The 72,089-nt window shown below is 38.7% G+C and overlaps 2 protein-coding genes and 1 pseudogene across 2 annotated transcripts; 2 read left to right on the top strand and 1 right to left on the bottom strand.

Annotated features, from left to right (window-relative positions):
* Window positions 1–31,111: 31,111 nt before the first annotated feature.
* On the top strand, window positions 31,112–43,772 carry C5H5orf46 (chromosome 5 C5orf46 homolog). The gene is made up of 4 exons (XM_072825101.1): window positions 31,112–31,253; window positions 35,346–35,481; window positions 39,618–39,674; window positions 43,557–43,772. The coding sequence occupies exons 1-3, from the start codon at window positions 31,184–31,186 to the stop codon at window positions 39,664–39,666; spliced, it is 255 nt and encodes an 84-aa protein (XP_072681202.1). The 5' UTR covers window positions 31,112–31,183; the 3' UTR covers window positions 39,667–39,674; window positions 43,557–43,772.
* A 7,473-nt stretch (window positions 43,773–51,245) lies between these two features.
* On the bottom strand, window positions 51,246–54,871 carry SCGB3A2 (secretoglobin family 3A member 2). The gene is given in 3 exon segments (XM_072828440.1): window positions 51,246–51,349; window positions 51,352–51,483; window positions 54,820–54,871. Coding segments are annotated over 3 exon segments (288 nt in total).
* LOC140633606 (dynein light chain roadblock-type 1 pseudogene) lies at window positions 52,390–53,052 on the top strand (annotated as a pseudogene).
* Window positions 54,872–72,089: the final 17,218 nt, after the last annotated feature.

Raw genomic sequence — 72,089 nt, 5'->3', positions numbered from 1 at the left:
TTCACTTTTGAGAATATATCCTAAGGGAACAAAGACACCTTCTTGAAAAATACCTGCCCTTCCATGTTCACAGCAGTATTATTTATAATAGCTAAGATATGAAATCAACCTAAGGTCCATTGATCAATGAATGGATAAAGAAATGGTGGTATATCTACACAATGGAATATTATTCAGCCATAAAATATGCAACAACATAGATGAACTTTGAGGGCATTATACTATGTGAAATAAGTCAGATAGAAAAAGACAAATACAGTATGATCTTTCATATATGTGAAATAAAAAAAAAACCCAAACTCAAAAAAAAAAAATCAATCTCATAGAAAAAAGGGACCATATTGTATTTACCAAAGGCGAGATGAGTATAGTGAAGAAAGACCTGGAAGAAAGTAGTCAAGAGGTACAAAGTACTAGGGATGTAATGTACAACATGATGACTGTGGCTAACACCACTGTATGAAATATAGGAAAATTGCTAAGAAAGTAAATCCTAAGAGTTCTCATCACAAGAAAGAATCTTTTCTTTCTTCTTTTTTTTTTCTTTCTCTTTTTATTGTATCTATATGAGATCATGGTGGTAATCATTTCACTATATATATATAAGTTGAACCATTATGCTGGATACCATAAACATATTTATACAATGATGTATGCTCGTTATATCTCAATAAAACTGGAGGAGAAATTACATTTGATTTCTTTAGTCATTAGAATAATATAAATCATAACCACCAAGATAATATTTTCACTAGATATTTACTTACTGGAGTCATAATTTTTTTTAAATGGAAAGAAAATAGAAAGTATTGGCATGGATGTGGAGAAATTAGAGCCCTTGTACGTTGCATGTAGGAGTGTAGAATAGCACAGTCATTGTGGAAAACAGTTTGGCAACTCTTCAGAATGTAAAACAAAATTTTACCATATGACTCATCAATCTCACTCCTATGATATGCTTAAAAGAATCTGAAATGGGTATCCACACAAAACCTGTAGCATTATTCACAATAGCCAAAAAGCAAGAAACAACCCAAATATCCATCAACAAATGAATGGATAAACAAACTGTGGTATACTCATACAATGAAAATTATTGAGCCATAAAAAGGAATGGAATACTGAAACATGCTACAACAACAAACATTTTGCTAAGTGAAAGAAGCCAGATATAAAAGGTCATACACTGTATTGTTTCTGCATTTCCCATGCAGAAATGTGTAAATCCACCAACAGAAAGCAGATTAGTGATTGTCCTGGCCTTGGGGGAAACGAATGGCAAGTGACTGCTTATTGGGTAAATGGTCTACTTTGGAGGTGATAAAAATACTTTGGAGCTAAACAGAGGTAACAGTTTCACAATATTGTGAAAGTACTAAATGACATTTACTTGTATAGTCTAAAATGGTTAATTTCATGTTATTTGAATTTTATTCAAATTTGAATTAATCTTCGACAAAAGAGGAATGAATATACAATGAGAAAAAGAGTCTCTTCAACAAATAGTGTTGGGAAAACTAGATAACTAGAATCTTTTCAAAAAAGAATGAAACTGGACCACTTTCTTACACCATAAACAAAAATAAATTCAAAATGAATTACAGACCTAAATGTGACACTGACACCATAAAAATCCTTGAAAAGAGCACAGGCATTAATCTCTCTGATATCAGCCATAGCAACATTTTTCTGGATAGGTCTCCTGAGGCAAGGAAAATAAAAGCAAAAATAAAGTATTGGGACTACATCAAAATAAAAAAAAATGCACAGAGAAGGAAACAATCAACAAAACTAATATGCAACCTACTGAATGGGAGAAAACATTTGTCAATTATATATCTGACAAAGGGTTAATATCCAAAATATATAAATAACTAACACAATTCAATAACCAAAAAGCAAATAATGCAATTAAAAATGGGTGGAAGACATAAGCAGACATTTCTCCAAAGACATCCAGATAGCCAACAGATAAATGAAAAGATGCTCAACATCACTCATCATCAGGGAAATACAAATCAAAACCACAATTGGATACCATCTCACAACTGTCTAATGGCTAAATGGCTAAAACCAACAACACAAGAAACATCAAGTGTTGGTGAGGATGTGCAGAAAAAGGAGTCCTCTTGCACTGTTGGTGGGGATACAAACTGGTGCAACCCCTGTGAAAATAGTATGGAGATTCCCCGAAAAGTTAAAAATAGAACTACTCTATGATCCAGCAATTGCACTACTGGGTATTTACCCAAAGAATACAAAAACACTAATTTAAAGGGATACATGGACCCCTATTTTACAGCAGCATTATTTACGATAGCCAAACTATGGAAGCACCCAGGTGCCCAGTAGATGAATGGATAAAAGAGATGTGATTTATTTTATTTTATATATATATATATATATATATATATATATATATATAATATTATTCAGCCATCAGAAAAAATGAAATCTTGCCATTTGCAATGAAGTGGATAGAGCTTGAGGGAATAATGCTAAGTGAAATAAGCCAGTCAGAGAAAGACAAATACCATATGATTTCATACATATGTAGAATTTAAGAAACAAAACAAATGAACAAAGCAAAAAGAGACAAACCAAGAAACAAATTCTTAACTATAGACAACAAACTGATGGCTACCAGAAGGAAGATGGGTGGGAGGATGTAGGAAATAGCGGATGGAGATAAAAGAGTATACATATCATGATGAAATAAAACAAAGTGATAAAAAAAATGCATCACCAACAAAAAGTTAAGAATTGAAACTAAAAGTAAGAATCTTTTTCTTTGTCAAGATCAGTCTTGTCAGAGACGTGTCGTCTCAGCAGCCATCAAACGGGTATCTACTGCCTACCAAGTGGACAGAGAAACCGAGAGAGAAAGCTCTTCTGCAGAGAAGTGAAGAAGAAACAAGTATAACCTGTGGGCAGGAGCATAAATTCTGGATGGAGAGAGAAAGCATGGGATTGCAGACTCCACCTTCAGCTGTCTTATTCTTGCCTGTGGATGTCTTGAGGTACCTCCCAATCCTTACAATGAACTTTTTTCCTTAAACTAGTTTTTATTCTACGACTTGTAATCAAAAGTATACTATATAATGCACAATTCCAGCAGAAGCATCACATCTTTTTTTTAAAAAGATCTTATTTATTCCTGAGAGACACAGACTCACAGAGAGAGAGGCAGAGACACAGGCAGAGGGAGAAGCAGGCTCCGTGCAGGGAGCCTGACGTGGAACTCGATCCAGGGTCTCCAGGATCAGGCCCTGGGCCGAAGGCAGTCACTCAACCTCTGAGCCACCCAGGTGCTCCCCCATCTTTTTTTTCTTAATGATAATACCAGGGTTTATTAAGCTGTGCCTTAGGACAGGTTTTGGGGCTTGCCTGCAGTGTTCTTGATACATTAAGCCCACACGTTCTCCCAATTCCTCTTGAGCAATGACGCCAGGAAACTGAGAGCTAAGTGGATAATGTACCCAAGCTTATCACCTGTCATATTCACATGGCTAATGGCCACTGCCAGACACAGCACCTTCTTCATCTGGAAGTTGAGGGTGGACTTCATTTCATCCACTTTGGCCACCATGTTCTCACTGTGGGTCAGCAAGGAAGGAAACTGGCTACCTTATTCAGGCCTGGGCCCAGGATTCATGCGACCTGCCTGATTAGAGAGTCTGAAGCCAAAAAGTCCTCCTACTTCTTGGTCAGCTTCTCTCTCTCTCTCATTTTTAAAGATTTTATTTATTTATTCATGAGAGGCACAAGAGAGAGGCAGAGACACAGGCAGAGGGAGAAGCAGGCTCCATGCAGGGAGCCCGACTCAGGACTTGATCCCAGGACCCTGGGATCATGACCTGAGCTGAAAGCAGACGCTCAATCACAGAGCCACCCAGGTGTCCCACATGACCGGCTTCTTGACTAATTTTTTTTATCCTCTTTGAGTTTCTTCAGCGCCTCAATGTCCATGTGGGGAATATCCACAAGCTTGGCCTCATCACAGTCCTGCTGGCCCCCCAAAATGCATGGGGAACTTGGGCCTGGGAGTGGATATGCATACTGTCTTCTACCTATGAAGTAAAATTTCCTTACTCAACTCTCACAAGGAGCTTAGAGCTTAGAGCAGTTAAAATGACATGTTTAATGTCATACTTGGATTTGATTTCAACTCTGCCTTTATTGGATGTGTAGCTCTGGATGAACCAGTTATCTCAGAGACCCAGGCCCCTCACGTATTAACTGAGCATAATAAAAGTGCTCAATACAAAGGAGCATTGTGAGGATTGAATGAAATGATTCATGTAAAGAATGTAGCACACACACACACACACACACACACACACACACAAAGAATGCAGCACAGCATCTGCTGCTGGTAGGCGTTCAGTAAATACTAGCTATTATCATCTTATTAATAATAGTATTGATACTGGTTATTACGATTGCCCTTATCTAGAAATCTGCTCTTATTTGAGCAATGCTCTCAAACTGTTATACATAATAACATCAAATTAGTAGATCTGTGTGCTTACTATAATACCAGGCACCACAGAATTGGTAGATTATCTCCTTCTACAGAGGAAACGCAGACACAGATTAAGCAGCTTGTCCACAGTCACAAAGCTAGTAGGTAGGAGAGCAAGAATTCTAATCCAAGAATTCTGACCCAGACACTGTTGGAACATACCAGTTATGCCATCACAGCTCATTAATTATCCACAAGGTGGTGCTCAGCAAAAAACAGTGGCTTTTTCTGCTAACCGTCTCAAGCAATCAGATAAGTAACTCAAAATGAGGACCCATGAGGGTGAGTCAACATTTGTAATGAAGGCATTTTCTTCCAAACGCAGGACTTCAAGCCAGTATTTAAGGGGAGCACATAAGTCATGGGGATGGACATACAGTACAGTAACTATAGTTAATGATACTATTGCATATTTGAAACTTGCTGAGAGTAGATCTTTAAATTATTTAATTTAATTTATTTACAATTTTATTTTTTTGTATATTTTTTATTGGAGTTTGATTTGCCAACATATAGCATGACACCCAGTGCTCATCCTGTCTAGTGCCCCCCTCAGTGCCCGTCACCCAGTCACCCCATTCTCCTGTCCACCCCCTTGTTCTTTTCCCAGAGTTAGGAGTCTCTGAGAGTAGATCTTAAAAGTAAACTAATAAAAATAAGGTGAGCAGATAGAAGGTGTGGTCAGTAGCACAAATTTAGGGCACGAGAGAGACACTTAAATGCCTGAAGAAAATATGAGCAAAAAACTTTTATGAGTATGAACCAAAACATAAGCAAATCCCTACAACTAGCTTCCCTACATCTGGTCCCATAACACAAATTTCATACCTCATAACCACATTGCTAATTCAGTCATTCCTTTGGAGAGAGGAAAACAAACTGTAATAAATTTAGACTATATTTATATAATTTTTTTTCGCTGTACCTTAATCCTTCCCCACCTTCAAATTCAAATTCAAAATGCTGCAGCTCTGCTTCTGGCTCTTTTTTTTTTTTTTTTTTTTTTTTTTAACAGAGAATTGGCAAATGAGAAGAGAGAAGAATGGAGAAGTGGAGAGAAATTTCATCAGAAAGGCAAATGAATATTTAGTTAACTAGACGCATAAAATATAGAGGCAAAGGATAAGAGAGAAAAAAGAAACGTGAAGATCACTAAGGCTCAGTTTTGTTTTGTGTTGTATTTTTGCCAAGGTAAGTTCCATGGAGGATTGATGGTGAAGGTTTAACATAAAGGCTTGGGGTGGCTATACGGTGCGAGCCATGTGAAGATGGGAGGCTGGACAAAGGAGGATGTAGAAGAACTGGGTAGGAATTACATCCCTGTAGACATCTGCCAAGGGATTCAACTAAAGACCTGAATCACTTCTAATCACTTTTGGACTCAGACTTGGTTTCTTTGAACACGGCTGCACAGAGAACTCCAGCCAACTGCAGTTCTTGGATTTATTCTGGTTAGAGCAACAGTCCTCAGAGGCACCCCCACCCCACATGCTCCCACCTTGTTAGAATGAGCAACTCTTACCCTGTTTTGCTTCTCCTGGACTGCAAGCAGACTTATCAAATAAATCGTTTCTCTGATACTGATGAACCAATATCAAGCAAATTATGCTCCCTTGCCACTTTTAAGCATGTGATATAAATATCAATCCCTGACACACCTGCTGCTCTTTACAGTTTTAAACTTCTCTTTCAACTCGTTTGAACTTCACAACAGTCCTGGAAAGCAAGCAAGGGTCATTATCACCATTTTACAAGATGAGGCAAAGGAGGTTCATAGAAGTTGCATGGCTTTAACAAGATCACAAAAGTCAGTATGTGGCAGAGCCAGATTTTTAACTTCAATTTCTGACTGTGAGTCCCCTGGGCTCCATAAGATGTGTCACGACACTTCTCCACTGTATGTACTCCATGAAGTATGTGCTTCACATACTACTTCATGGAGAAGGCTGAGTATGTAGACGCAAAAAGCATTTGGCTTAGAGCTTGGAGGACTGGGTTCTAGTCTATAGTTTTCTATGACTTTGGAGAAGTCATTTTTCCCCTCAGAAGTTTATTGACTTCATCTATTTGTATTTATTTTTTATTGAAGTAGAGTTGATGCACACTGTTACATTAGTTTCAGGTGAAAACAGTAATCCACTAAGTCTATATATTATACTATGCTCACCACACATGTAGCTCCCATCTGTCACCATACAACACTATTACAGTACCACTGACTACATTCCCTACGCTGTACCTCTCATCCCTGTTGCTTACTCAAGATACTCAAGCCGTATCTTCCACAGTCCTTTACCCATTTTGCCTACCCTCTCACCCCCCTCTTCTTTGGCAACCATCAATTTATTTACAGGTCTGATTCTGCTTTTTGTTTGTTTGTTCCTTTGTTTTATTTTTTAGATGCCACACATAAGTGAAATCATACGGTGCTTGTCTTTCTTTTTTCACGTTCATATTTTAGAACTCCAATATTCTATATTAACAACGGTAACAGCTATTATTACTGAAGGCTTATGTAAGGCAGACGCTAATAATAGGTACATGGATTTGTCATCCATTTAATCTTCATAACCTTGCAAGGTTTCAGAGAGGTTAAAATAAATCCCTAGTTTGGGACTTATTATTTGGGATTTAACCCAAACTAGGAATTTATTTTAACCAGGATTTGAACAGACGTCAGACAGATTCTTTTTTTTCACAGCACCATATAACCTCAAAATCTCTTCTTGAATTATCAAGATATGTGAGTGACTATCTAAGAGGTGGGCCACTCTAGATTGGTAAGTAGCAAGGTTAATAAGCAAGGGAACTTACGTATAAGCCTTGTCTTGGATAATAGCAAGGCAAGTAGATTTCTGCACCTCTCTGACAGAATCTTAGAAGTTCATACAGAGGTTTTGAGTGGGATAGTGTCACGTATCCAGTCCCGATGGTCTCAATAACACATTACTGTCTCAAGGCTGTGTCCTTGAAAATGACACCCAGCGTGGACAGTGGGCGGAACGTACATTCCAAGGATGGGGGTGGGAGGGGTGGGGAAATGAGGAGCCTGTAATTGCCTGGGTCCAGCTCATGGGTCAACCGGTGGTCACATCCTCTCAATGACCTCCTTCAACAGGCTTGGATTTGGGTTTGACTGCCTCAGAGTCCATATTCTTAGGAACTGCTTTGTATCCCCCAGATATGTGGAGCTTCTGTGTGGTCCCTATGCCCGTTTCTGTCTCGAATCTAGGTGGTTAGAAGAACTTTTCTTTTGAATGTGACCAGGAGACTTTCCTTCATCACCTCAGTACCCTTTTCTTTGAGTCTACTACCTCTTACCTGTCAAACTTCCTGTTTAAAATTACTGGTGCATTACTATCTGCCTTCCTTCTCCCTGCACTAAACCTGGAAGTACATGTGCTTACGGTTTCTATTTATCAGTGTACAGGAAACTTTAGAAAGTAAAACATGATAATAAGTGCTTTTCTTCACACCAAAAACTTGAGAACTTTATGTGGAGAAGAAACAACCTCAAAAATACCTGCTGAGACAAGCTCTGGGCTTATTTCCCTCTGGATTGTGGCCATATTTCTGAAACCCACACTCTAAGCAAGTGGGACAGGTTTGGTCACTTAATTGAGTCAGTAAGCCCTCTTCAAGCCAAATGTAGGACTCTCCAGTCCTCACACTGAGAGGAAGCCCAGCTTTCACTGGGGAAAACACCATTTCCAAATCAAGCAAGAAAAGCACTATCTGAATTTCATGGGCAACAACACAGAGCCCTCTCCTCGCTGAGGCAGAGACATTTCCAGCCTTCTTCCGTTCCTCCACAGCTTAGACATTCCAGACCATGACAGAGTCACCAGGTTGATCCCACACCCTCTCATAGACACAGAAACTGAGAGCCAGAGACTTGCTCAATGTCAGGAGACTCCTAAAGACTGTGCTCCTATTCCCTGACCTTTTATTAAAACTGAATGCTTCCTCTTGGGAAACCAAACAACCACTGGGAGTCGTCCTGACCAGCCACTATGGGAACTGTCCTTGCAAAATCCTCCTTTCCTCCTGATGTTTCTAAGACAGATCCACTAAATATCATGGCCATAAATGGCCTTAGAGAGCCAGTCTAAGATCTCCCCAAATTACTGTGACAGAAAGAAGGAAAGGAAGGGAGGCCGGAGTAAAAGAAAGGAAGAAATCTTTGATGATAAGTGCCAGAAATGTGGGATTATGCCAAATTAAAGGGCTATTTTATTCAGTACTTCTTGAAGCTTTTACTATAGTAAAAGTGTATTGTGATCTCCTAATAGGGAAATAAGTTTCCCAACTTTCTTGGCCATATTTATATTTTTTTATCCCCTCCATGGAGAAGTGCACACATTCACTATTCTATGAAGCACTTTCTGGTCTGGTATTCTTAAGATTCCATTTGCAATGTTCAGAAAGCAGAAATGACTTGTTTAAGGCCTTATAGAGTGCATTCCAAAGAAGAAGGACTGATTTGCAACAATGTGGGTGGACCTGAAGGGCATGATGCTAAATGAAATAGGCCAGACAGAGCGACACAAATACTGCATGGTATCATTTTTATGTGGAATCTAAATACATGTATACATACTTGCCAATTTCATAAAAACAGAGAGTACAGTGGTGGTTGCTGGGGGCCAAGGGATGCCAAAATGAGGAGATATAGGTCAAAGGATACAAACTTTTGAGTTGTGAATAAGTTCTTAGGATCTAATGTGCAGTATGCTGACTATCCTTAATATTATAATTTCATATACTTGCAATTTACTGAAGTAGATTTTAAGTATTCTCACCACACACACAGAAAAATAACTATGTGAGATTTTAGAAGTATCAACTAACTTGATTGTGGTAATCAAAGAGGATTGCCATCTATATATTCTCACCTTTGGGGTCAGTGATCTATCTACAATACGATGCTGCCATAATCAAAAACAGGAATAACTTTGGTCCACAAGACTCAAACAATGTAAGTTGCATGAGACCAAGGACTCATCAAGCACAGTACTTGGCACATGAAGATACCAGAAGTATTTTAATAAAAAAAGTGTTATACAACAATATAGGATCACTTTGTCCTGTTGACTCTTGGCAGCACCCCTATTGATTGTTATTATAATTCTTCAGAAATTTAAGATTAGAAATTTGGAATTTGAGATTAGAAAGGGATAGTAAATTGTCACAAATTCTTAGAGCTAATAAGTAACTATGATGGTATATTAGCTTAGTATTTCTCAAATCCTGATGTGTATATAAATCACCTGGGTGTCTTTTGCAACTATAGATTGCAATTCAGTGGGTTCGGTGTAGGACCTGCAAATCTGCATTTCTAATGAGCTCCCAAGAGAAGCTGTTTCTGCTAGTCCACAGACTATATACTTCGAATAGCATAGCACTAGTTCATAATCACAGAATGTCAATTTTAAAAGGAAAAAAATAGTTGGTCAAGTTAGAAATATGAAGCCTAAATATTACAAAGTGCTCCGTCTTTGGCCACTTATCGATATTCACATCACTACTCTGAGCTACCATCAGGCCAAAATGCTGTGACACCCTAGTACAGACAAGGCATCACAAAGTCACACAGACAACATATAATTATGTGCCATGGAAGAATTGGGAGGAAATACTCCATACTACTTTCCTACTGCCCTGTGACTTCCCACCGAACATCACCGTGAGACAAAACCAACAGGCTGTTAGGAGGCAAAAAGCCCATCATTATAATCCAGCCAGGTCAGCCTCAAAGGGCAAAAACCAGACTACAGAAAAACATGGTGGTTTTGGAAGGGCACATGGATGCCATCCAATGCACTTCTGACTCTCTGAAGAGACCAGACCAAGCTCAGTTCCACCTCTTCTTTCGCTCAGAATGGAACGAATGTCAAGGGGGAAAAAGGGAGGAAAAGGGGTGTACTTTGCTATTTTGTGCCTGCACATTTCACCTAGAACTGGATGACACTACTGTCTGTGGAAGAGCAGTATGTCTCTTCACTGGCAGGTTAAACCCTCTGTCAGTGTTTCTGCCGTCAACTCAAAAACTCCTCACTATTCTCTGCCTCTGAGTAAGCATCTCTTACCTCTCCAAATTCCCTTCCCTCTCAGCCTCTAGAGAATCAGCAATCAGGCTTCCCCTGCTCATTATCTTACTGTTTCTTCTCCGATTCATTCCTAAGTATCTCTTCTTAAATACAGTAGCTTTTTAAAAATTGATAATCCCAAATGTTTTATCTACCAAAGGCTCTGATACCCTATCTTTGGGGCTTCCTCTCAACCCCATTTCTCCAGTACATTTGCCACATACTTTTTTTTTTTTTTTTAAGATTTTATCCATTTATTCATGAGAGACACAGAGAGAGAGAGAGAGGCAGAGACACAGGCAGAGGGAAAAGCAGGCTCCATTCAGGGAGCCCGACATGGGACTCAATCCGGGGACCCCAGGATCAGGCCCCAGCCCAAGGGCGGTGCTAAACCGCTGAGCCACTGGACTGCCCCCATTTGCCACTTACTTATAGGGAACTCCCACCTACATGATGAAGAAGCCTTCCAACCTCAAGTGCCCAACTACACTCAGCATCTTTCCCGTGAGCTCTCTCCTTTGCTTCCTTTTCATGATAAAGTCACCATCTCTCCCACCAATCACCCAGTCTCAAAGCCAACTCCATGATACCACTTGTAGTTATATCCTTTGCTTATTTTCCAGTGACAAGATTATTGTTTAATTTCTCAATTTTTTTCTTTTGTTGGCTAATAAAATCACTTCCTAATTTCTTGCTTCTTGTTTTTTCCCCTCTCTAGCCCAATTTCCACACAGATCAGATTAATATTCCAAAAATACAGTTCTGATTATATCAGACATTTAAAAAAATCATTCAAGCCTCTAAATAGCTGTTGAAGGGAAAATAACTGTGAATGTGTAAACAAGGATGAGGGGAGGCAATAAGAGCATTCCAACTCTGCACTCCATCTGTTTGTTTGGTTTTTTTACCTCCTTTATATTTTTTGTTAGTGTTAGTGCCTTTCTTTTCATTCATTTCCAATTTTTTTGCAAGTTTTGGAATTGGAGATACTGTGAGAGGGAAGAAATGAGAAACAAGATTCATGGTACTTAAGGAAAAGGGGGGCAATGAAGACCCTGAATGACCGACCTGCTAGTCAGCCATTGGGAAACTGAAAGCATGAATGGTCATTTTTAAAAACCAGGATTTCTAAGTATGGCTATAGTGGAACTAACCTCATTGACCAGAAGTCTTAATATCATTTCTAGGGGCATGGACGTTCTGGAAGGGAAATGACCAAATTCTAGCTACTTTAATCTGAATGGAACCAACTGAGGTTCAGTAGATGTTCAGAAAAATATTAAAAAATAGAAAAGTCATGATTTGTTTAACTATGATGTCATAATCCTATTAGTTGAGAAAGCTTTTTAAACTGCTACAGCATAACATACTTAAACGGATTTGATAAGAAAGATAATGAACATCAGCTCTAAAGAGGAGGAGGATGAGGATGAAAATAACCATATATGAAGACAATGGGGAGGATGGAGCTGGTTCATCCAGAGAATATGAGGAAGAGGAAGAGGAGGAAGAGAAGGAGGAGAAGGATGAGAAGGAGAGTAAGATGAAGCAAGTTCAGAATTGGGAAAGAGGGGATCCCTGGGTGGCTCAGCAGTTTAGTGCCTGCCTTTGGCACAGGGCGCGATCCTGGAGTCCCGGGATTGAGTCCCATGTCAGGCTCCTGGCACGGAGCCTGCTTCTCCCTCCTCCTGTGTCTCTGCTTCTCTCTCTCTCTCTCTCATAAATAAATAAATAAATAAATAAATAAATAAATAAATAAATCTTAAAAAAAATAAAAAAAGAGAATAGGAAACAGACCTCTCATTCAAAAAAGAATTTCAGGATAAATATTATGATGACTATGTTGCCAAGGAGAGAGTAGAAGATGGGGAAGAGGGTCTTTAAGGGAAAAAGAAAAATCAAGATGCAAAGGATGAAAGAGAAAATGACATGTCTAGATCCTTCTTAAACCAGACACCCTAATGCTTCTGGTTTTTCAATAAAATGCTCATTATAGTGATTTCCAAAGAAAATAAGCAACTTGTAATTTTTAATAGAGTATGTTTTACTATTTTCACATTGTCTTCATTGAAACAAGCTTTATTCATCTGTTAATGATTATGTGTGGAGAAAAGTTTTTATTAATCTCATTGTCATATGCCCTAGAAGTTTATTTGGAATCTAATTTTTTCTCATTATCTTATTCTCATTAATCATTATTAGCCACCAATGAAAACATGACTGATTTTACAGTAGTTTAATATGGTTACTTTTTTCATGTCTTAAACTTATTTTAAAAACAGAAGCAAAAGTTGCTATAATATACAAAAGCAACAGTTTTGGGCAGCCCAGGTGGCTCAGCAGTTTAGCACCGACTTCAGCCCAGGGTCTGATCCTGGAGACCCGGATCGAGTCCCACATTGGGTTACCTGCATGGAGCCTGCTTCTCCCTCTGCCTGTGTCTGTGCCTGTCTCTCTCTGTGTCTCTCATGAATAAATACATAAAATCTTTAAAACAAAAAAAAAGCAACAGTTTTTTCCTTTCTTTTTTTTTTTAAAGATTTTATTTATTCATTCATGAGAGACACAGAGAGAGAGGGGGGCAGAGACACAGACAGAGGGAGAAGCAGGCTCCATGCAGGGAGCCTGATGTGGGACTCAATCCCCAGACCCCAGGATCACACCCTGAGCCAAAGGCAGACACTCAACCACTGAGCCCTCCAGACATTCCTAGTTTTTTTCTTTTGAATGGCAAGTTGATTATTTTCATAACTGACCCAGAGGCCTCTAATTGGAAAACTCTTAGTTTTGTATTTGTCTGTTTAGTAAGAGCTTTAAAATGTTTGTGTTTGTGTTTGTGTTTGTGTTTACATGAGTACTTTGGAGAAAAAGAATAAAATAATAAAGATTCTATTCAGCTACACAGTTCATGAATTTTAATATTCTTTATATATATGAATGTATATAGGTAGGTAGGTATATAGTGTTAAGCTGTTCATTGAGTCTTTTCCCAAAAATTTAAAGTTACTACTTCTTATGAAACCATTTGTTTCCAACTTTAATGTGGTATAATTGACAATTAAAACTTGTAAATGTGTAAGTTACACAACATAATAATTTGATACACAGAACATTATTAAATAATCATGACAATCAAGCTATATTTCATATACATCTCCCTACATAGCATAGTTCGCATCATTTTTGTGTGGGTTAAGGACACTTAAGATCCACTCTCAGCAAATTTTGTACATAGTACAGTATCATTAACTATACTTATGATGAAAAAGAGATCTCCAGAACTTATTTACCTGGCATAACTGAAACTCTATACACCTTGACCAACATCTTCCCATTTCCCCTTACCTGAAGGACCATCACTATCCTCTCTGCTATATTTATCAGGAGGATTACCCTATAGTTTTTTTTCTTTGTAGTGCCTTTGTCTGGTTTTGGTATCTGGGTGATGCTGGTCTCAAAATGAGTTTGGAAGTGTTCCCTCATTTTCATTTTCTTGACAGTTTAAGAAGGATTGATGTTAATTCTTTACGTGGTTGGTAGAACTCACCCATGAAAACATTTGGTCGTAGGCTTTTCATTGCTGGAGGTTTTCAATTACTGATTTCATCTCTTTATTCATTATTGATTTATTCAGGCTGTCAGTTTCTCCTTGATTGAATTTTAGTATGTTGTATGTTTCTAGGAATTTATCCATTCCATCTAGGTTATCCAGGTTTTTGGCATGTGATTCTTCATAATAGATCCTATCATCCTTTCTATTTCCAAGACATCCTTTGTAATGTCTCTTCTTTCATTCCTGATTTTATTTATTTGAGTTTTCCTCCTTCTTTTTCTTAGTCTAGCTAAGGGTTTGTTAATTTTGCTTATCATTTTTTTAAAACACAACTCTTAGTTTTATTGATTTTTTCCCATTTTTAAATTCTATATTCAATTTATTTCTGCTCTAATCTTTATTATTTCCTTCAATTTATTTCTGCTCTAATCTTTATTATTTCCTTCCTTTTGCTAACTTTGGGCTAAGCTTATTTTTCTTTTTCCATTTCCTTTAGGTGTAATGTTAGGTTGTTCATTTGAGATCTTTCTTCTTCCTCAATGTAGGTGTCTATCACTAAAAACTTCCCTCCTAGTACTACTTGTGCTGCATCCTATAAATTTTGGTATGTTCTGTTTTCATTTTTGTCTCAAGATACTTTTTAAATTGTTGTGTGTTTCAAGTGTATGACATTATAATTTGACATCTGTATATACTACAAAGTGATCATCCCTATTTATCATCCATCACCCTACAAATGACCACCTTCACCCCTTACACCCACCCCCAATTCCTCTCCTCCTGGTAACCACTGATCTGTTCTCTGTATCAAGATACTTTTATACTCTCTTTGACTGCCTCTGACTCAATAATTGTTTAAGAGCATATTCTTTAGTTTCCACATGTTTGCGGAGCTGGGGTCTGGTGCACCAGGCATGCATGAAGTGGCAGCAGCACCAGGGCCCAGAGCACATATGCACATGGAGCAAGTGTGAAGCCAGGGCCCCAGTCATGTGCCAGAATGGGGCAGGTGAATCAAGAGCCCTGGCACCAATGCGGCTGGGAGCAGTGGCTGCTCTGGCCTGGGATGAGGGGTGCAAAGCAGCTCCCCAGGCAGCTCCACTAGCTGGAGTCAGCATCAGCAAAAACTGTAGGGATTTTCAGTTTGCTGACCATTTGCTGACCTCTGTTCTCCTAGGGTATGGGAGGTGGGCGGTATCAAGTTCTCTGGCCTCTTCCTCCTGCTCTCCAAAGGAGATTCCCATTTCTCCTCAGCCCTTGTCCCTGGCTGTGTTGCAGTGGACCACAGATAGATGGACTGAGGGTTAAGTGAAGGGGAAGTTTGGCAGGGAGGCATGCAGGTACTGTGAAAATCCTTCCCTCTGGTCACCTCCATTGGGAGAGGGGGTTGGGTTTGGAATGTAAGAACAGCACAATAAATTTGATGTTTAAGGCAGTGACCCCCACAAAAAAAAAAAAAAAAAAAAAAAAGCTGTGTGGCAACGGTTATGGTGTGCATCTACTATGGTGAAGGCGCTGGGATCTTCCTGCTCCTGTTTTCAATGACAAAATCATGGAGAAGGGGATCTTTTTTTGGTGCTAAGCAATGCAAGACTGGATGATCTGATGAGCTTAGCCCAAAATGATTCCCATACTTTTCAACACAACCAACCTCAGTTTAGTGTTCCACCGGTTTACTGCAACTTACTCATTATGCTCTTCTTTATTTCCTATTAACTAGCTCTTCTATGGTGAACATCTCAAGTTCTTCAAACTTTCCTCAAAGGCCATGTTTTTTTTTTAAAGATTTATTTATTTATGATAGAGAAAGAGAGAGAGAGAGAGGCAGAGACACAGGAGAGAGAAGCAGGCTCCATGCCGGGAGCCCGACATGGGACTCGATCCCGGGACTCCAGGATCGCGCCCTGGGCCAAAGGCAGGCGCTAAACCACTGAGCCACCCAGGGATCCCTAAAGGCCATGTTTTTAAAGCTCCTCTGCATCACTGTTGCTATTTTTTTTTTTGAGATACACACACACATACACACACACACACAACACACACGCACGCAGGGCTCCATCTCATGACTCTGAGATCATGACCTGAACCTAAATCAAGAGTCAGAGGCCTAACCAACTGAGCCACCCAGACGTCCCATCTATCTTTTTTTTTAAAAAAACATATTCTCTCTGCCACAGGCTGTGCTATTTGCTCTCCATGGATCATTACATTTGAGTCTCTTGATGAGTCATAGAGGTAGCTATTATAATCTCCATTTTACAGATAAGAAACTGAAGTTTTGAGAGTTCAAATAACTTGCGCAAATATCACTGATTGAGTAGCATCCAAACTGAGTTCTGACTTCAGAGTCTATCCTATGCAGTACCCACTATGTTGTCCCAAGAGGTAGTGGACTGCCCATCTTCAGAAATGTCATTATAAAATCTGGATGCACACTTGAGGGAACAATAATAGAAAATGAGGGGCACCTGGGTGGCTTAGCTGACTCTTTTTTTTTTTTTTTTTTTTTTTTTTAGCTGACTCTTGATTTTGGCTCAGGTGGTGATCTCTGGGTCCTGAGATCAAGCTTTGACCCGTGCTACGTGATTAGTACAGAGTCTGCTTAAGAGAAGTAGAGAAGGCTGTTGGATACATATTTCACAGGTAAAGAAACCAGCCCTGAGAGCGGTGCATGGAATCAACTTTCTTGACTCTCTGACACCAGATAGTGAGGTGTGATCACCACTGCTACAACAGCTCCCCTCCTGCAAGTGACCAAAGTCTCCTTGTCATGAGATTAATGAAACATCACAACTCTTATCTCTAAGCAATTGCCAACAAAGACAGCTCTCCCTTTCATAAAGCCTTTCTTCCTTTGGCTTACAAAGCATCCTAAATATCCTCTTTTTTCCTTCTGCCCTTCTGATAGCTTTGTCTAAAATTCTCCTCCAGGGCCTTCTTGTTTTATGGGGTCCTTAAATGTGGATGTTTCTAAAGCATCTGGTTAAATGCTCTTCTTTTCTAATCCTCCAACTATCCTTGAATTATTCCATCTATATCCATGGCTTTATGTTTCAGTGATGACTCCCAGACCCATATCTCATGTCAAGTCTCCTCTTTCTGAGGTCAGAAAGTATTTGCTGATAATTGTGTAAATTTAGGAATGGATAAATAAGCATAGGAGAAGTAACTGGGTTCCTGTATTCCAGACTAGAACCCAGTAAAATGCATTCTTATCACTGGTTTTCACATCAGATAGAACTGTTCAAGTCCAATCTTGGCCCCTTTCTAGTAGAGTGATATTAGATTAGGGAATTAAAATGCCCACACCTTTGTTTATTTTCTCATTGTTGCTGTTAGTTTATTTTGTTTTGTTTTTAACAATTTACAAAATGAGGATAATTATACCCATCCTGACCTACATTTCAAGTAGGGTAATTATGAGGAATGCATGAGTTCTCACATGGGAGAGGGCCTTAGGAATGAGAATTATTCTTACTAAACAGTATTGAGTATTGAGCTATTTATTCCAGAGAAACAGAGGGCCAATGCCAATCAGTGTGCAGGACAGATGTTTTCTTTTGTTTATCCTGAAGGTCTGGGTAGCTGTTGATGGCAGCTCTTCACAGCTCAGCCACAAACAGCCTGCTGAAGGAAGGATATGAAGGATAAAGGGTGGTGGCCACATAAGTCTAGCCCTAGACATCCACAACACACACCCGCCTGTTGTGTATGGTAATGCCTCAGAACACCGGGCCAGCCCAGATTTCAGCCAGAGCACCTTGTCTCAAAGATGAAAGGAATATAAAAGCAACCAGTGAGACAGCCTCTTTAGTCATCACAGAGTGCCAAGGCTAGAGGCATTCTAGTCAATATTCCATTCAACAGTCTCGTTGGAAAAATGGAGACATTTGGGCCCTGGAATGGGAAAAACAAGTATCCAAGGACATCCAGCAAGTTAGTTGCAGAGTCACTGAATATAAGTCACCAGTTCACTATACATTCTAATCACTCCATCTACAAGACTATTATAATTATTTTAACTAGAAAGCTATTAAAATTATTTTTCTTTTCCCTTATCAGGATATAATTTACATGTACTAACATTCTAAGGCACAATTTACATACAGTTTAAATTTACCTTTTATTTTTTAAAAGTTTTAATTTAAATACAGTTAACATACAGTATGGTATGAGTCTCAGATGTACAATATAGTGATTTAGCACTTCCATACAACACCCAGGGCTCATCACAAGTGCTGTCCTTAATCCTCCAACACCTATTTCACCCATCCGCCCACCCACTTCCCCTCTGGTCACCATCAATTTGTTCTCTATTGTTAAGAGTCTGTTTCTTGGTTTGCTTCCCTTCTCTTTTTTTCCCCTTTGCTCATTTGTTTTGTTTCTTAAGTTCTGCATATGAGTAAAATCATATTAAATTTGTCTTTTATTTTTTTATTTTTTAAATATTTTTATTTAGTTATTCATGAGAGACACAGAGAGAGGCAGAGACATAGGCAGAGGGAGAAGCAAGCTCCATGCAGGGAGCCCGACGTGGGATTCAATCCTGGGACTCCAGGATCACGCCCTGAGCCAAAGGCAGGTGCCAAACCAATGAGCCACCCAGGGATCCCAAATTTGTCTTTTAAAATATGAAGTTCTGTGTCTTTTACTAAATAGAAAATTTTGTGATATGAGCATACTCATTGCATAAAGTGTCCACCATCCTGAACAATTCTCTCAGGCCATTTACAGGAAGCCCTTTTCTCCTGGCTCAATGTACACATCTATCTGCTGTCCCTAGAATTTTGTCTTTTTCAGAATATCATATAAATGAAATTAGAATTAGACAGTATGCAGCATTTTGAGTTTCACTTAGAATAATGTGTTTGAGTGTCACCTGAGTGGCTCAATCGTTAAGCATCTGACAACCTTAGTTCAAGTCCCATGTTGGGCTCTATGCTGGGCATAGAGCCTACTTAGAGAATAATAATAATAATAATAATAATAATAATACATTTGAAATTCATCCATGCTGTTGATGTATCAGGAGTTCAATCATATTAATGCTGAGTAGTACTTTATGTGGATGCACCACATTTGTTTATTCATTTACCAATTGAAGAACATTGTATTATTTCCAGTTTAGGGCCATTACCAGCAAAGCCGCTTAAACTAACATGTATGTTTTTTCTTTGAACATAAATATTTATTTCACTTGATTGTACACCTAGGAGTAAGACTGCTGGGTTATATGGTTAAGGATACGTTTAATTTTATGTGAAACTGCCAAAATGTTTTCCCATTTTACACTTCTTCCAGCAATCCGTGAGAGTTCTAGTTTATCTGTATACTCTCTAGCACTTAATATGGTCAGTTTTGTTTTGTTTTTTTAAATTTTAGCAATTCAAAAAGGTGAGTAGTGATACCTCATTTTGGTTTTTAATTTGTATTTCTCTGATGTCGAATGGTGCAAAATATAGCTTTTTATGTGTTTGTCAACTACATACCTACTTTGATGAAATATATGTTCAGATCTTTTGCCCTTTCCTTTTAATAGTTTTCCTATTACTTAGTTTTGAGAAAAATTTATATATTCTGGCTATATATAAATCCTCTAACAGATATGTTAGTTTTCTCCTACTCTCTGGCTTGTCTTTGCTTTTTATAAACAGTGTTTTTTTGTGTATGTGGATCATGTTGTTGATACTACATCTAAGAAATCTTTGTTTAACCCAAGGATATAAAGCTTTTTCTCCATAGTTTTTCTAGAAAGTTTAGAGTTTAAGTTTTTACATGTAGTTCTGTGACATATTTTGAATTATTTTTTCTATATTACAGAAGATATAGATGAAAATCTATTTTTTAATATGGATGTCCAATAGTTTCAGTACCATATTTTGAAAAGACCATTGCTTCTCCATTGAATGACTTTTGTACCTTTGTTGAAAATCAGTTGATCATGTAAGTGTGAGTATATTTCTAGACTCTATTCTGTTTCATCAATGTGTATATCCTTTCTCCGATATAATACTGTCTTAATTAGTGAGCTTTATAGAATTCTTGAAATCAGGTAAAAGGACTCCTCAGAATTTGTTTTCTCCACAAAATTTTTTTAGTTATTCCAGTTCTCTGCCTTTCCATATAAATTTTAAAATCACTTTGTCATTTTCTATATAAAATTACTTTGGAAAGAATTTACATCTTAGTAATATTTAGTATTCCAATGAATGAACATAATAAATCTTTTGGTTTATTTTGGTCATTTTTTATTTCTTTCAACAAAATTGTATAGTTATCAGCATACATATTGTGCAATATTTTGTTTGATTTATACCTGAGTATTTTATGTTTTTTGGTGCTATTGGAAATTACATATATTTTAATCTCAATTTCCATTTGTTCTTTGTAAGTAGTAAGACATGCCACTGATTTTTGTAAGTTAACCTTGTGTTCTACAAACTTGTTAAATGTACTTATCAGTTCTACAGCATTTTAATGTTTTATTTGGGATTCTCTACACAGACAGGCATGTCTTCTGTGAATAGAAACAGTTTTATTTCTCTCTTTCCAATCAGTGTGCTGTTTAATTCTTTTTCTTGCCATACTGCACTAGTAAAAACCTTTATGGCAATACAGAAAAGGAGTAGTGAGAAAGGATATCTTTGTCTTGTTCCTGACTTCAGTGAAAAGCATTCATATTTCAATATTAAACATGATGTTAGCTGTGGATGTTTTATAGATACTCTCAAGTTGAAGAATTTCCTTTTTATTCCTATTTTGCTGAGAGGCAATGCATATAATGAATATTGAATTTTTAAAAATTATTTCTGTACTTATCCAGATAATTATATGGTTTTTCTTCTTTAATCTAGCCATATGGTAAACTGCATTTATTGATTTTCAAATATTGAAAAGCTCTGCAGTCCAGGTATAAGGCTTCCTTCATCTGCTAGTACTTTCTTTGGGGGTTTTATGTTTATGTTTCTGAAGGATATTGATCTATAATTTTTTTGTATTATAGTTTGTTTTTTTAATTGTGGCAACTATAATGTTGGTCTCATAAAATGGCAAAGTACAATGAAAGATGCTCAGTATTACTAGCTATTAGGGAAATCAAAATCAAAATAAAAATTAGATAACATTTCACATCCACTAGAATGACTAGAATTAAAAAGACATAGTAAAAAGGGCTAGTTATGATATAGAGAAACTGGACCCCTTATGCATTGCAAGTGAGAATGTAAAATGGTGTAGATATATTGGAAAAGTCGGGCAGTTCCTCAACAGATTAAACTTAGAGTTATATGACACAGCAATTTCATTCCTATATATACTTAAGAGAATAAAAACATACATTTAATCAAACACTTGTAGGAGGAATGTTCACAACAGTATTATCCATAATAGCCAAATACTGGAATCAACCCAAATTTCTATTAACTAATGAATTATTAAACAAAATTCAACATTGGAATATTATTTGGCAAAACAAAGGAATAAGTATGATGCCTGCTACAACATAAATGAGCCTTGTAAACATTATACTAAGTGAAAGAAGCTGGACACAAAAGGCCACATTTTATATGATTACATTTACATGAAATGTTCATAATAGGCAAATCTTAAGAGACCAAAAGCAGTTTAGTGATTGCTAGGGCTGGAGGGAGGAGGATTAGGGAGATGTGGGGAGTGACTGATAATAAGGATGGGTTTTAGGGGAGTAATGAAAAAGCTATAAAATTGTTTATGACAACTCTGAATGTACACTTTAAATGGTTGAATTGATGGTATGTGAATTATAGTTCAATAAAGTTCTTAAAACATTTAGTTGGGAACTGGTCCCTCCTCTTCTAGATTCGAAATTAGTTTTCTGTAGATCTGTTATTATGTGTTCCCGAAGTGTTAGAATTCATTAGTGAAACTATTCTTATCCTGGGATTTCCTCTACTGAATAGCTTTCAGATATGGATTTCATTTTTAATTGATACAGAACTATTCAAATTACCTATTTTTTCCTGAATGACTTTCTTTGGTTTGTGTCAAGGAATGTCCATTTCATCTAAGTCGTCACTTCTATGGATATAGGGCTGTTCATATTATTCCTTATTATTAAACAACTGGGATCTAAGGTGATGTTCCTTTTTTGGTCCTGATATTTGTAGTTCATGTCTTCACTTTATCTCTGCCATTCTCTTTCTCTTTCCCTCTCTCTCTTTCCATTTCTCTTATTGACAAATATGTCAAAATGTATACCACTTTTATTATTTTTTCGAAGGATTAGATCCTCACTTCATTAACTTTTCTCTATTCTCAACGTAATGGATTTATGCCCTTATCTTTACTATGTTATTTATTTTGAGTTTAAGTTGCCTTTTTGTTTGTTTGTTTATGGTGGAAGCTGAGCTCATTGATTTCCCTCTCTTTTATTTTTTTTATTTTAATTATTTTTTTTAATTGGAGTTCGATTTGCCAACATATAGCATATCACTCAGTGCTCATCCCATCAAGTGCCCCCCTCAGTGCCCCTCACCCAGTCACCCCAACCCCCCACCCACCTCCCTTTCCACTACCCCTTGTTTGTTTCCCAGAGTTAGGAGTCTCTCATGTTCTGTCTCCCTCTGATATTTTCACTCATTTTCTCTCCTTTCCCCTTTATTCCCTTTCACTATTTTTCTATTCCCCAAATGAATGAGACTACATAATGTTTGTCCTTCTCCGATTGACTTACTTCACTCAGCATCATACCCTCCAGTTCCATCCACATCAAAGCAAATGGTGGGTATTTGTCTTTTTTAATGGCTAATATTCCATTGTATACATAAACCACAGCTTCTTTTAGTACAAGACTTTAATGATATAAATTTACTACTAAACATTGTATTAGCTGCCTCCTATAAATTTTCATATGTTCACTTTCATCCAATTCAAAATATATTTCAGGGCAGCCTGGGTGGCTCAGCGGTTTAGCACCGCGTTCGGCCCAGGGCGTGATTCTGGAGTCTCGGGATCATGTCTTATGTCAGGCTCCCTGCATGGAGCCTGCTTCTCCCTCTGCCTGTGTCTCTGCTTCTCTCTCTCTGTCTCTCATGAATGAATAAATAAAATCTTTAATATATATATTAAAGATATATATATATTTCAGTATCTCTTGGGACATTCTCTTTGACTCATGGATTATATAAAACTTTTAAAGTTTAATTTAGAAATATTTGGAAACTTTTGACATAGTTGATTACTTGATTTCTAGTTAGTTGGATACCATTACAGTAAAAAAAGATAGTTTGCATTATTTCAATTTTCTTAAATGCATTAAGGCTTATTTAATGATCCAGCAAAATCTATCTTGAACAATGTTTCCTTTGCAAATGAATACACTGCTTGGAGTAGAGTATTTTATAATGTAATTTAGGTCAATTTGGTTAATAGTGGTATTCAGGTTTTCTGCATCCTTCCTGATTGTTTATCTGCTTGTTCTATCAACCACTGAGAGACTAGTTTCAATGCCTCCATCTATAATTGTCAATTTATATATTCCTCCCCTCTTGTCAGTCTTTGTTACACGGATTTTGAGATCCAATTACTAGTCATATACACTATAGGATTATTACATCTTCTTAATAAATTGATCACTTTATGATTATACGATGTCGCTCTTTATCTCTGATAATATTTCTTGTTCTGAACACTATGTTTTCTGATATTAATATAACCATCCTAACTTTCTTTTGATTACTGTTTGATGATATATATTTTTGCATTCACTTCCTCTTACCTATGTCTTTATACTTAAAGTATCTGTATACAGTATAGTTTGACAATCTCTTATTATTGATGTTTTAGCTTATTTACATTTAGTGTAATTATTATGATTGTATATAGCAACAATGTTGCTAGATTTTTAAAAATTCCATCTATTCTTTCTTTCCCCTCTTTTTCACCTATATTTGAATTAAATGAGTATTTTTATGGATCTATTTTATCTCTGTTGTTGACTCAATAGACTCAACTGGTTTTCCATCATTGTATAGTTTTCAATTTATACTCTAACAATTTATAGTTTTCAAATAATTCTATATCCATTACCTCATTTGATTCCAGAAAAACCTTGTGACTTAAGTTTATTATACTCCCATCTGGCATAGATAAATTATATATCACTGACAAATATTTATTCTGTGATTTTAAGGCTAAGGTCTTCATAATTTAGAGGAAAATTACCATTTCCATGTGATCAATGTATGCTTAATCCTTTTTTTAAGTCCTCTTCATTCTATCCCATGTGCCAAAGTGAGGCACGGCCAAGTAAGTACCTATTCTCGAATATTGCTTCCACCCTCAGCCACAGATCTAGCTGCTAGAAAAACAAAAGCCACTGGACTCTTATATTACCTTTCTATGTATACCTCATCTCTTGGCCTGTGTTTTGGCTCTCATTTCAGTGGGAATCCAGAATCACCTTTGCCACTATCCCCAATTGTTCATTCACACATCTAATTAGCATCCATTGAATACCCACTGTATTATTTAGCACTGTCTACTTGACAGTCATGATTGTAGGCAAAGAATATCTGAGGATAAATAAGGTAGGGCCCATGCTTGAGGAGCCTGTTGCTTAATGAAGGTGTCGAAAATAAAACAATAACTTATGACTCAAAACAATCCATACTATAATAAAGTTGTGTGCAAATGAGCCCATAGCAGACGTGATTAATTTTGCCATGGATTAGACCAGGGATGTGGTCACAATGTTTTTCTGAAGTATGTAATATTTGAAGGATGAGTTGGTGGGAATTGGATATTCCAAATAAAACTAACAGAGTTTTATCCATATGCAGTAAGGAGCCATGGAATTATTAGAGAAGGGAAATGACAGAAGATGTAAACATAATCATGCTTAGAAACATAAAAATGATAGTGATGTTGAGGTGATAGGAGAGGTATACACCAAGAAGACAAGGTTGTTATTGCAACAGTCAAGACGAAGTCCTAAACTATGACACTTATGAGGGAAATGAAGACCATTTGATAAATGTGAAGGATATTTAAGAGGAGAATTGATAGGACTTTGTAAACAAGTGGGTTCCAAAGTGAAAAAATAGTCAAAGAAAATTGCATTTCTAAGTCTTATAATTGATGATAGCAATGTGCTTATCTAAGATTGTAACAGGAAAATAAGAAGAGAGGAAAAACTAACCATGGGCTTTAATACTTCTCTGTTATTTCTTACTCCTACTAATGTTCTCTGTTTCTTCTTCTCCCTCCCTTTCTCTTTTTCTATTATTTCTTCTTGGCATGTTCATTAATTAAAGTAAATTTCAAGATTCAGTTAGCTCACTTTAATGTTCACTTCTATTAATACTCAAGAGTCTGAAGGTTCATTCCTGGAAATACGTTACGCTCTTCCATGCTTCTGTGCTTTTGCAGATGTCATGTCTCCTACTTGATGTGTCTTCTCCACAACTTGCTTGCATATTGAGCACCCACAGACCCATTTTTCAAGGCCCCAAACAAATGATACCTCCATGATTGCCTCCTGAGACAATGTTAACTACTATGTGATACACTCCCATAGGAATCTATTCATAGCTCCCTTAGTATGTCTCATATTTAAATGGTAGTCATTTGGTTACATATTTGCCTCCTCAACAAAGGCGAGGTCAGGAACTAGTGTTTTAAATTTTCTTGTCCCTCATGCATAGCAGAGCACCTGGCAATAACACAAGCTCAATAAATTCCCAATAAATAAGAAATTAATAAATTGATCAGTGGCATAAGGGTTGACTAAGATGTAAGTTACGTGCAGAAAGGTGACAAAGGCTATGGTCACTCCTCAGCATGTGGTCACCATGGGCAGGGAAGCCCTTCCTTAAGCCACATGCATTCTTTCCAGGGCTGGTCTGAAACTTTGGCTAGAGTGAACCAAGAACAAGAGATGGGCTAATAATTTCCTTATGAGGAACACAGGGGTAAAATATGTCCCAGATGTGATATTAAAGAGGAACTGGGCCCTCAATAACTTCTGATTTCCACTTTCCACATGTGATTTTAACTTCTTACATACTAACTTTTAATCGTTTACTTGACTCCCCCCATTCTAGTCATTCACTCTCTGATCTGGAGTTAAATGCAAGAAAACACTCAAGAGGGCCTATCCTTTTAAGGGTTGCCAATATTGGGTAAATAAAAGTATAAGATGCCAGATTGAATTTAAATTTCAGCTGAATAACAAATATTTTTTAGTATAACTTTGTCCTGTGAAATATTTAGGACATACTTATATGAAAACATTATTCACTGTTTATCTGAAATTCAAATTTAAGTGGACACCTTGTGTTTTATTCTATACCCTATCTCTGTTTTATTTTCTGCCAAGGATTAAGACACTTGGTACCTCTGATATATCAAACTGAGATACAACAGAGGTGAATGAGGTGAGTCAGATCTTTATCCAGAAATCAGTGGGAAACCTACAGACCAATGGGAAAAACAAAAACACAGATGGATCTGTGAGTGAAGAGGCCAGTGAGTGCAAGCTTCCTTGTTTGACCCTTGCTTTTTGCCAATAACAGCCCTGAGAACATGCCAGTGCAACATAATGTAATAGTTAAGAGTACAAACTTTGAAACCACACATCCTTGAGTTGAATTCCTTGCTGGAGCTCACACATGATTTGTAAGTCTGGACAAATTACTTAATTTCTCCAAGCTTGAATTCCTTATATAAATTAGGATAGTAATAGTAGCCTCCCACCAGATTCACTGACATGTTGCATCTAGTGTGATACCTGGCCAGAGTTACCAACATTAGCCTATTACTATTATTACCTGTAATGCTGCTTCCATGGCTAACTGTCACTCCTTCCTCTGGGACAACTCAGGGTGGAACAGGATGGTACAAGACAGGAGGGAAGATGATAATGATAAGACATAACAGGATAAAATAAAACAGGGTAGAATCATAGGATAGGGTAGGGTGGAATGGAACAAAATGGAATAGTATGATTAGTCTACCACTTATTTTTTACTTAGCATATTCAAGGCACTGTGCTGACTGTATGCATTTATTTTCTCATCCAATCATTGTAACAACCCTGAGAGATATCATTATTCCTATGTTGTAGATATTGGATCTACAAAGCATAAAGAAATTAGGAAGTACTTGTAAGGTGACAAGGTCATACAACTTGTAAGTGGCAAATCTGAAACTCAAACCCAGGTCTATCTGATCCCCAGGTCCATGCACGCTTGACCAGTAACACATATATCAAAATCCTTCTGTGAGATTTCCAACCCCGATTGCAGTTCTTTCCTGGACTAAGAAATCTGATGACTTTCATTTATGCATGGAAATGTCCATAGGAGTTAGAGTTCCTATTCCTTCCATTCTCATATCTTCTTTCCAAGCTAGAATGTCATTCCAAGGCAAGGTCCTTCTCTTCCTCTTTCCAACTTGGATAAAACAATCTTTCAAAATCTCAGTTTCTCCTAGTTAAAAGCAAATCCAATTCATTTGTTTATACCGATGGAGGATAAGTCACAGCTTGTAAACTGCTACTCATATGGCACACATTAAAGGCAACAGCCAAGACACAGAAGCAACCTAAGTGGCCATCAGTGGATGAATGAATGAAGATGCTGCTTTACACACACATACACACACACACACACACACACCAGAATATTATTCATCTATAAAAAAATCAAGGAAATCCTACCATTTGTAACAACAAGGATGGACTTTGAAGGCATTATGCTGTCAGATAAGTCAGACTGATTAAGACAAATACCATATGATCTCACTTATATGTGGAATTTTTAAAAACTACAATAAAAATCCAAACTCACATAAAATGAGATGGATTTGTGGTTACCCAAGGCAGAGAAGGGGGAGAGAGGAAATTGGAGGAAGGTGGTCAAAAGGTACAAACTCTCATTTCTGAATGTACAATAGGAGTCTAACTAACACTACTTTATAATACATAGGAAAGTTGTTAAGGGAATAAATTCTGTGAGTTATCACAAGAAGAAATTTTTTTCCTTTTTTCTTTCTTTTTATCGTATTTACATGAGAAGATGGATGTTAGCTAAACCTACCGCAGTAACCATTTCACAATATATATAAATCAAAACATCATGCTGAGGGATCCCTGGGTGGCACAGCGGTTTGGCACCTGCCTTTGGCCCAGGGCGCGATCCTGGAGACCCGGGATCGAATCCCACATCGGGCTTCCGGTGCATGGAGCCTGCTTCTCCCTCTGCCTGTGTCTCTGCCTCTCTCTCTCTCTGTGTGTGACTATCATAAATAAATAAAAATTTTTTAAAAAATTTCTAAAAAAAAAAAAAAATCATGCTGTATGCCTTGAGCTTATATAGTGATGTACGTCAATTATATCTCAATAAAACTGAGGAAATAAATCAAGGTTCTTTACAGCTTATCAGGTATTTTATCTGTTATCTTCTATATCTTTAAATAATGCAGACAAGTAGGTTGGGACTCATAACATGTTCCAGTTTTATAGATGAGGAAACCGAGAGTGTGGCATCAATCATTTGCCAGCATCACAGATATTAACTGATAGAACTATCACACAAGTCCAGACTTCTTTTCTCAAAACTATTTATTAATTCTTTTATTTCATAGGCATCTGTTGGGTATTCTGGAAACCAGAGATGTCTCAGTGAACAGAGACCAGAATCCTTCCACAGTGGATTTTAACATCTCTGGCAAAGAAAGGCATTAAATAATGAAAGAAAAAATAATATTTAAATCCTAAGAAGGAAGAATACAGAGTGTATAAAAGATTACGAAAGAGGGGTCTGGGTTAGATTAGAATCACAGTTTTCTCAAAAAAAAGAGGCATTTTAACTGAAATCTGAAACTAAAAGGAATAAACCAACAGAAATGAAAAGATTAAAATACAGCAAACACAGACAACTGAGCATCAGGCCCAGGGAGTATTTAATCAGGGTCACAAAATGAGTTAGTTGTACTGACAGGAATAGAATCCTGCTATCCTGACCCTCAATGTCCTCAATGTGGTGTTATTTTCTTGACACCAGACACTGAAAGCTGATTCAGGAACTTGTCTGAATGCCCCATTTAGCTGATATCTTTGAGAAGCCAGCAGGGCCTAGCTTCCAGGTTGCAACATTAGAGTCTTTGCTTGCCTGTACAGCGTTCTTATGGTGAATTAGAGCCCCCTGAGCGCTCAAAGCTCGTGCAAAGCAGAGGTACTATTAGCCTTTCCTGTGCAAATTACAGCCACATATTAGGGGCCATGGCATGGCTAAAAGAGGAAGCTTGAGTATTTTTTCCCACAAATACCACTAGACAAACACTGTGCTCTCTCCTAAGCAGTAACCCTGATGGCATAAATCTAACTCATTGAAAGCTCCCTACTATGGACTACTATCTCTAGATCACAACCCTTTGTATAGGAGAAACAGGATTAGGGTCTTAAGAAGATAATTTGGAGTGGGACACCAGGGTGACTCAGTCGGTTAAGTGGCCATTCTCAATTTTAGCTTACGTCATGATCTCAGGGTTCTAATATTGAACCCCATGTTGGGCTCCATGCTGGATATGGAGGCTGCTTAAGATTCTTTTTCTATCTATTCTTTTCTCTCCAACCATCACCTCCACACTCTCTTAAAAAAAAAAAAAAAAAAAAAGAGATAGATTGGAGTTGGAGAGGAAACCTGGAAGGGTCCAAGCAGAGCTGCCTGATGGCTTCCAAGTGCAGCTTTGTGTCTTGTAAGAAGTACTAACCTGAGTGAGAGGGCCATGTCCGGGCTCTGTGACACCAGACAAGCCTCCTGTTTCCATATGTCAATTAACATAATAGGGCCATCTGATACAGTATATATGTTTTGGTCAATCTATAAGTTTAGGAACTAAAGGCTCATCCCAATTAGTTAAATTTATAAAAGGTATCAGGATAACCAATATCATATAGACTTGAACTAAATTTTATCCCCTTGATTGTTCATATTCAGGAGGAAATATATTTTACACTTGAGATACATAGCAGCATTTCAACCTCAATATTCCCTTTTACTGAGTGAAAAATGTATTTTTCTTTTCTTTTTTGATGTTTGCTATATGCCTTGAGTAACATGTATCGAACTCTGAAAACAAGTCTTGCCCTTAAGGAGTCTACAGTGTATTGATGGAGACATTTAAACACCCACATATCAGGCACCTAGCGGAGCATCTACCTCTGTCAGGAAGAACCAGAATGAGCTTCCCAAGGATGTGAAGTCAAAGCTGAGACCATTTAGAAGATCCATACTAAGCTCCTTGAAGATTCAGTAGTTAATAAAAAATAAAAATAAATAAAAAAAACTCTGTCGTTAAGAGATCCATGTGCAAAAGGAGAAGAGATCTCTTCAAGTACTTAGTTCTCAAATAATATGTTAGGGTTCCAAAAGGCAGATGATAGAGCAACTGTCTGGAGTGGGGTGGAATCATCACATGAAGGTTCCACAGGGAAGGGGCATTTAAACCTGAGTCCGAGGAATAAGTAGGAATAAGAGGAGATGATGGGGAGGTTTATCCTGGGAAAAATAAAGAGCATGAGCCAGTGGCAAGAGGGTGTGAATGGGCATGTCGATGTGGGGACAAGTAATTAGTTCAGAGCATGGAAAAACAAGCAGAGGGCAGAAGGAGGGCGGTAGGCACACCTTATCAATCTGATTTGTGGCCTGCTCCTTAGCCCTGCATAGTAACTGCCTGATAGCCATCAAATCATTGATGCTGCCATTGGAACTACCTCTAACAGGGTTACTGTAGTGCTGTTTATAAAATACACATTACAGAAAGCAATAGGGTTTTCCTTTACCTAAGTGAAAAACTTAGGGTTTAAAAGATAGGGCAGGGTTCATTAGTAGAAATCCAAGCGCAAGCTGTGCAGATATCTTGCGTAACAACCTAAATTCCACAGCAGATGATGTCACCTATAAAGGCCCTATAAATGGAGCAAGTCTTGGGGTGCATTTGAGCAGGTTATCTGCACCTGTACCCAAGGCTGCAAGCATGGCTGTCTCAGTGCTGCGGCTGACGATCGTCCTGGGACTACTCATCTTGATCCTGACTTGCCAGGCCGGTAAGTGCTTCCAAGAGCAGCCCATGCAATGTGGGGTAGTTAGCCAGGATTAGAGGAAGGTGGTGGCACTGATCCAGAACTCAAAGAGGAAAGAGGGAGACAGGGCTTTGGGCAGTGCAGAAAGAGCCCTGGGCAAGAGGACAAGAGGCAGATCTTCTAACAAAAAGAAAGTAGGATTTGTATTCTAATGTGCTTCAGTGACAGCCTCTAACCTCAGCAAATGTATGAAGTTTGGAATGATCTTTTTTCTTACATATTCATGCAATGCAGTGACACTAATATATTATAAATTTTTTGACAGCCGAGGGGGTACTTATTTTTTGATGATTCTAACTAACAATGTTCAAAGGTAAAGAACATATACCCTGGAGTAAGTCTCGTAAATCTGGCTTTACCACTCATCAGAAATGTGACTTCAGGCAGGTTATTCAACCTCTCTGGGCCTCACGTGTTAAAGGGAGTATCAATAGTTAACTTTCATATAAAGTGATGAAAACTGAAGAAAACTGAATAAGAGACAAAAGTCTGGTCCTTAATAAGCACCTGCTAAATATTAACTGTTATTGTTATCATATATTATCTCATTTGATTCTCATAAAAATCCTTTTAAGTAAACATTCCAAGTTTTATCACTTCTCCTTCAGCAGGTTAACAAAGCTTGCAAAAGGCAAGTCACTTGGGCATAGATACAGGTAGAAGTGACATGCCTGGGACTGGAACCCTGGGTCCCTCGATTCTGTCCATTATGACCAAGTGCCTACTTCTTTCGTGTCTGTTCTGAGCACGTAGGGGACTACAAGGCAGCTTGAAGATTCTCCTTAATTTATTTTGGGCTTGCAGAAGAAGGTAAGCTCTTGACTTGTCTTTATTCAGAAGGATAGGTCAGAAAATACAGCCAGTGCAAGTAATTTAGTAACAGAGCCCTTTGAAATGTTCTGCATGTAACTTGTCAGAACTCCACATCGTCAGCCAGCCACTGTCCACCCGCAGAACATACAGGCAGACTGCCACAAAGACGACCTCAGACACTAATGTGTCTATCACCTCCTGAAGTCATCACCACAATAAAGGGAAAGATGAGATGGCAGCTTAAGGACCAGTCCCCAGCTCCATGTCTCATGACTCCGAAACTAGTTAAATCAGTTCACTGCTTTGAACTTCAGTTTCTTCATCTGTAAAATGGGATAACAATCAACTTCACCAGATCAAGTGAATATACCCTTGTTATCACTTTGTAAACCATGAACACTATATAAATATCAGCAGGAGTGTATTTTTTCAGAATTTTGTGATTACCTTGACAGAAAACCTCAACCAAGTAGTTGATGTAAATAAAGACTAGTCCATATTATACTTGAAAAGAAAAAAATATTCTACTATTGGCTTTGATATTTTGTTTCCAGTATGTCAGACTTCTTCATTTTTATTATTTTTATTTATTTTTCTGCTTTTCAACATTTTCAAATTTCTTAATTCCTTAACTGCAGTTTTTAATTTTCATAATCTCCTAAAGCACCAGAGGAAAAAAAAAACTATGAATCATTTTGTTACTATTATTACTAATATATTTTATTTATATATGCACCCATTATTATGGACATATATCCATAATAATGCAGCAGTTATTTATTGTGGGTTTACCAAGGACCTGGTACTGTGATAAGTGGTATACACATGATATGGATATATAGATTTGGGTATACACATACGTATGTGATACATATGAAGATATACAAAATATCTTCCGATCCTAAACACAATGAGAAAACTGAGAGTGGTTAAGTATTGTGTGTAAGGTCACATGATGGATTTTTTTGCTGAAGACAGGAATCAAACTCAGGTATACAGGACTCCAAAACACATGGTCCACCATACTCTGAAACTTCTTATTTTATTTTATTTTATTTTATTTTATTTTATTTTATTTTATTTTATTTGTTTATTCATAAGAGACACCGAGAGAGAGAGACGCAGAGACACAGGCAGAGGGAGAAGCAGGCCCCATACAGGGAGCCCGATGCAGGACTCGATCCTGGGTCTCCAGGATCACGCCCTGAGCCAGAGGCAGGCGCTAAACCACTGAGCCACCCAGGGATCCCACTCTGAAACTTCTTAATACAGATGTGGTTCAAGGGCTGGGGCTAAGGATCCAATCTTCACACATACTCCAAACCAGGGCTCTTTGCATATTGAAAAGTTAGCATTTTGCATCATATTAAAATAAAACGTCAGTAAAATCAACTTGTTATGCAAGTAAGCATAGAGCAACATGGGGCAAAAGGAACTCACCTTTCATGCAAAGAATTGCTGTTTTGTACCTCATAAATGTCTTCAGGGGAAAACTGCTCAAGGATAGTATTATATCATGTTTTTTATTTACCAAATCTGGCAACACTACTTGTGAAGCTACAATAACACTAAAAGCTAAAGGTCCCACTTCATCCAAACCCCGGAGTCCAAGAGGGAGGCCACTTGAACCTGCTAAATGCCACTCTTCATTATTTTTAATCTCCTGAACCATTTAGACCATAAAGCAAAGCCAATACCCCCCAAGGGAACTTGCATGTCCCCAGCTTCACTCTCTGGATCCTTGGTCCTCATTTAATGGGCACTTGACTAAGAGTTAAGAGTGAGAAACCTGAATTTAGAGTTCCATCCTCTCTTCCTATTTGTGAGATCTCCTGCAAGTCACTTAATCTTTTCAGTTTCCTAATCTTTTCAGTTTCTTAGTTCAATTTCTTAGTAAGTGCATACCCCATAAGAATGGTCAAGGGTAAAATCACAGGGCATTTGTAAAGTCCTGTATATCCTATTTACAGGACTAGTCCTGTAGTCCTATTTACAGACTATCAAATGATATACAAGTGATAGAATTTCTCCTTGTCATTCTTATTATACTGCTTTCAATCTTATAACATACTTGTGGTTAGATCATAACTTTTCTATCAAAGGCCATATAGCTCATATTTGTTTTTGTTGTTGATACCTTGTATTTTATAAGTATTCTATGTTTGTTGTAGAAAAATTAAAGAATATAAAGAAACAAAGGTATCTCCACTGTAAAAAAAAAAAAAAAAAAAGGCTATGCAGTTCAGCACAGAGTGCTTTTGAATCCAGATTTTAATACCAGTCAGACATGGGATTGACCTCTATTTTGGTCACTCACTAACTCTGCTTTGAATTGGCTCCTCAAACACTCTCAATTTCAACTTCTTAACTTTTAGCTTGACATAGTTTTGCCTAATAGGGCTGCTGCAAGAATAAAATGATGTAACAGTGCATGCAGATCACCTGTCATAGGTCTATCCTTAACAAATGCTACCCATTATTATGTCACCATTATTATCATTACCACAGGCTGGGGACTGCATGGAGAAAAATACATTAAATGGGCATTCTGGGGGCGCCTGGGTGGCTCAGTGGTTGAGTGTCTGCCTTTGGCTTAGGGCATGATCCTGGAGTGCCGGGATCGAGTCCCACATCAGGCTCCCTGCATGGAGCCTGCTTCTCCCTCTGCCTGTGTCCCTGCCTCTCTCTGTCTTTCATAAATAAATAAATAAATAAATAAATAAATAAATAAATAAAATCTTTAAAAAGGGGAGGGCATTCTGGGGGTGCCTGGGCTCAGTTGGTTAAGTTGCTGACTCTTGATTTCAGTTCAGGTCATGATCTCAAGGTAATGGAACCGAGTCCCCTGTCAGGCTCCTCACTTTGTGCAGAGTCTGCTTGAAATTCTCTCTCCCTCTGCTCACTCTTGCACTTACATTGTCTCTCTAAAATAAATAAATAATCTTAAAAAGGAGGGGAGGGCATTCTGGGATTTACTAGTTGCTTAACTCTGGACAAGCTACTAACTTCCATGAGCTTCAGTTTTCTCAAACAGAAAGGAAACCCACGTCTACCTAAGTATCAATATATGTCGTTTTTAAGAGTTAGATGATACAAGTGAAGACTTTGTCCAGGCAGGCATTAAATGTTCAATAAATATAGCTGTTCAATAAAAATAAGCTGTATAATTAATGAGGGGATACAAAGTGGTCTAGGGCTCCCTTTATTGCTGAGAATCACCTGAGATTCTGTTCTGTTTTTCAGATGACAAACCAGATGACCAGCCAGATGCCTCAGACAAAAAAACAGAGCCAGAATTCCCCAAATTCCTAAACCTTTTGGGCACAGAGATCATTGAGAATGCAGTGGAGTTCATCCTTCGCTCCATGACGAGGAGCACGTAAGCACTGAGACAGACCTTGCTTTTGTCCAGTTTGCTGTTGGTAATGACCACATTGCATTAAAATGAATGAGAAACAAAATTGTGCATGACAATATATTATTTGAGTTGAAAAGTATTGCCCTACCTTAAGATAAATTTGCATCGCAATGAATTTTCCTAAACTCTTTTGGAGTGTGTACATTCCCAACATGTAGTTCCATAAAATATTTTTTATCTCAGTGCCAGTGGGGTAGGAGCACTAGACCAGGGAATAGAAAGCCAGGTTCTGGTCTTCACACATGTGCTACTTGACTGGGTGAACTCCTTCTCTGAGTGCCTCAGTTTCCTCATCTGTAAAGTTAAAAGAATAAAGGACCCACCCAGTCCAGGCACTGTAATTCTTTGGTGAAGATGGTGGGCAGTGACGTGTTCATTAGTAAGAGGTGTGATGAGTCCTGCCTTTATCTTCTAGTTTGAGAAACTGAAGAGGGTTAGCAGAGGGAATAGCTGATCTCTTTTCAGAGACAATCTAGAGAACCTCTCATATGAGTATTGATCATGAGGGATTGCCATGGTGGCAGAGCATATAGCCCAGAATCTTCCCAGGGTTCCCTACCTGCTTCCAAGCCCCTGTGTCCAACTCCTAACACATCTTACTCCAGTCTATACACAGCTCTGATTTTCACTTCTACTTTGCCCTATTGTCATTCCACCCACAGTCATCTCCCTACTTTCAGCTTTCCTGGATCCAACCTGCTCTGAATTTCCAGGCATTTTCAATCTCCACTCACTGAGTCTCTCTTTCAAAGGCCCCAAAGCAGAGCTTGACAAAGTGTGGTCTAGAATCTCCTGGAGAACTTGTACAAAATGAAGTTTCCTTCATCCCGTCTTGCATCTTCCTAGGGCAAAGCTAGGGATATGCTTTTTAACAAGCTTTCTGGTGATTCTGATAGCCCATCAATTTTGAAAGCCCTCCATTAGATGCTCTGCACTACATGGACCTTAAAGGTCCACCTACCCTTTAAATTTTTATTCATATTTGTGTAAATGTGCATCTTGACTTTTGTTTTAGGGAAAATGCTTCTGACTTCTGTTCGATTCTCAAAAGGGTCTATGACCAATAACAGATTAAGAAACACTTCTACAGAGAAGTAATCAAGGGCCATGTTGTAATCTCTGATTTGCTTAAATCAATATGTTATCATGTGGATAGGCAGGATTCTGCATACCATCCTCATGCACAAACTATTGAAACTCACAGATGTTTATTTTTGTATTGTTATTTTTCTTATTATGATTGCTTTTGCAACCACTGAGTTCCTGGGATTGTTAATATAAACAAAGAGGAAACCCGCAAGCAAGCACAAAGTACTTATTGCACTCCTGTTGAATATTGTTACAAAGCACAACAATAGCAATGCAAGGAGTTGAGATAGTATTTCTTTTTATTTCTTGCCTGGGGAATTCCCCAGATGTAAACTGGAACTTTTTTTTCTCTGTTAACCCTGAAAGCTCATTATCTGAAATATAAGACAACTGATGTCAGCTCTGGGTTTGGGAATGGCAGCTTGACTTCAACCATTTCCTCTTTTCCACATTGTTTTCTAAGTAAATGATGTTCTTTCTGTTTCTGGAATTTAAAACCACCTCAGGCTCTCTGCCCTTGCTTTCATTTCTGCCTAAAATGCTCTTTCCTTCTCTCGTGACTAGTGCTTTGTCCTGTAGCTCATCTAAAAGTCACCACCTTGGAAAACAATTCTATTGCCTCTCTTATTCACACTATCTTCTCTCATTCCCTATAGTTCTTCTCTCTTACTTTACCTTGTCATAGTGTCGTTATAATATATATCACCATCTTTATTTATTTTTAATCATGTAGCTATATGAAAGTGGGGACCAGATCTATCTAGTTCATGGCTCTAACACAGTACCTTACAGATTGAATGAGACATTCAGAAAATAATTGTTGAATTGATTAACTAAGGAAAAGTATCTTAGAGATCAGATCTAAAACCCATTATTGCAATTTGACTGAGAAAGCCTGAGGGATCTTTGTTGAAAGACACAGCAGTCCTTGCTCAAGGGAAAAATCTAGCCGTCCTTTCTTCCAAGGGAAGACCATAAATATAATGGGGATGGGGAATGGGAGGAGACCATCAAGATGTATTCTAAGTCCTTAGACACAAAGTAGGGGCAAAAACTGGGAAGGACAAATCCCTTGTAGAATGTAATTCCCTTGTCAAAGATTTGCAGTCCTTATGGTAAAATGACATAGCAAATGCAGTGATGACTAATATGCTAACTAAGATAAATGTCAGCAAATCATCTCAGGTAATTTCTAGAGAATGAAGTTGTCACTGACAGCAGGATACTTAGGGAAGTGTTTATGGCAAGGATGAGATACAATTTGGGCCTTCAAAGATAAAATGAGATTTGATTAGAGAGAATGACAGGGATGGGGGAACTTTATAAAGATGAGAATTTTCTTGATTTACTCTAATATATCTGATGTGTAAGTACTGTGTAAGGCACATAATAAATACCATATGAGTGCTTTTCAGGGCACTGACTAGAATAGCTCACTTTCTCCACTCTGGATTAGAGCTATGTTGACTGGATTCTGGTCACCATTGTCTGAAAAACATACATATTCTTAATTCCTCTGACCCCTCAAGAAGGTTCCAGTCTTTGTGAATTTCCTCTCACCTGCTGAATTTCCATGACATATATTTTCCTGTTTCCTCCCTACCTCTAGCCATTCTTTTGCATTCTTTCTGACTTTTCTTTATGCATCTGCCCTTAAACATTACTCCTTGAAGCTCCAAATATAGCCAGCGTGGGTCTTCAGATGGGCAATATTATTACCGGATCTTTCCTGCTTGTCACCACCTTTCTTGAATCACTGAATATTCTACCTCTAAATTTTTTTGCTTTATCATTGTTTTTCTTCAGCTCCACTGACTAGCTGGCCTAGCAGAGTCCTTCCTCGCCTCTTTCCTGAGCTCTTTTTATTATTTATGGTTGGTTCCACTGTTTCTGTCTGTCCTTCCTCCAAACCATCCTCTACTCATTGTCAGATAACAAAAACACAAGTTGGGTTCTATTACTGCTATGCTTGAAACCCTTTTGTGAATTTCCATAGGCTGAAAATCAGAACAAATGCATTTGGCTGATGTTAAAATGTTCTTCCCTGAGGCCTGTGTATCTTTCAATCGCGAATCTCACTCCTGAGGTCAAACGCCTGATGCCTCAATGACAAACGATTTGTTTCAGAATTGGTCATGTTTGCATAAACCCCCAACATCCTTGCACATGGCTCTTCGCTGTGCCAACAAGGCCTTACGAGGTAGACTTGCTTGTTTACCTAGCAAGTCTAATCATTTTTTCAAGTCCAATTCAAAGACAAGCTCTGTGAAGACATCACAGACCCCTACAATTACAGAATGCCGATATTTATACTCTGGATTTCCTAATGCTTTGTAGGAACCTTCATGTCTGTTTTCTTTCCCCCTCATTGTTTTCAATTGTGTCTATTTTCTCCACTAGACTATGAACTCCTCCAAAGGCCATAGATTAATCATTTTATCCTTTCAGCAGCTACCCTGCACTCTACCCTTGAACAGTATAGTTCTTCTAGTATTAACTCCTGATTCTAGAGATCTCAGTTTTAGACTTTGCAGTTTACCAGCTTTGTGACTTGGACATGTTGTTTAATCTCTTTGATCTTTAGAAGTTTTTTTTCGTACATAAAAAGATAAAAATTCATTCATTTATCCATTTACTATTTATTTAATGCAAACATTTATTAATTTATACTATATGCCAGGCACTGTTCTAGGTGCTGGGGATATATTACTAAACAAATATACCAATATATCCGTCTTATACAGTTTATATATAAATAGACACCTAATGAATAGATTTTTTTTGGCAAATTCAAAGAGGTAGTTGTGCAAACAGATAATTCACAAACTACAAGCTGTTATGGAGGTATTGAATTTATGACACTTATTTATGGCACTTATTTATGACATAGGAAAATCTACAGAAGAAAACTGGCTCAAATATTTTAAGACATCCTAGTGATTATCCTAACATTCTTATTTAATCTCAATCCTAATTTATTTTTTGTCTTTATCTTTTTTCTTTTCAAGAGGATTTATGGAATTTGATGATAAACAAGGAGAACATTCAACAAAGTGACTTCCCAGGTGACTTTTTTTTCAAAGATTTTATTTATTTATTCATAAGAGACAGGGGGTAATGCAGAGGCAGAGGGAGAAGGAGGCTCCCTTCTGAGCAGGGAGCCAGATGTGGGGCTGGATCCTAGGACCCTGGGAACACAACCTGAGCCAAAGGCAGATGCTTAACCAACAGAGCCACATAGGTGCCCTCCCCAGGTGATTTTAACTTACAATTTATAGCTAAAATAATAGCATACTGAACAAAGGGTCTGTCTTATTTTATTTAATTAATTTGGGCATCCCTGTGCCTACCTATAAGCAAAAAAGGTGTATTTTTTTGTGTTTTTGCATTTGTTTTTGCTGTAGTTTCTTAAACTTAATTTTAAATACATATTTTTTTATCATCATAAAGTCACAGACCTAATAAGATTATCTTAAGAAAGGAGGCACAGCTGCAGGGTGCAACATGTAAGCACTGGGAGTTAGGAGACCTGGTCCTGCCCCAACTCTGCTAGTCACTTGCTTTGTGTGCTTGGCACATGAGGGGATTGTGTGCACTAAAATATAAGGGCCCATGTAACTGTGCAATTAGTTACTTATGAGAAGAGTGAGATTTGCTGAACCTAATTTCAGGAGAAAAGACTAACAAACTCTCTAATCTCACATAGTTGGATTTATAGTTGTCTCCCCTTATCTGTGAAGAATACATTCCAATACACCGGTGGATACCTGACACTGGATCTCATTGATACTATGCTTTTTCCTATATATATACATACCCGTGATAAAGTTTAATTTACAAACTAGGCACTGTTACAGATTAACAATAATAACTAATAATAAAATAGGAGAATTTTAATAATATACTGAAATAAAAGTTATGTAAATGTGGTCTCTCTCTCTCTCAGAATATCTTAGTGTACTGTACTCACCCTTCTGATGATGATGATGAAGTGAGATTATAAAATGGCCCCATGATGAGATGAAGTGACACAAATGACACAGACATTGTGATATAGCATTAGACTACTATTGATGTCCTGACATTATGTTAGAAATAAGATCGTCTGCTTCCAGACTTCAGTTGGCTGTGGGTAACTGGAATTGTGGAAAGCAAAACCATGAATAAGGGGGAACTAGAAACAATATAGTTTGAGTGCTCAGAAACACTCACTGGTTCCTTATTCTATTCTCTTGGGAGAATGGATATTGAAATACAAAAAAAACAAAAAACAAAAAAAAAGAAATACAAAAACAGAAATGATATAGCTGAGAACAATTATTTTATGAGTAGCTAGCATAAACAATACATACTCTGCTTTAAGCATTAAGCTAAGTGCTGTATATATAGTACCTAATTTCACTCTAACATCACTATAAAAATGAGTATTGTTATTCTTTAATTTTATAAGTAAGGACTATGACCAAGTCACTAACATAGCCAAGTGAGAAAGGGAAGAGGGAAAGATTTGAACTCAGGCAGCCTAATTCCAGGTTGTGCATTCTATCACTATGCAGTAGTGCTAGTAAATAACAAAGAACAGTGCAGAAGGAAGCAGTTGAAAAGAGTGAGCAAGCTGTGTGATCTTACACATGCCTTCAAGGTGCCCACAGAAACAAAACACCACCCCTTTGGTTAATTGAGTTATCTTACATGTATTTCCAGGAAGCACGGTCTTTCCTAACTCTATTTCATATCTGATCTAGGAATGCTCCTTTTCCCTATTGTCTCCACTTTATGACCTGAGTGTTAGTAATGTCGGCTCAGCAAGTTACTATCATATTACCCAGGAACTTAACCTATTCTTTTCTGTAAGCTTCTAAGGACAGAAATCAGTTCTGGGCATTGGAATCAAGACATACTCAACCCAGACCCCCAAACCAGCTAAGCTTCTAAGAACACTCACTTACGCTTGCATTTCCCATTTCCATCTTCTTAGAGCACAGCTTACCTCTTGTTGCAGGTTCCAACCCTCAGCTGGTTTATTCAGAGGCTGCTGGCACGCACCTCTACCATTGGTACCCACACCCTGAATCCTTGGAATTCTACACCAGCCATTCAATGTGGGAGATAGTCCAATAGACAAGATGCCATTAAGGAATATAAAGAGCAGAGGAGATGGAGAAGAAAGAAGTTCAAGCTGTTGAACTTGTCTGCTCTTGGTTGTGCAACCCTGGGGAGGTCACTTGGCCTCCCTGAGTTTCACTTCACTCCTTATTAAGGTCAAAAATTTAGGGAACTTAATTGTTCCAGACCTTAATGCCAGAATTTTAACTGCATATAAAAAAACGTTGAGTAGGTTCATGAACCAATTGTGCATGCTCTGATGGGCAAGGAGGAATGGCTCAACTTAGGGACATAAAAAAATGGGCTAGGGAGAGGGAAGCCTCTCCCTAGAGAGGGAAGGCCAAGATCAAATTTTGAATGGTTTGATCAGGAGTATCTCTTTAAACCCTAGTGATTATGCATGTAATAGGTAGCTTTAAAAGTTGCACGTGTATGATAATTGCCACATCTAATCAAAAGCAAGTCACCACTTTAGAATTAAATGACTCACAGCATTGCCTATTTCTCCAGTATAGAAAATAGAAAAGATGACCAAAGTTCTAGGTTTGTCCTAAATTAAGATAGACAGACGGATAAATACATGGATACCCCATCTTTCTCCTATAACACATGCCCCTTTCTTACAGACTCCTTTAGTGCTTATTTAATCTGCACTTACTATGTGTCAGATTCTACCTATTTCTATCAAAATAAATAATGATGTCCAGCCATTGAGAAGTTGACAGCGTGGGCTATCATTTAGCACAACGTACCCCAGGACTCTGGAGGGAAATTAAAGTCATGTATAAAAGTGCCTTGGACATGCCTTGGAGAAAGGAAGTAAGGGACATGTCTGGAGAGAGCGGTGAGCACTTAAAGGGCTTTACAAAGAAGGTGAACTTCTGTACATGTCTCAGATGACTGATAGGACAGAGTCTCAAAAGCAACTCATGCAATAGTTGGACACTTAATCTGAGACCCTCCCAACCTCTGCTTGATCACATTGGTACAACTTCCTTATGTTAGTAGCCTTAAAACTTATTTCCTATTGTCCAGCATCATTTGAAATAAATCATAGGGATTCAAGTACCCTAGTGTCTTAAGTCACTAGACATCTTAAGGTATAAATTTTCTTCTTGTAGTTAAAAAAATCTGATGAACCTCACTAGGCTATTGTCAAAGAAGTAAAAGTTGGGAAAGTGCTTCATGAATTCTTAAATTCTAATTATGTGTTTTGAATTAAGAAAAAATATACTATGTACTCAGTAGATCACATCTGTAGAGTTGTTGAGTCAGAACTTTCTGAGGGACCTGGGAATAAATACATTTTGGGGTGGGGTGGAGGGAATAAATACATTTAATAGGAAATCCTCATGCCGTTGAAGAGCAAACTACAGTTGGGCATGACATTCCTTAATACCCACTCCATGATGTCTTATGGGAAAAATTTCTTGTTGAATTTAGAGAAAGAAAAATTTGCCTTCCCTAAAAACTACTTCTTCCTTTCTGATTGTAAGATTTATGTAGCATGGTCTATTCTTTTATTTTTTTTTTTCCTGTCTATCCAGAAACTCAAACTAAAACTGATGACTCACTTTATCCCTAAATTTAACCTATGAGCATCCTCCCTTCATCTTTGTTGCTGATTCTTGCCACATATATCTTGCATTTTCATTTTTGTTGTCGTTGCTTATTTCCTCAAATAGTATTATGGTTGATATCATTATAAATCATTTCACATTTTAAAGTGCAGAGACATAAAAATGTTAGAGAAAAGCTTAAAAACTTTTTGTTATTTTTCTTAAATATTAAGCCCTCTATAGTTGGTAATTGTTTCCCTCTATCTGGCTTGTGTTTCTAAGGACACACCCCACAAGATTCCAGAATAACCCAAGGGCAGCCAATCCTGCTTTTCCAGTTCTGCTTCAGGAGTCCTCCAGAGCAGAGGCCCCAAAAGCAGCTCCAAGCAAGTTCTCAGGATTCAGGACCTGGTTCAACCAAACACAACTATTTTGAACATCCTGACTTAGCATTCTTGCCTCTAGAAGTCAGAATAAATGTGTCTTCTTAATGTCACATATCCTAGTCAACTGAGGAGATTTTTGTTGATGGTACCAGTAACTCTCCTGAGCATATTTAAAGTTTTTAATGATGCAAAAAAATATAAAATATACAATTATTATTAACTACAATAACCAAAGGATGGTTCAAAATAAGGAAGCTAAAGCCCAGATAAAGTAACAAGTCCAAAGTCACAGTAAATGACAGAAGAAGAATTTGAACCTGACTCCAAAGAACAAACTCTTAGCCCTACAAATGTATGACATTTCACAGTTAAAAGTTTCACATGTCCTTTTTGGAAAGTCTTTCAAATATATCTGAGCCCACTCTCCTGGACTAAAAACCAATCATTTTTTTAAATTAACAAGCCTATTACTATTCCAGAGAGTCTTTATCATTCTCATAGAATAGCAGAGTATCAGGGATGGAAGAGTCCTGGAAAAGTCTTGTGCAGCTCTCATATTTGTTCTACCACCTGATTACACAGAGGCAGGTACCCAGTAACCATTGCTATGGTTCTTGCCAACTTGGTCATAGAGGAGGATTAAACCCCTATAAAACCTGACCTATCTGAGTCGGAAAGATTCTCCCAGAATTATTATATGGACAGTAAGACCAGACTGAAATCATGGAACATGATGATAATAATCATGGCAGTGTTCTAGAATAAAGGATCTCTCTACTTCTATTGAGTTCTCAAGAGTTGTGCTGGGTTTGGCCTTTCCTAAGCATTCTCACTCTAAAAGGAACACCAGTGTTTCAATAAATATTTTGTTTGTCTTGCTTCCTATTTTAATAGCCAAAATTTGTCTTCAGGCAACAGAAAGGACCTTTAATAATATAGATAACTACACAAAGAGTAAACACCTACAAAATACCAAAAATACGGAAGGGAGGGGCAAGATGGCAGAAGAGTAGGGTCTCCAAATCCCCTGTCTCCACCAAATTACCTAGAAAACCTTCAAATTATCCTGAAAATCTATGAATTCGGCCTGAGAATTAAAGAGAGAACACCTGGAATGCTACAGTGAGTAGAGTTTGCGCTTCTATCAAGGTAGGAAGACGGGAAAAAAGAAATAAAGAAACAAAGGCCTCCAAGGGGGAGGGGCCCCGCGAGGAGCCGGGCTGAGGCCGGGGCGAGTGTCCCCAGGACAGGAGAGCCCCGTCCCGGAGACGCAGGAGCTGCACCAACCTTCCCTGCGGAAAGGGGCTCGTGGGGAGTTGGAGCAGGACCCAGGAGGGCGGGGATGCCCTCGGGCTCCCGGGGACAGTAACAGACACCTGCGCCCCGGGAGAGTGCGCCGAGCTCCCTAAGGGCTGCAGCGCGCACGGGGGACCTGGCGGGACCCGGAGCAGCTCGGAGGGGCTCGGGCAGAGGAAGAGGCTCCGCGGAGGGGGCTGCGCGGTTCCAGGAGGAGCACGGAGGGCTCCGGCGGCGGCTCCGCGGAGGGGGCTGCGCGGCCCGGGAGCGCGAATCCACCAGCGCAGGCCCCGGAGCACAGGGCGCCGGGACACAGCCCAGGATCCCGCCTCCCCCGGGACAGGCAGAGGCCGGGAGGGCCCAGGACAGCGAGGACGCTCCTGCCCGAGCTGAGCAGATCAGCGGCCCCGCCGCGGAGCCTCCAGGCCCTGCAGACGGAGAGCTCCGGAGTTCCTGCGGGGGCTGAATCCAGGGCTCCAGAGCTGGCCCCGCCACTAGGGCTGTTCCTCCTGGGGCCTCACGGGGTAAACAACCCCCACTGAGCCCTGCACCAGGCAGGGGCAGAGCAGCTCCCCCAACTGCTAACACCTGAAAATCAGCACAGCAGGCCCCTCCCCCAGAAGACCAGCTGGACGGACAAGGTCCAGGGGAAGCCAAGGGACTTAAAGTACACAGAAGCAGAAGATACTCCCCCATGGTTCCTTTTTTTTTTTTTTTTTTTTTTTTGCTTTTTCATTTGTTTCCTTCCCCCACCCCCTTTTTTCTCCTTTCTTTCTTTTTCTTTCTCTTTTTCTTCTTTTTTTTTTTCGGTTTTTTTTTTCTTCCTTTTTTTCTTTCTCTTTTCTTTACTTCTTTCTCTCCTCTCTTTTTCTCCTTTTCCCAATACAACTTGCTTTTGGCCACTCTGCACTGAGCAAAATGACTAGAAGGAAAACCTCACCTCAAAAGAAAGAATCAGAAACAGTCCTCTCTCCCACAGAGTTACAAAATCTGGATTACAATTCAATGTCAGAAAGCCAATTCAGAAGCACTATTATACAGCTACTGGTGGCTCTAGAAAAAAGCATAAAGGACTCAAGAGACTTCATGACTGCAGAATTTAGAGCTAATCAGGCAGAAATTAAAAATCAATTGAATGAGATGCAATCCAAACTAGAAGTCCTAACGACGAGGGTTAACGAGGTGGAAGAAGGAGTGAGTGACCTAGAAGACAAGTTGATAGCAAAGAGGGAAACTGAGGAAAAAAGAGACAAACAATTAAAAGACCATGAAGATAGATTAAGGGAAATAAACGACAGCCTGAGGAAGAAAAACCTACGTTTAATTGGTGTTCCCGAGGGTGCCGAAAGGGACAGAGGGCCAGAATATGTATTTGAACAAATTCTAGCTGAAAACTTTCCTAATCTGGGAAGGGAAACAGGCATTCAGATCCAGGAAATAGAGAGATCCCCCCCTAAAATCAATAAAAACCGTTCAACACCTCGACATTTAATAGTGAAGCTTGCAAATTCCAAAGATAAGGAGAAGATCCTTAAAGCAGCAAGAGACAAGAAATCCCTGACTTTTATGGGGAGGAGTATTAGGGTAACAGCAGACCTCTCCACAGAGACCTGGCAGGCCAGAAAGGGCTGGCAGGATATATTCAGGGTCCTAAATGAGAAGAACATGCAAGCAAGAATACTTTATCCAGCAAGGCTCTCATTCAAAATGGAAGGAGAGATAAAGAGCTTCCAAGACAGGCAGCAACTAAAAGAATATGTGACCTCCAAACCAGCTCTGCAGGAAATTTTAAGGGGGACTCTTAAAATTCCCCTTTAAGAAGAAGTTCAGTGGAACAGTCCACAAAAACAAGGGCTGAATAGTTATCATGATGACACTAAATTCATATCTCTCAATAGTAACTCTGAACGTGAACGGGCTTAATGACCCCATCAAAAGGCGCAGGGTTTCAGACTGGATAAAAAAGCAGGACCCATCTGTTTGCTGTCTACAAGAGACTCATTTTAGACAGAAGGACACCTACAGCCTGAAAATAAAAGGTTGGAGAACCATTTACCATTCGAATGGTCCTCAAAAGAAAGCAGGGGTAGCCATCCTTATATCAGATAAACTAAAATTTACCCCAAACACTGTAGTGAGAGATGAAGAGGGACACTATATCATACTTAAAGGATCTATTCAACAAGAGGACTTAACAATCCTCAATATATATGCCCCGAATGTGGGAGCTGCCAAATATATAAATCAATTATTAACCAAAGTGAAGAAATACGTAGATAATAATACACTTATACTTGGTGACTTCAATCTAGCTCTTTCTATACTCGATAGGTCTTCTAAGCACAACATCTCCAAAGAAACGAGAGCTTTAAATGATACACTGGACCAGATGGATTTCACAGATATCTACAGAACTTTACATCCAAACTCAACTGAATACACATTCTTCTCAAGTGCACATGGAACTTTCTCCAGAATAGACCACATATTGGGTCACAAATCGGGTCTGAACTGATACCAAAAGATTGGGATTGTCCCCTGCGTATTCTCAGACCATAATGCCTTGAAATTAGAACTAAATCACAACAAGAAGTTTGGAAGGACCTCAAACACGTGGAGGTTAAGGACCATCCTGCTAAAAGATAAAAGGGTCAACCAGGAAATTAAGGAAGAATTAAAAAGATTCATGGAAACTAATGAGAATGAAGATACAACCATTCAAAATCTTTGGGATGCAGCAAAAGCAGTCCTAAGGGGGAAATACATCGCAATACAAGCATCCATTCAAAAACTGGAAAGAACTCAAATACAAAAGCTAACCTTACACATAAAGGAGCTAGAGAAAAAACAGCAAATAGATCCTACACCCAAGAGAAGAAGGGAGTTAATAAAGATTCGAGCAGAACTCAACGAAATCGAGACCAGAAGAACTGTGGAACAGATCAACAGAACCAGGAGTTGGTTCTTTGAAAGAATTAATAAGATAGATAAACCATTAGCCAGCGAGAGAGAAGACTTAAATTAATAAAATCATGAATGAGAAAGGAGAGATCACTACCAACACCAAGGAAATACAAACGATTTTAAAAACATATTATGAACAGCTATACGCCAATAAATTAGGCAATCTAGGAGAAATGGACGCATTCCTGGAAAGCCACAAACTACCAAAACTGGAACAGGAAGAAATAGAAAACCTTAACAGGCCAATAACCAGGGAGGAAATTGAAGCAGTCATCAAAAACCTCCCAAGACACAAGAGTCCAGGGCCAGATGGCTTCCCAGGGGAATTTTATCAAACGTTTAAAGAAGAAACCATACCTATTCTCCTAAAGCTGTTTGGAAAGATAGAAAGAGATGGAGTACTTCCAAATTCATTCTATGAGGCCAGCATCACCTTAATTCCAAAACCAGACAAAGACCCCACCAAAAAGGAGAATTACAGACCAATATCCCTGATGAACATGGATGCAAAAATTCTCAACAAGATACTGGCAAATAGGATCCAACAATACATTAAGAAAATTATTCACCATGACCAAGTAGGATTTATCCCTGGGACACAAGGCTGGTTCAACACCCGTAAAACAATAAATGTGATTCATCATATCAGCAAGAGAAAAACCAAGAACCATATGATCCTCTCATTAGATGCAGAGAAAGCATTTGACAAAATACAGCATCCATTTCTGATCAAAACTCTTCAGAGTGTAGGGATAGAGGGAACATTCCTCGACATCTTAAAAGCCATCTATGAAAAGCCCACAGCAAATATCATTCTCAATGGGGAAGCACTGGGAGCCTTTCCCCTAAGATCAGGAACAAGACAGGGATGTCCACTCTCACCACTGCTATTCAACATAGTACTGGAAGTCCTAGCCTCAGCAATCAGACAACAAAAAGACATTAAAGGCATTCAAATTGGCAAAGAAGAAGTCAAACTCTCCCTCTTCGCCGATGACATGATACTCTACATAGAAAACCCAAAAGTCTCCACCCCAAGATTGCTAGAACTCATACAGCAATTCGGTAGCGTGGCAGGATACAAAATCAATGCCCAGAAATCAGTGGATTTCTATACACTAACAATGAGACTGAAGAAAGAGAAATTAAGGAGTCAATCCCATTTACAATTGCAGCCAAAAGCATAAGATACCTAGGAATAAACCTAACCAAAGAGGTAAAGGATCTATACCCTCAAAACTATAGAACACTTCTGAAAGAAATTGAGGAAGACACAAAGAGATGGAAAAATATTCCATGCTCATGGATTGGCAGAATTAATATTGTGAAAATGTCAATGTTACCCAGGGCAATATACACGTTTAATGCAATCCCTATCAAAATACCATGGACTTTCTTCAGAGAGTTAGAACAAGTTATTTTAAGATTTGTGTGGAATCAGAAAAGACCGCGAATAGCCAGGGGAATTTTAAAAAAGAAAACCATATCTGGGGGCATCACAATGCCAGATTTCAGGTTGTACTACAAAGCTGTGGTCATCAAGACAGTGTGGTACTGGCACAAAAACAGACACATAGATCAGTGGAACAGAATAGAGAATCCAGAAGTGGACCCTGAACTTTATGGTCAACTAATATTCAATAAAGGAGGAAAGACTATCCATTGGAAGAAAGACAGTCTCTTCAATAAATGGTGCTGGGAAAATTGGACATCCACATGCAGAAGAATGAAACTAGACCACTCTCTTTCACCATACACAAAGATAAACTCAAAATGGATGAAAGATCTAAATGTGAGACAAGATTCCATCAAAATCCTAGAGGAGAACACAGGCAACACCCTTTTTGAACTCGCCATAGTAACTTCTTGCCAGATACATCCACGAAGGCAAAAGAAATGAAAGCAAAAATGAACTATTGGGACTTCATCAAGATAAGAAGCTTTTGCACAGCAAAGGATACAGTCAACAAAACTAAAAGACAACCTACAGAATGGGAGAAGATAGTTGCAAATGACATATCAGATAAAGGGCTAGTTTCCAAGATCTATAAAGAACTTATTAAACTCAACACCAAAGAAACAAACAATCCAATCATGAAATGGGCAAAAGACATGAACAGAAATCTCACAGAGGAAGACATAGACATGGCCAACATGCATATGAGAAAATGCTCTGCATCACTTGCCATCAGGGAAATACAAATCAAAACCACAATGAGATACCACCTCACACCAGTGAGAATGGGGCAAATTAACAAGGCAGGAAACAACAAATGTTGGAGAGGATGCAGAGAAAAGGGAACCCTCTTACACTGTTGGTGGGAATGTGAACTGGTGCAGCTACTCTGGAAAACTGTGTGGAGGTTCCTCAAACAGTTAATAATAGACCTGCCCTACGACCCAGCAATTGCACTGTTGGGGATTTACCCCAAAGATACAAATGCAATGAAACGCCGGGACACCTGCACCCCGATGTTTATAGCAGCAATGGCCACGATAGCCAAACTGTGGAAGGAGCCTCGGTGTCCAACGAAAGATGAATGGATAAAGAAGATGTGGTTTATGTATACAATGGAATATTACTCAGCTATTAGAAATGACAAATACCCACCATTTGCTTCAACGTGGATGGAACTGGAGGGTATTATGCTGAGTGAAGTAAGTCAGTTGGAGAAGGACAAACATTATATGTTCTCATTCATTTGGGGAATATAAATAATAGTGAAAGGGAATATAAGGGAAGGGAGAAGAAATGTGTGGGAAATATCAGAAAGGGAGACAGAACGTAAAGACTGCTAACTCTGGGAAACGAACTAGGGGTGGTAGAAGGGGAGGAGGGCGGGGGGTGGGAGTGAATGGGTGACGGGCACTGGAGGTTATTCTGTATGTTAGTAAATTGAACACCAATAAAAAATAAATTTAAAAATATATAAATAAATAAAAATAAATAAATAAAATAAAAACTAATGTTGCAGTAAAAAAAAAAAGAATAAAAATAAAGGGGCTTACATGTACTTAGCATGTTTCCAAAAATAGTCACCAACCTATTTAGCCACCATTTTACTGATATGGAAATGGAGGCCTAGAGTGGTCAAGTCCCAACTAGCATCACTAAGCTGAAAAATGCAAAGTCACAATAAGAATATAGGTTTCTTTCATTCAAAACTCCCTTCTAGAAATGTAGATGTTGCACCTTCCTTGAGATTCCTGGACATGCAAACTTTGTACAAGTACATTCAGTAAGATGGAATTACATGTCCACAGGTGAGAAAGGGTTTGTGGGAGTGTGGAGGGGAGGGTGGGAGATCAGGTGATTAAGCCCTGCTTATTGACAAATAAGCCCACAACCTATAGGTACCAGCAGTTTCTTCACTACCTCAGCAGCCTCTGGTCCCAGCTCATTCACACACTTTCTTAGCCCTTCCACAGGTGCTCAACAGAAATGCCGAGAGTTTTCAGAAGAAGCTTTAACAGATCCATAAAGGGGAGAATGTTGTCCACAGGTAAACATAAGGCTTTGTTGACAGCATCTGGCAAACTGTTGGAAAGGAAGGCAGTAGCTGCAGAGCAAAATGGAAACTGAGTGAAATAGGCACAGTCAACTCCTGTCTATGACTGCGCTACTTTCCACCGTGTCCATCAATGGCTCCATTCTAGCCTCACTTGATTTCCCATGAAAACTTCTCCCTCAGGGCCTTTGGATCTGCTGTTCTGTCTCCTTAGAACTTTCTTTCTCCAGAAATGTTATCTCTCCTCAAATGTTACCTCCTCATAAGGTACCATTATCCTCTAACTTCCTTTTTTTTTTTTTTTTTTTTTAGCATTACCTAAAATAGTAAATCTCATTTATTTCTTCCCTTCAGACTCTCACTATATGCAGGCTCAATGAGAACAAGGAGTTTATATTTTATTTACTATTGTACCTCATACCTAGAACAGCCTCTGGCATGCAGTAAGCACTCAGAAGATCCTGGTGTTTGACTGAATAGGTACGCACTTTGCATATGGCTATCTCCACAGTTCATGACTTTGAGGAGATTCTATAATGAATCTTCACTTGAGGACATACATGAACCCAACCAACCACAGCCCAGGAAACTGCTCCCAAACACTTCAACTCAATGCTGCAAACATAACTAAACACCAACTCTGTCATGGTTAGTGCAGATATGTAAATGAGTAAGACTAGGATATTCCACTCAAGGAACTTACACAGTCTAGCGGACAATAAAGATCTATGCATGCCACAGTGTGGCATTTGCTGTGCCAACAGTGTGGATAAAGCTCTATGGAAGCATAAGAAAAGGGATGACTAATTCTAATGTGGTAGAGTGTTGGAGTAATCTTCCCAGGGAGATGTTCCTGGAGCTGTGTCTTGAGGTAGATTCCAGGGTCACAAGGTAAAGTAGGGGAGGTACATTTTAAAAAGGAACAAAAATAACATAGGTATTGAAATGTGGAAATGGGGCGTCGCGAAGCTACGGGATCGGTTGGAAATGGCAGAGGTGGAGGAGACACTGAAGCGACTTCAGAGCCAGAAGGGAGTACAGGGCATCATCGTGGTGAACACAGAAGGCATTCCCATCAAGAGCACCATGGACAATCCCACTACCACACAGTATGCCAACCTCATGCACAACTTCATCTTGAAGGCCTGGAGCACCGTGCGTGAAATTGACCCCCAGAATGACCTCACCTTCCTTCGAATTCGCTCCAAGAAAAATGAAATTATGGTTGCACCAGATAAAGACTATTTCCTGATTGTGATTCAGAATCCAACTGAATAAGCCACTCTCTTGGCTTCCTGCGTCATTCCTTAATGTAATAGCCCCTAAGAGTGATAATATTAATCATGTCAACCAACTAGCAGGTGGAAATCTCCTTAGAGCCTACTTAGACTGATCCAGTGCCCAAAGTCATCAAAGTATCCCTCTGCTGGCCAGTCACCCTTGAATTCTTGGGAGGACCTTCTTTCCTCGCCTCCAGATTTTGGAGCAAGAGCTTTGAACAGCCCACACACCCTGCTTCCTTCCATCTGACCTTCAGTTCACTTTGTCACCCTTGGAAAAGTCTGTTTTTCTTTAACTAAAAATAACTAAAATGCTTAAAAAAAAAAAAAAGAAAGAAAGAAATGTGGAAATGAAAGTGGCCACACTGCCTGGTGAGCCTTCCAGAGCAGCTGGAGTGCAGAATTCCAGTGACGTACGCATAGGTGAGGGAAGGAGGTAAGGCAGCAAAACCCAGGTGAGGTCAGATTTTTCAGAGCTTTGAATGCCATACTAATGAGTTTCAGACTTTTTTCCCAAGGGCAATGGGGAGGTATCAAGGCTCTTTTATGGGACAATTGCATTTTGTATCTTTGGCTTTAGAAAGATAACTTTCATATAGAATATGGGAGGGAAAGTGTAGATAATGAGAAAAATACATACAACATACATTTTTACAAGATTCATGTGCAGATATGTAAACACACATGCATGAGCACACACATAAGAACACGTATCTTCAGAGTAAGAACCTGCCATAGTTCATTTTCCTTTGGGATCCTTTTCATTCCCCATTCAAATAGTACAAGTGGAGTCTATGCATCTATCTTCCCTTCATCTTCTACCATCTCTTTTCCCTTCTAAATTGTTTCCCAGAGGAGGGATATTTACTTCCTTCCACCCACTTTTCTTTTTTTTTTTAAGATTTTATTTATTTATTCATGAGAATACACAGAGAGGAGAGAGAAAGAGAGAGAGGTAGGGACACAGGCAGAGGGAGAAGCAGGCTCCATGCAGGGAGCCGGATATGGGACTCGATCCCGGGTCTCCAGGATCACGTCCCTGGCCATAGGCAGCGCTAAACCGCTGAGCCACCGGGGCTGCCCTCTACCCACTTTTCTTTTGTCACCTCTGTCTGTAAACACATGCCATTAGCCATTAAGGACAACAAAATAGCCAAAACTGGTGAAGTTACAAATGGGTCCAAAATTTCAGAAAAAGCGCAAGCCAAAGTTGCCAATGTGGGTGTGGACAGCACCAAGTTTCTCAATTTTAATCTCCCTACTTATTTCAAAGGTTTTGGTGAATATCTTCTCTATGTATACTTATATACTTCCAGGGGAAGACCCTCAAGGCTTTCTGTTCTTTGAGCAGTGGCCATCACAGTGCATTTTGCAGATGCATCCAAATACATCTTCCTGTAGTTAAAAAGACTCCATTCAAAAAGAATGGATCAGTTCCCATTCTTCTCCAAGAATCCAACTTCCATATGTCACCTAGAAATTGAACTGTTCTCCCCTCAGTCCTCCCACAGAGCTCTATATGCCTATGTCTCTGCTTATTAGTCTAGCATCATAGTGACTTCTGTCTGAAGAAGTCTTATCTCTCCTGTCAGACAAGAACCTTGTAAACAACCATTGTGTCTGATTCATATCCAAATCTTCCAATGCTTAGCCAAGTGCCCAAAGGTTGCAGCCATTCAGTAAATATCCATTGACTGCATGAATAGATAAATGTAGCTGTGTCTCAGGAAAAACCACCTGGCAACTGATTACAGATGATAGAAAGAATGACTCCATATAGTTTCAAAAGAAAGAAGTTACAAAGTGAGATTTTGACTCAAGATTAATAAAGACAAGAAAAACTATGGTGACAATGTTCCAGAATGTTGACCTTTAGCATGAGTTGGCTACTTTCTTAATGTAGGATTCACTAAGGATAGTACTTCTATTGGGTTAGAGTTTGGTAGGCTGGAGTTGGGGGTAAGTGGTGGCTGCATCTGAGATCCCTTCCAACCCCCCAATTCTATGGTTCTAAAACTCCTTTCGCTGTCTTCCCCTGGGAGCCTACACTTACTGATTACATTCCTATTAACAGAAAAGTAGAGAAGTGTATGTTCAGGTTACTTATCAGAGTAAGTGCAAATGCTGATGGTCACCAGCAGAAACACAGTTACCAACTTCATGTCAGGTTTTCTGTGATGTTTACTTGGAGTTTAAAATTGAACTGCAAAATGCAGTGAATCCACTGAGCTAGTGGCTCCACTTACTGTACAAAGTGTGACAGCTGCTTTCTGCACTTGCACACATTTATATACTAGTAATGACCTAAATTTCAGTCACTACCACTTAATTCACCATGAAGGTCATGTTTTCTCACTAACCAAATTGGAGTTTCTTCCACTTCCCCTCATGTTCCCACAGCAAACAAAGCCCTAACTTGAAGCATTCTTAAAGACCTCTCATAAAAGCCCTACCAGTGAGAGCAGATAGCTCTAACAGTCCTTCTCTTAAAAGAATATTGAAAGAAGGGGAAGTTTTATATTGGGATTAAAAGGAGCAAAGGTTCTGTTTTCCTTCAGCTTTCTATTCATTTAAAGTTTGCAGAATCACATTACTTGGTAAGTACCTAGTCGTGGAAGCAATTAGGAGATTCCATCAGCTGTAGTATATACAGACTCAGCTTCATTGCCTTTAGTGCTATCTTTTTCTAGAATTTACCTCCATCTACCCCATCCCCACTGACATACTTTAAGACCTCTTTTCTAGCATCTCCCAGTTATTTTGCGAATCCCTAGAGTATGCCTTCTCTGTCCTCATATAGAATAATAGGCTATAGGATCTAAAAATAGGATCTAAAAATCAAAATGCCTTTGTAAAAGCCTAGGATTCAATATTTACTCTTGATGTACTCTTGGATTAAACTTTTTAAATCTATAGGATTGGTGTGACCCCGAGGGTCCAAAAAGGAAACAACTTGTAAAACCTTGTCCACATAAATAATTTTGGTCACCAAAACATGCATTTCAGAACCATTCCGGCAATCCCACACAATCACACAAAAGAAATACTGTGCCAGCCACAGGAGCAATATGCTTGCAAGGCTGCCTCCCCTGGAAACTCAACCAGGGAGCTTCAGGACATCCCTACATGGAAGTACGAGCCCTGGAATTCCTTGAGACTTTTGGGGCCTCCTATGCAAGAAAGAGGGAAAGAAAGAACCCTGACTGAGAACAACAGCAATCAGGATGCAGATAGGTGCCAGCCTCAGGTCCAACAGCACTGCTGGCCTCAGCCATTGCCACCATGAGGGAGGGACACAAAACATTCTGAGGAAGATACGCTGACACATGAGCCCCCTATGGTGCAGTGCAGGGCCAGGAGCTGGGGCTCTGCTTGAGGGTGTGGCATTGTCAGCATTTAGTAAAATCATGCAAACAGAGAATTTAACTGCCAAAATAAGATTAATACAGTGTTACCTGTTATTCATTCTTATAAAGTATGGAGTTGTGACTGCCACTTCTTTATTTTTATGTTACTTTATAAACTGCATGAAGGAGGTTATAAACTATCACCATGCTAATTTTCTCCTTTCACTTCTACCGGCTGTCTCTGCCAGAAGTTGCTTCCATTTCTCTTGGGTATTAATACCTAGCCAAGGATATTGATCTGCCAAAACACTCAAAAGGCCAAAGTTGTGTGGTAAAGTGGTGATGAGTTGATGTCAGCCTTTATTTTTATGTTGAGGGGCATCTGGCTTGCTCAGTGGTTAGAGCCTGTGACTCTTGAATTCGAAGTCATGAGTTCAAGTCCCATGTTGGGATTGGAGCCTGCTTAAAATAAAATAAAAAAAAATTAAGTTTTTATGTTGTGACTCTTGAATTAAACTTTTTAAATCCAAGAGTCTGGGGATTAAATCCAAGGGATACTGGTTAGTATCCCATAAAGATGGGACTTTATGGGATACTAACCAGCATTCCCTTCCTCTGTACTTGCCATTTGCCAGTTTCCTTTCATATCCTTTCCCTGTATATCCTCTCCTCTGCTCTCTCCCAGAGGAAGCTGGTTTCCAAACTGTGGTTTCCAAGCTTCCTGTGCCCACTGTCTGGTTAGATTCAGCTGATGGAGGGCACTGATAGAAGATTCAGAGGGAGAAAATGGGAGAAGCCAGACTATTTCTCCCTTTGTCTGCTTTAGGAAATATCTTGACCAGTGATTCCATCTTCTCTATGACTCCAGCTCCTTCTAAAAAGGCCCTGTGTCTGTGGGTCCACCCAAGCCAGGCCAACCCACCATATTTTTGGCTTCTATGGCATAGTCCCAGCTCCTGGCCCTAGCTCTTTACTCCTGGCCAAAGAGCAGCAGCAGTTTCCAGCATTTTCTAGTATCTGGATTGACTCACCTCCCTGCTTCTTACTCTAATTGCATTTCTAGCACCTTGTAAATTATTCTCCAAGTTAAATTATTCTTCCTCTTTGATCAACTGGTATGGCTTTGATTTTCTGGTTAGAATCTAATACTCTAAAATATTATAGAGTTTTTTTTTTTAAATAGATCTTTCAGTTTTTAAAGAGGTGTCTCTCACACAAGTGATAAGTTATAAGTCCACGAGTAACAGGGCCAAAACTCCTCCAAGAGAAATATAGCATTATACACAAAGATGCTCCTCCTTTCCAACCTCTGAGGTGTCTGGCACTGTCTTGAGCTTGCCTGCTGGCCCGATAGCATGTCTTCTCCAGGAAGACCTGAGTGCTAGATTCAGATGGGCCTATTGAATAACCTGCCAGATATTCAGCCAGATATTCAGCATTGGCTGAAACCTAGGAGCAGACATAGCTTAGATGGAGGGCTAGAACCTGCTTCATGTAACACACACACACACACATTCACCAACACAAATACCCCCAATCTTACACATGCATGAACAGTCATATGTGCCTATGTGCACATGCACACATACCCATGACTGTTTTCACTCACTTGTTCAACAAATGTTTATTGATCATCCTCTGTGTGTCAGGAACCAGAACTGGAGCAATAAGCCAGACAAGCAAATTTATTGTCCTCCTGGAAGTGTCAGTGTAATGGGATAGACAGCGAATGAACAGGTAAGCAAGGCAAAGAACAAGCAGTAAATAGTAAGAAGCAAATAGGGTGCTGTGATAGGGAACAAGTGGACTGGGGGTATAGTCAGACTTGAAAAGAGACTTGGACTCTTTTGTATAAAAGAATAACTACAGAAATGTTTTCACTTCCAAATAAAGTCATCTCTAACAGCATCCTATATACTTTATACAATTTGCTTGTAATTAATTAGATATTTGATAAAAAGCAAAGTTGAATTTCAATCAAATTTTTATTTCTCAAAAAAAAAAAAAATTTTTATTTCTCAGTGGAAAATACTCTCTTCATCAGTGGTGGCTGTGCTTTCCCGACATCAAACATCATTTCCAAAGGTGGGTTATTAAGAGAACACCAATCAGGTATAAGGCCTGTCTGATTATAATATTCCTTTGAGACTGAGCGCCTCCCAAATATGTCCTGCAGTGCTCCAAAAATAGCTCCTCCCAACCAGGCCACGCAATTAGCCTTTGCAGGTGGAGTATGAATTCGGAATGTCTTGGTGCCAAGTACTTTTTTCTATTTTGTTTTTTTTTTTTATCAAATATCTTATTTCTGAAAGCAATCTGTGGAGAAATCCTGGCAACATAGATGTGCCACCTATGGCTACCAGATTCTCTGCTAGTTGCTTTCTTGTGTCAATTGGGCACTGTATAAGGGAATCCAGTATCAAAGTGGCAACATTTTCTCCTCATTATCTTGTTCAAAAAGGATTTCCACAACCAAATCTCTGATTGATCCAAGAACATGTAAAATCTTCTCTCCAAGAACATGTAAAATCTCCTCTCAGGTATAGTCAGACTTGAAAAGAGACTTGGACTTGGCTACTTCTCTGTTTCGTAAGTTCACAGCCACTGCATTCATCAGATCTTTTTGTTCCATATTTCTGATGCTTTGAGATCTTGGAGGCTTGCTGACCTTGGTGGTACTGCCCTTCCTAGGGCAGCTAATTCCTAGAGATAGCAAATAATTCATTTGGAGGTGCCCCTTTCATATGCAAACCAACCAACCTGAGGCCATATAGCCAACTACCTCCTTTATGGAACTCTTATACTCTGGGCCATTACACCCCTACCCTAATCACCCAGGGCCAGGTACCAGACAAGAAGAGACAGCCCCTACACCTCAAAACCAACAAAAATTATTCAAACTAGCTAATCCTAAACCTGCTTACTCTGTCTCATCCATCCTTTCCAAAAAGAAAACACAGTAAAGACTCTTACCCACCCCTCACCCCCCACTCCAGCCTCCTCCTAACATCTCATTCTTGCCTTCTGCCCCCACCCTCTGTGATGCCACAGGGATCTGTATTACAGTCTTTTCAATGGCAGTCATCTCCTGATCTGTTGGCCTGAAAAATAATGAGATTTATATTTTAAAACAGGAACCTAGTCTTTTCTTGTGCCTTGGTGATGCTATTGATACTTTCTTTGCAGTATAATTATTTGAATTAATGTTTTCTTTGCCAGGACTAATTTGTAAACATCCTGAGGGGGGTCTGGCTCATTCATGTTTGAATCCTAACACAAAGGCTTACACACTTGATAATATTATTAAGAACTGCTAATCAGTGCCCGGTACTACACTTTGCATATAGTATCTACTTCATACTCACAAAATCCCTGACCGTAAGAGCTTTTATCCCACTTTACAAAATGAGATGTCTGAAGTCAGAAGCAATGAATTAGTTGCCAAGATTACTTCAATAATAAATAATGCAACCAGAATTTAAGTCCTTCCTTTTCTGATTTGTATTTCTTTACTTTTAAACTTATCAATATGCATTTCCAGTAAGCATTGATAAAATAAATCGATTCATTAAGATAAATAAAATGAAAAGGAAGTAAGTGCCAGTATTTCTAAATTAATATGGGATGTACTTTTCGAATGAATTTTTTGTAGAGATTAAATTTATAATCAGGAATGAAAATTCCAATAGCCGTTCAACAATGATTTACTGAGCATGTTTGGTATTTTTGGCTCTGGGGTAGATGCTAGGAATACAGCAGGAATAAAAGCAGGAATGACTCTTGCCTCATTTTAATCATATTAAAGAAAACTGTTAGAAGCAAGTCAAGAAGTCTTTTTTTTTTTTTTTCTCTGTACAAAGAACGACAGTTATAAAGAGGCTAACTGAATTTAGATGCAAGACACTGATCAGGAAAAAGAAAAGAATGAGCCCGAGATTTCATTTAACACTCTTCCTTCTAGGCAGAGAAGACTGTCATTGGGAAGTTACACTGGAAGTGTCAGACTAAAGCTTGTCATTTTCTCTTCTACTTGCTATGATAGGATGATCAAATGTAGTCTAAACTGAATGCCATATAAGAAAGGAAAATAGTCTTAAAATTTGTCTTTAAAAACAACCACATAGGGGTGCCTAGGTAGCTCAGTCAGTTAAGTGTCAGCCTTTGGCTCAGGTCATAATCTCCAGGTCCTGAGATCGAGTCCCACGTGGGGCTCCCTGCTTGGTGAAGAGTCTGCTTCTCCCTTTGCTTTTTCACCCTGCTTGTGCTTTCTCCTTCTCAAATAAATAAAATCTTAAAGAGAATCACACACACAACCACGTAAAATATAATCAAATGCCACAGCCCAGTATGTCAACCTCATAAAGATTGGGGAAAAGCAGAAAAATCTGTTCCTGGCTCCCTTCCATGCCAACTGAATCCTAATCAGTGAGAATCAAGCTCATGAGTTCAAGCCCCACATCAGGATCTATTTTAAAAAAAAATTAGGGGGATCCCTGGGTGGCTCAGTGGTTTAGTGCCTGCCTTCAGCCCAGCGCATGGTCCTGGAGTCCCGGGATCGAGTCCCACATCGGGATCCCTGGATGGGGCCTGCTTCTCCCTCTGCCTGTGTCTCTGCCTCTCTCTCTCTCTCTCTCATGAATAAATAAAATCTTTTTTAAAAATTTAAAAATTAAAAAAAAAATCAGGATTAGCCTTGCCTTGTTTTAAATGTGTGTGCTTGACACTTTCCCAATAAACAGCCAAATAGCATGTTCACTGGGAAGGTGCAACTCAGAGAAGAACATGAAAAGTTCATGGTACACTTTGCCAAGTTATAGGTCCTCACTCAGCACCTCCACTATAAATCATTTCTCCCTTTCCAAATATTTACACTATGACTCTACTGACCAGCAGTACAGTTTGCAATGGCACTTTTAGTAAGGTGTGTGGGCCCCTGGCCAGCCTCATACAAATATGCACAACAGAGGATGATTGCTCAACAGTATCTCCAACTTCTCCATATCTTTCCAGTATTGCAACTGCTCTTTTGTTCCTTGAATGCCCTTATTCTTCCTTTAGTGACTGAGAATGCAGGTCCTGGGGCCAGCTTTTTCGGATTCATGTTACAGCTCCTTCACTGGGGAAGTTATGTTATCTCTCTGGGCATCAGTTTTATTAACTTACAGAATAAAGCTAACAAAATAAGTTCCTTATAGGATTGTTAAAAAGGAGTAATAAGTTAATGCATGCAATATGCTTATAAAAATTAGTACCTCAGAATGAGCACTCAATATATGTTAGATACTACTATAAACATCACCATCATCATCATCATCATCACCACCACTTCTCCAGCCTCTTAATCATAACCTCAGACACAGCAGCCACCATGACCAACAACTTCATGAACAGTACTCACTAATTTAATTTTGAGTGATATTTGGGAAATTTTGTTTACAATTTTCTCTTTAAAGAATTCCATATATCTTTAGCTTGCTACTAAGAATATAAGAAGGGGAACAGATAATCACTGTATCCAGCAAATACATAAGGGAAGGTTTTTCAGTATATGGCCTCGAATTTGAGACGATTTCAGACTTACTGAAAAGATTTGAGTACAGTACCAATTTTTTTTTTTCAGAACCATTTAAGAGTAAATTGCTGACTGGATACTCTCTTACTTACAAATAGTACGTATAAGCAAAGACATTCTCCAACATATCCATAATCAGGAATTTAACATTCATACATTGCTACTACTTAAGAGTTAGACCCAATTCAAATTTCATCAGTTGTCTGAATAATGTTCCTTACAGTGAAGGATCTGGTTCAAAATCACGCTTTATACTCAGTTGTCAGGTCTTTTAGTCATCTTGGGTCTGGAAGACTTCCTCAGTCTCTCCTTGACATTCATGACCTTGACATTTTTGAAGATTACAGGCCAGCTTTTCTGTAGAATGTTGCTCATTTGGGTTTGTCTGATATTTCCTTGTGGCTGGGTCCAGGTTATGGAAGAAGCCAGCCTGTGTTCCTAGTGGATCCCTTTCAAGTTGGCAGAGGCTTGTCCTCTTACTGATTTATGTTCATCACTTGATTAATGTGAAATCTGCCAGACTTCTCCAGGATACTTTTTTCCTGCTGTAATTAACAAGTATTTTGTAGGAAGTCACTCTAAAACTATCTAAGTATCCCATTCCTAATCAAATTTTCCAATTAAACATTTAAATATCATGGACTCGTGGTTTCCTACTTTGTTAAATGGATTATGATCCATTACTCTAATGCTTTACTTGAGCTCCAAATTTTGAGCCCCTTCAATGTGGCCTCTTTGCCTTTGGGTGTGTCCCCAACATTCTTTGTGCACTGCCTGCTTTCTGGTACTACCAGATGTTCCAGGCTTACCATCAAAATTTTCTGCCCCCAGCCCTGAATAAACCCCTTCTCCAAGGAGTGACCCTTAGTACTTAGTATAAGAGTAATATTGTGGAATCATCTATGTCCTAGGTTGCTCATTTCAATTGGGGTGTCCAAGGTCTGATCTTATCTTGTATTCATGCTTCAGTTTACTAGCTCCATCCCCTTGTATTGATGATGAAATACAAAGAACAGTTTACAGGGGTCAGAAATTTTAATCAAGCCCAATCTCTTTTATTTATTCCTGTAGCAAATCATTTCACTTTTCTGACTCTCAGTTTAGTCATCTATAAAGAAGAGTCATTAATGTCTACCATAGAGAGTTTTATGGATTAATTTAGATGGTATAGGGCAGCCCAGGTGGCTCAGCAGTTTAGTGCCCCCTTCAGCCCAGGGTGTGATCCTGGAGTCCAGGGATCAAGTCGCATGTCGGGCTACCTGCATGGAGCCTGCTTCTCCCTCTGCCCGTGTCTCTGCCTCTCTCTCTCTCTCTCTCTCTCTGTATGTTTGTGTATGTGTCTCATGAATAAATAAATAAAATCTTAAAAAAAAGATGGTATATGTTCAGTCCCTTTAGTATATGTTTGAAGTCGGCATTACAATAACCAAAATCATAGTTTCATTCCATCAGATCTAGAAAAAAAAACTCAGGACTCATTCCTTGATTGCCAGAAGAAGGAACCGAGAAATAAGACACAATTTCCATGGTCTTTCTTTTCAATTCAACATGAGCAAAAAGTGTTCAGGTCTCAGAAACGATTTAAAATTCCACAGGCTATGAAACACAGATGTAAAATTCTACTGGAATTATATGAATGTGGTATCAAAATCACAGAAGAAAAAAATCTCGTTTTATTATTATTATTCAAGGCAACCTATTTGGCTCTGAATTCAACATTTTGAAGCCATTTGCAAAATCTTATCAGTTATTTCAGGCAGCATAACAAATTATTCCAAAGCTTGGTTTGAAACAACCCCCATATATTATTTCTCAGTTTCTTGGAAATGACTGCTTTGTCTTTTGCTTCATTGACATTTACTGGGACACTGGGGTGGTAGATATCCAAAATAATAGCATTTGTGGTTGGCTTTGGCTAGAAGCTCAGCAGAAGCTGTCTGCAGGAAGTCTTGGTTGTCCATAAGTTCAAGAAAGTGCATTCCAAGATATGAAAATTGAAACTGTAGAAGTCTTAATTTCTAAGCCTCAACAGATAGACATTTCTTATGCTATATTCTGTGATCACAATCAAGCCATAGGACCAGTCCAGATCTGAGGAGAGAGGAAATAGACTCTTCAGTGAAAGTTATTGCAAAAAAACATGTGGCCATATTTAATCCACAACACACCCCTATTAAGAAGACTGTCCAAGGCTCTCAAAGGATCATATGAGAGATAGTTAATGAATATGGGAACATCAGCCTTGAAATAAGATGAATCAAGGAGACCTTAAGATATGATTCAAATACTTGGAGGGCTATCTTAATGAAAGAAGAATAGACTAGGATATAGAACAGAATTTGAGAATTTTTTTGAAATGTGATGAGTAATTACAAGAATGTACAGTTTAGTGATTTGGTACTGAAACCAACAAAGAGCAGTTGGCTAAGGCCATAATTACTATAGAAAGGTTCTTATAATAGATGAGAAGATGGATTCGATCATCTTTAATACCTTTTCCAATTCGATTATCATAGATTCTAACAGCTTCCTTAACCTGAAGCTTATTCATGACAGACAGAGAAAGATAGAGAGGCAGAGACACAGGCAGAGGGAGAAGCAGGTTCCATGCAGGGAGCCCAACTCCAGACTCGATCCCAGGTCTCCAGGATCACACCCCAGGCCCAAGGCGGCGCCAAATCGCTGGGCCACCGGGGCTGCCCATGGGCCCGCTTTTAAAAAAAGATTTTGGCTATGAGATAAATGAGATTATACTAATTTAAGTTAGAATCAAAGCTACTTGATGCTCAATACCAATTTAAATACTTAAAATACTTCTCTTTTGAAATATTTTAAACAGCTCACACTGTCTCATACTTTTACAAAGTGACACTAGTCACAAGTCCTGAGAGCTGGGGCCTTCAAGTTGACAAGCTGAATTAGATTATGTCTGATATGTTTCTCTACTCTAGAAGTCCCATAACTGTACATTTTAGTTCTTCCAGGAGAGAATAAAAAAAGGATAAACTATGAGAAACCATGGGTTTGTGAAATTTGAAATGAATCATTTAAAAAAACAGTTCAGCAGTGCCCTCTTCTGGCCAGTTTAGAGGTGGTGCTACAGTTTGCAAAACCAAACAAAGCAAAGCAACAAAGGGTTAGTGAGTATCTTTGTGCTAGGCACCCTGCTAGAGGAAAATAAGGAACTGTAAAGTAAAAATGGAAAGAGAGGGCCTGTTGTTTCTGGTTTTTGCTATACTTCTCATATGATAAGCCAGCTAAAAGACACACTATCTCAAAGGTAGGAGAAGGTGTGGAAACTATTACAATGGATTTGAGGATGTGTGTGTGTGTGTGCGCACGCGCATGTGTATATCTGGGGGAGAGGTTGCACATGAAGTGATGGCAGAGTAATCAAAATGATTAATAAATCTAAAATCCCTGGAAGCCTCTAATCCTTAGATTTTTACAGCATCCCTAAATATTCAGCAGTGTAGAGGGAGATCTTCAAGATTTGTTATGCCAGAACCATGATAAACAAACAGATTTTCTGCTGAATGCAGGCTGAAGTGATATCCAATCCTCTGCATTTCTTAGCATGGATGCCAAATCCAGGACGTCCAAAACATTATCAACAACAACAGCAGAAAGCATTTGAAGGGACAGAGCTAATTCCAGTTCCAATGTAAGAAGCCTGTAAGTTGCCATTCTGTCCTAACAAGTAAAAAGCTGAACAGACTGAAAAATCAACAATTCTTCAATTAAATCTGTAAGATGAACTGCTGCTGCAAGATTAGAGAGATAGGCAATTACAGGGAATCACAGTTTACCGGAACAGAAACTCATCAGTGGAAACTGCCATGGCACCAGTATTGGGGTACTGAACTGTAATTGACGAACTGCTGGAAGCTCAGTGCCACAAGTTTGGGAGTTAAAAACTCCAGGGGACTCCACAATATTGTAAGATTTACCTCCAGGAGCTTGACAGGATTCCCATGGTATATATCAGAAAATCTCTTGGGCTTCCAGCAGAGGAAAGGGAAAAAGTGACCATTTAAAAATATACCAGAGCATTCTGTTCTTCTTAACAAGATATGTCCTTAGAGGAAACTATTTAACCGGAGCCTAACCAACTGGGGGATTATTAGAACCTAAGTGGTGTGGGGAAAAGAAATACCCAGCTGCAGGCCACGCTAGCCATCCTGTCCCATCTAAGTGGGGAGAATAAAAAGTAGGAAACATTTGAGAAGTTCATGGTCCAGAGGCATAGGCTAACTAGGACTGAGACCTAATCATAGGGCACAGAACATTTTCTTTCCCTCCTCATTACCACCTTTTACCTAGTACATCATATCCAGGTACTCAAAAAAAAGTTACAAGGCATCCAAAGGCAAAAAACACACTGGGAAGAGGTGGAGCAAGCATTAGAACCAGACGTGGCAGGGTTGTTGGAGTTATCAGACCAGGAATTTAAAACAAGTATGATCAATATGCTCAGAGCTCTAATAGATACATAGACAGCATGGAAGAAGGTCAATGTAAGCAGGGAGATGGGAATCTTAAGAAAGAACCAAAAAGAAATGCTAGAGATTAAAAAACAACAATACTATAACAGAAATGAAGAATGCTTTTGATAGGCTTATGAGTAGACTGCACATGGCTTAGGACAAACACTCTAAACTAGTGGATATAGTAATGCAAGTCCTGAAAACTGAAAAGAAAGAGACGAAGACTGAAAAAAATTACACAGAATATCCAAGGATTTTGGGACAACTACAAAAGGTATAACATAAATGTAATGGGAAAACCAGAAGGAGAAGAAAGAGAAAGGAACAGAAGAAATATTTGAAACAATAATGAGAATGTCCCCAAATTGATCTCAGACACCAAACCATGGATCCAGGAAGCTCAGAGGACCCCAAGCAGGATGAATGCCAAAAACTCCCGATGCCTATGCACAACATTTTCAAGAAAGAAAGAAAATCAAAAATAAAGAAAAAATCCTAAAAGAAGCCAAAGGAAAAATACCACATTACCTATAGAGAAACAAAGATAAAAATTACATCTGAAGGACAAACATTATATGTTCTCATTCATTTGGGGAATATAAATAATAGTGAAAGGGAATAGAAGGGAAGGGAGAAGAAATGGGTAGGAAATATCAGAAAGGGAGACAGAACATAAAGACTCCTAACTCTGGGAAACGAACTAGGGGTGGTGGAAGGGGAGGAGGGCGGGGGGTGGGGGTGAATGGGTGATGGGCAGTGAGGGGGCACTTGACGGGATGAGCACTGGTTGTTATTCTGTATGTTGGCAAATTGAACACCAATAAAAAATAAATTTATAAAAAAAATTACATCTGACTTTTCCTCAGAAACCATGCAAGCAAGAAGATAGTGGAGCGAAATATTTAAAGTGTTGGGAGGAAAATCCTACCAACCTAAAATTCTGTACTTTTGAAATATCCTTCATGAATAAAAGAAAAATAAGTACTTTTTTTAAACAAAAATTGAGAAATTTTGTTGCCAGTAGACTTGCCTTGTAAAAAGTGTTTTCAAATAGGACTTTAGAGAGAAAGAAAATAATATAGGTCAGAAGCTTGGATCTACATAAAGTAAGGAAGAGTATCAAGGAAGGAATAGGTGAAAGTAAAGTAAAAACTTTTATTATTTTTATTCTTGATTAGCTAACAAGTAACAGTTCAAAATAATAATAGCAAGCATGCATTTGATTTTGTATACTTATGTATATGTTATACATATATTTATGTACCTTATATATAAGTGGAATGAATGGCAGCAATGATACAAGGAATGAGAGGGAAGAGTTGGGATTATTCTGTTATTATAAGGTGCTCACACTACCCATGAAGTGGTATAGTGAATTTGAAAGTGGACTCAGTCTTAAATGTATACTGCAAACTCTAGGACCACCACTAAAAAAAGTTTAAAAAGTATAACTGATATACTAAGAAATGAGAGAAAATAGAATCATATAAAATGATTTCAGTTAAAATCCCCCAAAAGCAGGAAAAGGAACAAAGAACACAGCCAAAAAACAGAAAACAGCAATGAACATGGCAGATATTAATCCAACTATATCAATAATCACTTTGAATGTCAATAGTCTAAATGTACCAATTAAAAAATAAGATTGCCAGGGCCCTGGTTATCTCATTTGGTTAAGCATCTGACTCTTGATTTTGGTTTAGGTCATGATCTCTGGGTTGTGGGATCAAGCCACATGATGAGCCTCATGTTGGGCTCATCTCAGCTTAGAGTCGGCTTGTCCTACCTCTCTGTCCCTCCCCATACTCGTGTTTGCTCTCTCTCTGTTTCTCTCTCAAAAATACATACATACATAAATACATACATACATACAAAAAGATAAGAGATTGTCATGGTGGATCAAAAAACATGACCCAGCTACATGTCTGCTACAAAAAAAAAAGAACAACAAAAATAAGAACACAAAAAAATCCCCTCTTTAAATACAAAGACACAGGGCTGCCTGGGTGGCTCAGTTGGTTAAGCATCTGCCTTTGGCTCAGGTCATGATCCCAGGGTCCTGGGATCAAGCCCCGCATCAGGCTTCCTGCTCAACGGGGAGCCTGCTTCTCCCTTTCCCTCTGCCCCTACCTCCTGCTTGTGTTCTTTCTCTCTCTGTCAAATAAATAAAATCTTTTAAAAATAAATAAATACAAAGATTAAAAGTAAATGGATGGAGAAAAGTATGCCATGTTAACAGTAATCGAAGTAAATTACTATATTAATTTCAGAAAGAACTGACTTCAAAGGAAAGTTATAAGAATCAAAGAAGAGTATCACATAATGATAAAAGGGTCAATTCTCCAAGAACCACTGTCTTAAAGTAATGAAACTTACTTCATTCCTAACCTCTATTTGCTAGCATATCTGTGAGTTGATTAAAATTCACATAAGATTTTCACAAACCTATCTCATTGTGAATAAACTAATGATCTGAGAGGAGCCACCATTTCCATTTTCTAAATAAGGACACACTGGTTAGTTGCCATTGTAAAGATCATAATATTATTCATTCAGTGTAGTTTAATCAAGAGCCTACTACCAGGTGATCAGAGCATTAAGGAAATGTGTAGAAAGGTTGCTAAACCCATGTTGAGGGGTTAGGAATGAGTGAAAGATGGCTTCCTAGAAGTGAAATCTTGCTAAGATGTAGGTGAACTTGTTCTTAGGCAAGGGACAAATTACAAATGAGCATTGATGCATTTTATTGCAAAAATGGGTCAGTGGAAATGTTTAATGAAGAGAGTTACATGATCATTCTGTTTCCACATGAAGAACAGATTAGAGAATTAAAAAGCTGGCACAAGAGAAATGTCTGATTCTAGGGCTGAGTTGCAGAAAATATGAGATGGCTCACAAGCATCTTATAGTGCCCGACACTAAGGGATTGATCAGAAAACAAAAGAACAGCATGGCTACAGGAGCGGAAAGCACTCTCAGCTGGAAAAAGCTGGAACAATTTGACCAGAAAATAAATATTGTAGTACTGAATTATCACCAAAATAGACAATAAATATCCATGAGATTTTGTACTTCTATACTGATATAAATAAATTATTGGATACATGAATAAATAAATATATAGAAGAGACAATTCTTCCTTACAGAGGAATTCAAAATAATTTATAGATTCTCCACTTTATATAGATTCCAAAAGTGAAATCAAGTCTGAGGTTTAGTTAATAGTAATGTGTCAGTGTTGCTTCCTTAGTGATGACAAATGTACCAAGGTAATACAAAATGTTAACTGGATGAGGGTATACATGGACTCTCTGTATTATCTTTTTAACATTTCTATAAATGTTTTGACTATCCAAAAACCAAAGGTTTGCTTAAAAAAAGCAAGATGTAATGAGAGCAATTAGGAAACTATTTCAAAGAATGAAGGTCTGAATTAGGGAAGTAAAGAGACACTATTTTCAGAAAGATAACAGAGTTAATATACTGAAAATAGTTTCAACACAGCTTGGTGACTGTATCAGGGGACAAAGGAAACTGATGAGGTATGGAGAAGGGACAGAGAATATATTGTTGGTGAGTATTCCAACCAACTCATAAACCCAGGTCCTCTGCCTCTTTATGACCATTAGATGCACACTATAACACATAGGAGAACCCACCTTAAAGACACAGGGAAATAATCTGGGCATGTGGTAGAGTGCTGGAAGAGGAATAGAAATAGGATGTGGATAAAAGATGAACTAGGAAAACTGGCGGCTGGTTAGATCTAGAGCCACAGAAGTGTAGCCACCAAAAATGCCTTTAAGCCTTAGATCGGAAATGATGATGATACTCTCAAGAAAATGAGAAAAGTTTGGAAAAGAAGGATTGACAGGAGAGATAATCAGATTTGTTTTATAAAGTATGTCTTAAAAGATTTCAAGGCCTCATTGGAAATGCCCTGTGTAGAATGAAAGCAGGGAGAGCTGGTGGCATATATTGTGTATCTAGAGATGGGAGAAAGACTAACAATGAATCATTAGAATCGACAAGAAATAATTCATTAATAAAATGTGAGAGATTAGTTTAAGAGCAGTACAGCCAGGGGCACCTGGGTGGCTAAGTCCGTTGAGCCTCTGACGCTTGGTTTCTGCTCAGGTCATGATCCCCAGGTCCTGGGATTGAGCTCCATGCTGAGCAAGGAGCCTGCTTCTCCCTTTGGCCCATTCTCACACTCTTCCTGTTGCCGTTGCTCATGCTCTCCCTTACCCACTTGCTCATGCTTATTCTCATTATCTCTCTCTCTCTAATAAATAGAAGCTTCAGAAAAAAAAATTTAGGAGCACCTAGGTGGGTCAGTAGTTGAGCACCTGAAGCCTTTGGCTCAGATTGAGATCCCAGAGTCCAGGGAGCCTGCCTCTCTCTCTGCCTATGTCTCTGCCTCTCTCTGGGTGTCTTTCATGAATAAATAAATAAAATGTTTTTTTTTTTTTAAAAAAAGGGGGATACCTGGGTGGCTCAGCAGTTGAGTGTCTGCCTTCGGCCCAGGGCATGATCCTGGAGTCCCGGGATCAAGTCCCGCGTCGGGCTCCTGGCATGGAGCCTGCTTCTCCCTCTGCCTGTGTCTCTGCCTCTCTCTCTCTGTCTCTGTGTCTCTCATGAATAAATAAATAAATACATCTTTAAAAAAAAATGTGGTCAGTTATATATTGATCTTTTGTGCCCAAACACAGGCTTCTACCTTTGGCTATAAAAGACTTTATGTCATAAAAACATTTTTCTTTCACTAAACATTTATATTTGTCAACTGGAATGCTTCCTTCTCCCCTGTTTGAACTTTAGTTAATCATTCCTGGAGAGGAATTGGTGCCAGTCTTGGAGAAGGCAAAACTGCTGAAAAGTGAGACTCAGGGCTCCACCAACAAGTAAGCAAAAATGGGAGGTGGGGGATCCCTGGGTGGCTCAGCAGTTTAACGCCTGCCTTCGGCCCAGGGTGTAATCCTGGAGATCAGGGATCAAGTCTCATGGCAGGCTCCCTGCATGGAGCCTGCTTCTCTCACTGCCTATGTCTCTGCCTCTCTCTCTCTCTGTGTCTCTCATGAATAAATAAAGTCTTTAAAAAAAAAAAAAAGAATGCGAGGTGTTCACAACTGCGCTCGGTCTAACGGAGGTGGTCTGCAACACTGATGGCTTACCCCTTTAAAAAAAATAACAACAATATTTCAAGAGCAGTTTGGAAGTTTCCTATAAATTAAAACACAATATGGAAAGATTTTATCTATAAGAGGAAAAAGAAAGGACAGGAAGTTGATTCTAAGTTTAACACGAGCTAAAGTAGGTCAGCAGTAATAATAACCATGTATTAATAAGCCTTTAGTGTCATAGTCTGAACTATGAGCTTCACATGCATTATCTTCTTTATGCTTCCTGACAAGCCCATGAAGTAGGTATAGGTCCACAGTCCCTAATTCATCATTCCAAAGCCCACAGAGTTCTGAGGACCAGAGGATTTTGTTTTGTTTATTTTGTAACTTATTTCACAGCAAAGCCTATCAGAGATGACTCAAGGCTATTAATTTTCTTTATATTACTTGTTTTGCTGCAGAATTACTAGTGTGTTTGACCAGAGGGTGCTACCCTAGACACCACGGAGCTCTCTGTAGTAAATAGCATGTGCATCATATGACTTTTCTAAAATTAAAAAAAACATTTGAATTCCAAAACTCATCAGAACCAGGGATTTTAGAGAAAAGACTAAAAACTGAGGGTCATAAACATGTAGCTTCGCTCAAAGCACACAGGCAGATTTGAAATCAGGTCTTTTGTTCTCTAAAGACTGTGCTTTCAATCACTATATAATGTGTTGTAAAAGTCATTAATTTAGCAAGTGGCACTAGAATTTATCTTAGGGAAATATTTGTCTTTGTTGGGAAAAGATCCTTAAAAAAATTTGCCAGATGTGGTATCAAGAACCTACGTGTCATTTGGCTCTGCT

This window comes from Canis lupus, chromosome 5, assembly GCF_048164855.1.
Source record: "Canis lupus baileyi chromosome 5, mCanLup2.hap1, whole genome shotgun sequence".
NCBI classification, from domain to species: Eukaryota; Metazoa; Chordata; class Mammalia; order Carnivora; family Canidae; genus Canis; species Canis lupus.
The sequence above is the reverse complement of the archived record's forward strand: the minus strand, read 5'-3'. Positions and strand labels throughout refer to the sequence as shown.

What these genes read in the sequence shown, in the direction of transcription:
- C5H5orf46 (XM_072825101.1), top strand. Translation starts at nt 31,184, where the DNA reads ATGGCTGTCTCAGTGCTGCGGCTGACGATCGTCCTGGGACTACTCATC. An exon ending in GATCCTGACTTGCCAGGCCG is followed by an intron (nt 31,254 to 35,345) that starts GTAAGTGCTTCC and finishes TCTGTTTTTCAG; the next exon opens with ATGACAAACCAGATGACCAG. An exon ending in CGCTCCATGACGAGGAGCAC is followed by an intron (nt 35,482 to 39,617) that starts GTAAGCACTGAG and finishes TTTCTTTTCAAG; the next exon opens with AGGATTTATGGAATTTGATG.